The 64650-nt window shown below is 40.2% G+C and overlaps 1 pseudogene across 1 annotated transcript; it reads right to left on the bottom strand.

Annotated features, from left to right (window-relative positions):
• Positions 1 to 43829: 43829 nt before the first annotated feature.
• Positions 43830 to 44776, bottom strand: LOC308514269 (heterogeneous nuclear ribonucleoprotein A/B-like; annotated as a pseudogene). Its single transcript has one exon. The product of its transcript is annotated as a heterogeneous nuclear ribonucleoprotein A/B-like (transcript).
• Positions 44777 to 64650: the final 19874 nt, after the last annotated feature.

Here is a 64650-nt window from a genome sequence, read left to right as displayed (position 1 = left end):
ACACTCCTAGCATTTGGCTTATATAATTGAGGATGACCATAAAATAAGCCACTGTATTAGTTTGCTGGTGCTGCCAAAAGCAATATCACAAACAACAGATATTTATTTTCTCATAATTATGGAGGCTATAAATCCAAAATTAAGGTGTCAGCAGGGTTACTTCTTGGCTTGTAGATGACTATATTCACATTAACATAGTCTTCCTTTCGTGTATGTTTGTATATTAATCTCTTTGTATAAAGACACCAATCATATAGAATTAGAGATCACCGTAATGATCTCATTTATCCTTAATTACTTCTTTAAAGACGGTATCGCCAGTCACATTCTTAAGTATTCTTCTCTCTAGTGGTTCAAACTGCATGACATTGGCCATAGTCTACCTCACTGATAGGTAAGCCTTCTGAGAAAAAGCCTCTGTGAATGGTGAGTCATTCTCCCCTCTTGTTAGTTATTGATCCCTGAAGAAGTTAAGCAACACCTTACCTGGCTGAGGAAAGAAGATAATAATAGTACTTGCCTTATAATGTTATTGTGGGGCGTTAAAGAGATAATGAACGATCTTAGAACAGTGCCTTACACTTAGTAAGGGATCAAAAATGTTAGCTACTGTCATTTATTCATCAAATACATACTGAATTCTGGCTTTGAACTAAGTAAGCACTGTGCAAGGTGACATGGCAGAGCCAAAGGTAGATAAGTCATGGATACAGAATCAAAGAAATGTTAATATATCAATCGTATTAATAGCTACCATTTATTGAACACCTCCTTTGAGTCAGCTTCTATGCTAGGACCCTTATATTTATCATTTTGTTTATTCTTCAAAAAGATCTTATTAAATAGGTCTTACTTGTCCCATTTTTATAGATGAGGAAACTGAGACTCCTTAAGTGAAATACCATAAATCCGCTAGTTAGTCATGCATATGAGATTTATGCTAGACTCACCTGATGTCTACATTTCTCCTTTCTCTGTGAGTTTATGACCATGGAAGAGATAATGTACAGGTAGTAAAAAGCATACTACCAAGGGAACAATGCTGTGTGGCTTAGGAGAGATATTGATAAATTGTTATAGGGATTAGAGTAGGAAGAGATTTTTCCCTTTGGTGTTTTAGGGAAAACCCATAGGACAGATATAATTTGGACTGAATTTGCATGTGTGGAATTGGCAGGGCTGGGAGTGGGGTGGTGGGTGGGAATGTTCCTGGCTATAAGAACAACAACAAAAAAAAACAAAAAAAGAAGAGAAGAGAAAAAAACCATACAACAGGAAACTGTGGTTTTTAATTGAGGAACAAGGGGGAGTTTGGTTTGACTAGAATTATGAGGGAAACCCTCATCAGCTCTAGCTTGAGCCATTGCCTCTTTGTTCTCCCTCTAACTTGCTCTCTATCCCTTCCTTCAGTAGACTTGACCCCAATTGTACTGCCTACATTACTGGGAGGTAGATGATCTTTCTAAATCTGATCATGTTGCTCCCCTGGACAAAATTCTTCAATGTTTCTCCATCACCAACATGATAAACATCTAAACTTTAGAGCCTTCCTGATATGGCTCCTGCTGAAAACCACTTTGATTTAGTAGCCAGGAGTTAAATCAGGCACTCAAAACCTGCTTACTGGCAGGCTGTGGGTCCCTGGAGGAGGAGGAGTTTGGGCTTTTTCAGAGAATTCCTCCCTAGATCCCTGGTTCCTGCATCTGGCTGGGTGTCACCATCAGAGGAACTAGTTAAACATCCATTCCTGATGCCATTTCAACCTCACTCACCCCGAATTTGGGGTGGATGGGAGCGAACCAGGAGAGCGTGAGGCCCAGGAATTTGAATTCTATTAAGTGTCTAAGACTTAGACTCTAAGTGATTCTGACATTCAGACAGGTAGCTGAAACATTCGATATAAATCTCTTCCAGGGTAAGCAAAGGGTGAAGGGAGATGTTTACACTGGTAGAGATTGAGGGGAGGGAGAAGGAACCCCCAGTTTGAGTCTGACCTTCATGGTTATCTAATGCATTTTTACTTTTACATTTGTTTATTGCTGTTGTTGTTTTGTTTTGTTTTTTTTTAATACAGAATTTTATTTAGAACCTGTTTAAAGTAGAAAAAAAAAATCCTGTCAAGAAAGACCAAATGGGAAAACGGGTTTCTAATAAAATGAAAAAAGTTTAGAAGGCCACAAAAGAGAAACAGCACCACTGTTATTTGAATGATGGCTAGTTACATGCATTTTTGGCATTGCTAATCACTGAATCTGGGTTTTCCTCAAATTCCTCATGCAACGTGCACTAATGAACAATTCATCATAAAATACTTGCTTTCTACACACATTTTAGGACAAATTACCACCAGAAACAAATCAATACAAATACATCAGGGATGCAACAATCTCAGTAGTTGGTGACACACATTTTGCAGAATTCTGCCAAACATAAGAACTGAGTAGGCTGTAGGCAAAGCATACTTTCATATTTATATTCTACATTAAAAAAACGCTTTTCATGGTTAATACACAGAGGGAATCTGGAGGTCCTAGGACGTGCTACTACATTTGTATTAAACGCTGGCATTTCCATGGAAACTAACAGACCTGAATTCTTTTATCTTACAATCCTAGAATTGTTAGGAATCTTAAAGGTCATTTAGTGGGACATGCAAATTTTGAAGAGTAGCTTAGATAGCTAAAGGATGATGAGATCAAGATTCACAAGGCACGTGATTGCGGTGAGCAGCTGAGGCCTCCAGCTTTGCCCGAGGCCTCCTGCCCCCAGCACTGATGGCTGGGAGATCAGGGATGCAAAGAGTAAACATTGAAGTGAGATCTGGAGGTTGCATACTGGAAAATGAAGGGAGATAGCATTGTCCTTGGAGAGCAGAGGGCCTGGAACAGGACCATGCCTGGGAGCAACCTTTCAGTGTGATCAAACACAAAGGAATTCATTTACTCTCTAACCAAACATTCATTAGTTGACACTAGCCACAGTTCCTGCCCTCAGAAAGCTCTCAATCTCATAGAGAGAGAAATATACATTACAATAGAGGGTGATAAGTTTAACAATAGAGGCAGATACTAGTAAGAATATGCTAAAACACTACTGCCCCAAATTCTCTTTCCCAATCTTTTTAAATGCCAAAGATGTTTCTTTTGTGTTCTTTTAGAGACAAAAGTATTTTTCTCTATGGGAGGACGTGACAAATGACTACACTTTGCCTTCATTATTTTTTTTCCCCTCCACATCCCCTATAATTGCAAAACTATTATTGGGCAGTGAGGACCAAAGGTGTTTTATTGCTGTGATATAAAATGGTAACTATGTAAAAGCAGGTTTTAAGATGTTTTGGGGATGGGCTGGATAAGAAGAAAAAAAATTAAGAAACAGATTGAAGGTGTTCCAGGCTGGTATCAGGACCGGGAGAGGCAGGGAACCAGACAGAATTAATTGGAGAACAGGGGGCGGAAATTTCAACCATGGAAATGGCTGCAATTAGGAAATATCAGGCAGTATAATTTAGGTCGGTTCAATGGAAGATAAGCAATCAAAATGCATTTTTTTTTTTTTTTTTACCTCCTGGCTGGCATGGCTCAGTGGTTTCGCATTGACCTATAAACCAGGAGGTCACGGTTTGATTCCTAGTTGGGGCACGTGCCCTGGTTGTGGGCTCAGTCCCCAGTGTGGGGCATACAGGAGGCAGCCGATCAATGATTTTATCTCATCAATGATGTTTTTATCACTCTCTCCATCTCCCTTCCTCTCTGAAATCAACAAGAACAAAAAAAATGCATATTTTTTAAAAGTGCACTTTTAATTGTTAGATTAGTTAGAAATTAATAATCAAATTGGTATAGTCAGTAGATAAGTTAGTCTGAATGATATCTAATGTTTAAAATTACTAATAACTATAATTTAGTGAGTTGATGCCAATTTCCAATAAAACTTAAATAATAAATAAATAGCTTCAAATAAAATTTAAACTACTGTTTCTTTTTCCACCAAAGATAAATAAGATCACTATTGCAATGGAATCCTAAATCATTTTTTATATAATTTTTCATTTCTTTTTTAATTTTTTTAAAAAAATATATATTTTATTGATTTTTTACAGAGAGGAAGGGAGAGGGACAGAGAGTTAGAAACATCGATGAGAGAGAACCACCGATCAGCTGCCTCCTGCACACCCCCTACTGGGGATGTGCCCCCAACCAAGGTACAGGCCCCTGACTGGAATCGAACCCGGGACCCTCCAGTCTTCAGGCCAAACCAGTTAGGGCTAACTTTTCATTTCTAACAATGAGGTTGAGTCTGTGCTACATGGATTTAGTTATGAATACATGTCTTGATGTTGTAGGCAGTTAGACATATGAGCAGAGCAAGGACGATGGGCCAGGTGCAGAAGGTCATCCGTGCGGAAAGCCCCTAGGTGCCTAGCAACAGACAATCACTTGTAGGGTGGGACCTTGCCCCCAGGGTGACTTTCCTTCTCTAGCCAGTGGCTGGTCACAAGGTTTGGACACCCCTGACCTTTCCTCCCTAGAAATAACATCTAGGCTTCAATTGTATTTCAGCTCCAGGCCCAGATGAGCAACAAAACCAGACACAGCTCAGCTGCGTGGAATAATGACGCCTTGCCTCGGAGCCCGCCAATCAATCGGTGGAGACTGAAAGGATACAGCCGGAAAACTGCTGAATATTCTGTTAAGATCTTGCCCTGGGCTCAGCCAGCATGGCTCAATGGTTGAGCATCGACCTATGAAGCAGGCGGTCACAGGTTTGATTCCAGATCAGGGACATGCCCAGGTTGCCAGCTGGATCCCAGTGTGGGGTGTGCAGGAGGAAGCCAATCAATGATTTTCTCTCATTATTGATGTTTCTATCTCTCCCCCTCCCTTCCTCTCTAAAATCAATAAAAAAGAAATCTTTCACTAGGACCTCCCCTAAAACCCTTAGGATGGAGGACCCAGTGCGTTCTCCCTCTCCAGAGCAAACCCGTTCCTCCCCGCCGCCCCCCCCCCCCCCCTCTCCCTGCACCCCAGGCATGTTATCATTAGCTTCCTCACTCCCAAGCTCCAAGGGCCCTTTCTTTATCTTTATAACTTGTTTCCTATGCCCATTTCTTCTAGGAATTCCTTCTTCTACCTCTGTGATTTACCAAATAAATGTTCTCTTACAGTCTGGGTCTTGGCTGTGAATTCTTTCCTAGCCAGAACTCAAGTACCAAGGTTGCCGAACCCAAGTTTGGTCTGACCCCACCAGTCTCACTCCTGGTGCAGTTCCCGCCGCCTATAACATTATAATTCAGTCCTTTCCACTGAACTGACTGTTTCCTTTTCATTTCTTTCTGCTCCTGATGCAAGACAGGCACACACATTCAAAAAATATTTGTTGAATGATCAAAACCTTGACTAGATATGCACAAACTCAGAATTCATAATTTTGATCTGTTATAGAAAGGAATAAAAAATGGATTCCATAAGCCATAATCATTTAGACTCATTACATTTTTTTCTAAGCATCAAAAAATTTTTGCACTTCTGGACATCTTTTTTTCAATAAAATTGAGATCTAAATTCAGTGTGCTTATTCAGAGTTCAGGCCTAACCTTTAGATTATAGGAGGGTATTGTTTATAATTCAGAATTCATGTCCAGTGACCTTGCAGCCTGACAAGCTGAATAATGGCCTCAGTTCTTCCACTCCTTTCTCTGCTGCAGGAACCAGTCACCTGGATGCCTGGTCCCCGTGGGCAGACTTGTAAGCTTGGACTCTTTTGTATGCAAAGGACGGCACCTACGACTGCACATATTGAAAATTCAATTGCAGGTGTATTTGCAAATTGGATTTTGAGGGGGAAGTTTAAGCAAATTCTTTTGAAAGTGAATCCCTTCAAACTGTGGATAATGAAGAAACAAGAAGAGAAATGACAATCAAAAACCTATTAAAATCTATTTTCCAGAGAAGAACCTGACTGTCTAATGACATTTATGCTTTCCCAGCTCGGCATTTAATAGTCACTGTGTCAGTGGCTTTCTTTATAAATGCCACATGACAAACTTTTTCAGTTCTCTGCATTTCTGAGACTTGAATCTCCGCCCCTCTTAGATGCTTAAAATGAACTGATGGCCCTAAGAGATGAGGAGGCTGTCGGTCCCTCTGAATTTCTCCACAGGAACGAGCCTACAGCAATGCCTCAAGCTCTTAATATATGAAATCAATCTCTCATTCAATCCATTCATTCCATTCATTCTTTCTTTTACTCAGTTCTCAAAATCAAGGGTAAATTATTATGGCCAAAATAAAGGCTAACATACCAGCTATTTAAAGTCTTTGGAATTTGGGATAGCAATGAAGGTATGTTTCTAAACCAAAGGCAGAAATTATTCTCACCCAATTCATCACTGATACTTTTAGTGTGCATTTCTGTTTGTCTCCCTACAAAGTTTTAGCCTAATAGTACTATTTTGTCCCTGGGACTTTATTAGCTACTACTGTCATCCTTCTCAGGGACACACAAATGGTTGAGAAGGTAGGAGTAGAGATGAGGAATCAGAAGCAATAGAAGCCTGGATCTTACATTTTGGCCAGCTTATAAATGTGGGATAGAACAATGAATGATCAGCTTTTCATTGTTACCCTTTCACCCTCCAGCTGACATTGGTGATTTGGTGTTGTGGTAGGCTGCATGAATATCTGGCTCAGGAGTCAAACCTCTCTCTTTCTCTCCATAAAAAAATTCTTTGATTAGAATTATATTGAAGTCTTAATACATCAAGCAGTTTATAAGATAATCTTGAGCGGTTTATCATGAATGTATTGAAAAAGTGGGATTGCTAATTTATTTGATCTCTGTTAGATTCTATGAATTGTGGTGTTTAAACCTGTGAAAAATGAATACCATATAGAAAAATGTTTTCTGAAAGCAAAACTTGATGTTTGCAAACTTATAGGCTCATGGATTTCTCACTGGGAGAGTGCACACAGGCCTTTCCAATGTAAATACATACATTCCAAATTTACCTGAGCGCTTTAAGCAGCTCTTAACATCATATGACAAGGAGAACATTTGTTAATCAGAAAAATTACAACCTATTCAGACTTATTGTTTGATTATTTCTTTGCTGACCCCTGAGGTTCCATTGTTGATTGAATTAGTTATAGTAACTCATATTTATTTTAGCAACTAGCTATTATGAATGCAAACTGTTCTTATCGCCAGATGATTGATAGGCACATTAAGAAGTTGTTCAACAGGTTGCTGGGTTTGAAGAAATGCTTAAATCCTGAAAGGTTACTTTTTTATCAGCAAAGAGTAGGAATTAGCACAGATAAGCCCTTGGTAACAACAATTTTATTTTCAAAGGGAAATTTTTCATTTCTTTAAATTTGAGTCTTTTAAGCAGTAGGTTCAGTCAGTTCCCTTTTATAGATTTAAATGTATAAAATTTTTGTAGGTTGAAAATGTTTTGAAATGAGATGCTTTTCTAGTGCTGTGAGGAACATGGTCAAGCAGCTGAAGGTGATGAAGTACTGTGGGTACTAATCATCTAGATTTTTTTTTTCTTTTTAAAAACTTGTTATTCTCTTGTCTGTGGGCCTCTCATAGTGGACCCATGCCAGAGGAAGTTGCAGCCTCAAACCATTGCCCAGCCTCCTTACCCTTGGGCTGTGAGCACTGAAGGGGGCTGTACAGTATAGAAATAGAGTGCTCCCCCGCTGAGCGCACTGAATGGAGCATATCTGCTCCAGGAGGAGAAACTTCATAAACATGAAGCCTGTTTCAGAAATCCAATGATCAGTGCTCAGGCCATTGTGACACACACAGAAAACAGGGCATGTGATAATATAACAACTTTATGTAGGAAAGTACAGATGTGTGGAATAAACCAGTAGCACTTGTGAATTTTCTGTGAGGTCTAAGAGATTTTGGACTTTTCATCCATAAAAGAGAACACAAACCAGTCATCTTTTCATTCCTTACATCCTCTTCTCCCAAGGTTTACAGGAATCAATTTTTAATATTGGCTTAAGGCACATGATCACCCCCAGACCAGTCTTAAATAAATCTTGAGTGTATGGACTATGTTTCTAGAATAATATTGTAATCCACATTTTGTTTACTTTGATTTCTTTGACAAAAAAGAAAAAAAAAAAAAGAAAAAAAAGAAAAAGAAAAGTAAAAAGTTGTTATTCTTTGTGTTTTGTTTCATGATGGCACAGGACCTCCATTTTATAAAAACTTTAACGTAAGTTAGGCCTACAAATGCCTAACTTTTTTTTCTCTCTCCACTGGTAAAAGTATTGTTTTGATTTTTTAAAAAATGGAAATGTAAGTGCGATAGGGTAAGGGAAATTGCCCATGGCTATCTGATAGGTAAGTGATAGGATTAAAGTCCATAGCTTGTCATTCTTAATCGAGACTTCGGTGTACAGGACCAACAGAGCTTCTCAATCAGATTGGCTGTCATTCCGTCATATCTCTTCTTGAGGACACAGGTACAGTGTGATAAGCACCACAGAAAAGCCAAACTGTGGACATAATTGATAAGCCAGAACAAATTACTGGAAAATTTTTCTTGAATGGAAGCTGAATGCTGTTGCTAGAAAATTCTGTTGTGTAATGCCTCAACTTCAAAAAGCTGTCTAATGGCTTATCGGGGCTTTTCATATGACCTCAATTTCTGATGGTGACTCTTTATATAGAATTGTTTGGATTACTGTACCATTGTATACCAATGTTGTGAAGGCAGATATTGAGAAATGCAATATTATATACAACGAGAGGGCTGATGCATGGATTCGTGCACTGGTGGGGTCGCCCCGGCCTGGCCTGCGCCCTCTTGCAATCTGTGACCCCTTGGGAGATGTTGGAGAGCCAGTTTCAGCCTGATCCCCACAGGCTAGGCCAAGGGACCCCACCAGTGCATGAATCCATGCACCGGGCCTCTAGTGTGCATGTAAGATCTTTAGTTAATATCTTCCCACCCTTCCCTCTCCCTCCTTCCCTCTGAGAGTCATCAGTCTGTTCCAGGTTTCCATGCCTATGCGTTGAGAATCTGCCCCCTGGTGGTCATTGCATATCATAGCTACTGGCCGGTTGGCTGGTCAGCTGGTCGGCCAGTTGGCCGGTTGCTTAGGCTTTTATATATATAGATTATATGTAGGCAATTTTGAAATTAAAAAAACAAAGGAATATGTAGATTGATGACATGAAGTTCCTGAAATTGAAACAGGCCTGGTGTCATCTGGTCAGGATTCACCGGCTCTTTGGTGGCTCTGCCGTGGACAATGTGACACTTTATCTATTGGCATATTCATGGATGGTGTGGTGACAAAAAGGCAAAGTGTCTAATTATTAAACAAATCACAGGTTAATATCTTCCACCCCCTCCTTCACTGGTTTCCTTGGATACCCAGTTCCTTGTCAAATTTCTGAATTACATTAATATTAAACTATGATTTTGAATCAGAAAGAATGTGAAGTATCTAAAGAGTAATATTTATACCTTACAAGAGACATTTGTATCACACGGATAAACGTTTAACACGTTCTTGAGAACCCTGTAAAATGAGGAAATAGAGTTCAAAAACAAAGTATAGAACTTGTTAGACTAGTTTCTGTTTAAAACTTGGTGGATTACACCCCTTTGTTTTAAACTATCAGGACAACAGTGATTAAATATCAGATTCCTTGAAGAGTCACTAGTTCCTTATGGAACGTTTTGACTGAAGGATTGTATTTATTAAACTGTCCTACCCACACATCTCTCCTCAAGGTGTTGTTCCCACGTCTGCTGTTTTATTACATGATAGCTATTGAAAGGTTAGATACTGTTTACTTTCCCAAGGTTTATTTTTATATCATAAATCATACATATATATATTATATTTTACATTTCACAAGAAGCAGTGTGGTCTATTCAAACTGGATGTTAGGAGACCTGACACGTGACTTTGGGTAAGTCAATGAATTCGTATGTGTCTCAGTTTCCCTAGCCACATAATGGCGATAATAATATCTCCCTTTTACCTACTTCACAGGGTTGGCTTTCTTTTTTTGTAAGATTAATTAGTTAATGTTTGCAAACCACTCTGAGCTGCTTTGATAAAATACAAAGCACCATTATTTATGACAATAATAATAGTGTGTTGGACCTGTGGGCTTCCTTTCATCCAAGGATCCCGAAGTACTTTACCACTGGGATTGTAACTTCACAGAGGGCTGCTGTGTGGTGGCTGGCTCTCCTTGAAGAAACAGATGGTAACAAGCCGTCTGGGTTTTCACTAGAGAGTCATTAAGTCTCCCACCAACTCCCTGCATCATTTGCATAAACTTCCCAAGACAGAAGAGCAACTCTCAAAAGAGAGCTGAGTTGGACTCCTTATCCCTCATCACTATTTAGAAACAAGTCACAGGGGATTTGGGATGCGCAATATGAATGTGCTCAACCTCCAGCTCTGTAGGGCGAGAATTTGGTAAAGCACGGGAATATTCAGACAGCAGGTACATGAGGTAAATCAGGTGCACAACTGTGTTACCTCAAACTCTTTCAGGCTGTGTCCACCAATTATGTACGAGTCCTATGATCTCTCCTTGACAGTCTGGTTAGACTAACTTTCAGTTAATTGACAAAGATGAATTAAGTGCTTAACTCATGTGCCTATCTGGGGTTATTAAGGAGAAAAGTGTACGATGCGGTCCCGGCCCTCAAGTTGTTTACAACTTATTTGAGAAGATGAAACTAAGATACAGGAAATAATTAGTGGACCATGGAAGACAGCAATATAATTAAAGGCTAAATTGTGTGGAACAGACCACAGGAAGTAGAGAGTAGGGAGCCATCAGTATGGACCAGCGTAGTTCAGTAAAGCTTTACCAAAGAGCTGAATTTAAAGGAGCATGTTTTCTACAGGACCAATGTCAAATGAATAACATTTGTAGTGTGTGTGTGGACGGTGTTGCCTGGGAAACAGGTGACCTGAGGTAACCAAGGTCTTGGAGGCAAACAGTGGGAAGGAAGCTCCCAGGGTATGGGGAACTTTCATAGGCAGGTTAAGGAGTTTGGACTTAATTTAATTCACTTAAAAAAAAAAAGACATCAGAACACAGAAGACCTGATAAATGCAGCACTTTGGAATGATTCTTTGGCAACAATATGCAGAAATCGCTGGAACAGGATAAAGACCTAAAGTTGGGAGGCTGGCTGAAGTCAGATACCGTGATAGAGGAGGTGAACATTATCTAGAAGGGTTGTGGTGGAAATGGAGAGAATTAATTAAAAATAGAGCTTTTAATGAGAGCTTATCCTGTGTCAAGAATGCATCTTATTCTCACAACAACCCCAAAGTGACACTAATATTAACTCATGTTAGCACCGATTTCCTGACATGGAAACAGTGGCTGAGAGGGGTTAAGTAACTTGCCCAAAGTCACAGAGATGGAATGTGTTAGAACTAAGGTTTGAGCCCAGTGTGAATCCTAAACTATTTCGTTTTAAGAGATTAACACAGGAGAGGTAGACATTTTGATGACTGGATAGCCGTTCAGTCTAGATAGGGAAATGGGTTAAACAAAGTTTAAACAGGACATTTACCTCTTATTCTTGTAAGGTGACTTGGGTGCAGGGGTGGGACACCTTTTTTCTGCCAATGTCACCTCCCAAGGGCCATTTGGATATTTATAACATCATTCACAGGCCACACAATATCAACTTAAAAATAATTAGCCTGCTATATTTGGTCAAACATTTAATTAACTCAGCCCTGTGCAGGAACTTCCCTTGCTTCACCTGGTTAGACGGATTCTGCCAGTTTTACTTGTCTCCATTTGGCAGTTTCTGAAAATGATGCTCTTTTTAATTTTTTTTTCCACTTTTTAACTGAATTCATTTGGGGGACATTGGTTAATAAAATTCTATAGGTTTCAGGTGTACAACTATAATACATCATCTGTATATTGTGTGTTCGCCATGCCCAGTCAAGTCTGCTTCCATCACCATTTATCCCTTATTCCCTTTTGTACCACCCCCCACCCCGTTTTCTCTCTGGCAATCACCACACTGTTTGTCAGTGCCTGTGCCAGCTGATGCTCTTGATGCAGGGATGAAGAGAGGCAAGTTGGTTTTTCTGGTGGGAAAAGATGTTAGAGAGTTAGGTTGCAGGATTTGGTTGATATCCTGCATCAAAGAGATTAAAAAAAAAAAAAAAAAAGCCCAGGCTCTAGCTGTTTTGGTTCAGTGGATAGAGCATCGGCCTGTGGACTGAAGGGTTCCAGGTTCGATTCCGGTCAGAAGCACATGCCTGGGTTGTGGGCTTGATCCCCAGTAGCGGGCATGCAGGAGGCAGCCAATCAATGGTTCTTTCTCATCATTAGTGTTTCTATCTCTCTCTCCCTCTCCCTTCCGCTCTGAAATCAATAAAAATATTTTTTAAAAAAGCCCAGGATTATAAAATTTGACTTTGACTCCAGATAAACTGGGAATATGATTCTAATAAGAAGAGAAGGTTCTTGTTGTTCCTTTCTGAGGTGTTGAAGGGGAAAAAGTTTAAAACAAAACTACAGCTGAGCCTAAACCTCCAAGAAACCTTGAACATTGGCTGGTTTTAAAATTCTACTATAAAGGATCAGAGCCATTTATTTCTAAAGCTTGCAATTGGACTTATGAATCTACTCACTGATTACATTTTGGATACATTTGGCAGACAAAGAGGAGCAGGAAGTCATTATTGGATAAAAAGGGCCACACAGGAGGAAGTTTTATTGGCAAATACTAACATATATAGTCACAGAATCCTATCATCTTAGTACCAGAAGGAGTCTATTCACCTGCCTCATGAGGGTTTTGCTAAAATGTGTCCAAAGAGATAAAAAGATCTCTTCTCTTTTTATGCCTCCCAGCCCCCCCAGCACACACACTGGTGTCCAACTATCTGAGATGTAATGTATTCCCACCTCCTAACTGCTATCATTGACCACAATCATGTAACAGTTTAAATCCCTCCCCCACTTTTTTTTGGTTATCTCCTCTGGGAACATGGGAAACAATTATCATCTTTTCTTGTAAAATCCTTCATATTACTAGAAAGCTATAATTACGTTTCCCTCAAGTTTCTCAGCTTTACATGGAATAATATACACGTGTAAGTCTGACATTTGTTTACTCCTTGATATGTGCAGGGCACTGAGCATGCCACATAAATTACCTCACTTACTTGGGACAAAATCCTGTGAATCAGGCATTTTTATCCCCAGTGGAAAGATAAAGACATCGACACAAAGTTCAGAGGTTAATCAGACCTTTCCAATAGTTGGTAAATAGAAGACCCACGATTGAAAAACTGCCATGCTAAGTGAAATAAGCTAGTCAGAGAAAGACGAGAGTCATATGACTTCACATACATGTGCAATCTAGTGGACAAATTAACTAACAAACAAAATAGAAACACACTCATAGACACAGAGAACAGACTGACAGCTGTCAGAGGGGAGGGGGGCTTTGAGAGGCTGGGTGAAATAGGTGAAGGGATTAAGCAAAAATCCCCCTAAAACTCATAGACACAGACAATACTATGGTCATTCCCAGAGGGGAAGAAGGGTGTGGAGAGGTAGAAGAGGGTAGAGGGGGAATAAGTTGTGGTGAAAAGAGAGTTGACTTGGGGTGGTGAACACGCAATCTGATATACAGATTTTGTATTATAGTTGTACACCTGAAACCCATATAATTTTATTAACCGATGTCACCCCAATAAATTTAATAAAAATTTTAAAAAGAGGGCATCTTCCCTACAATTTTAGGCTTGTGCACCATTTAGGATCACAGTGCCTAATAAGCAATGAAATGATTCTTTTTTTTTTTTAAATGTGTTTTTATTGATTTGAGAGAGAGAGAGAGGAAGGGTGAGGGAGAGAGAGATAGAAACAGCAATGAGAGAAACATCGATCGATTGCCTCCTGCATGCCCCCCACTGGCGATCAAGCCTGAAACCCTAGGCATGTGCCTTGACTAGGAATCGAACTGGTGACCTCTCAGTGCATGGGATGATGCTCAACCAACTGTGCCACACCAGCCAGGGCAAGCAGTGAAATTATTTTTTTTTACTTTTTATTTTTATTGATTTCAGAGAGGAAGGGAGAGGGAGAGAGATAGAAACATCAATGATGAGAGAGAATCATTGATCGGCTGCCTCCTGCACATCCCCTGCTGGGGATCGAGCGTGCAACCTGGACATGTGCCCTTGACCGAAATCAAACCCGGGACCCTCAGTACACAAGCCAATGCTCTATCCACTGAGCCAAATCAGCCAGGGCTGATATAATTCTTTAAAATTCATAATTATATGATGAATAGTGCAATTATATATATTTTTTGTGTATATTAAAATTCTTCATTTGTTAAATGAAAACATTTAATATATATTAAAAATGAAAAACTGCCATTCTGAATGGGAACTCATGGATTGACTTTTTCAAACTTTTGAGTCAACTCTCTTACAACTTTCCTTTCTTTCTTTGATTCCTTCACCTTGCAGTGGTTCTCAACCTTCCTAACGCCGCGACCCTTTAATACAGTTCCTCATGTTGTGGTGACCCCCAACCATAAAATTATTTTCGTTGCTACTTCATAACTGTAATTTTGCTACTGTTATGAATTGTAATGTAAATAGCTGATATGCAGGATGTATTTTCATTGTTCGCGACCCACAGGTTGAGAACCGCTGCTTAAAGCCTAGCTGTCCTCAACCCTCTTTCCTTTCCTTCAGGTTTTTTTTTTTTTTAATATACTTTATTGATTTTTTACAGAGAGGAAGGGAGAGGCATAGAGAGTCAGAAACATGGATGAGAGAGAAACATCAATGAGTCCCTCCTGCACACCTCTTACTGGGGATGTGCCTGCAACCAAGGTTCATGCCCAGACTAGAATCGAACCTGGGACCCTTGAGTCCGCAGGCCGACGCTCTATCCTCTGAGCCAAACCGGTTAGGGCTATAGCTATCATTTTAAATATATTATACTATACATTATTTACATATTTTATAATATTTATATATTATTTTTTCCCCTACCATTCTGTCTATCTAAATAGAAGCTCCTTGCTCAGCCGGCAAGTTTGAGTGTTGACCTATGAACCTGGGGGTGATGGCACATGCTGGGGTTGTGGGCTCAATCCCCACTGGGGCTCTCCCCCTTTCTCTTACTCTCTGAAATAAATAAAAATATATATTAAAAAAATAAAATAGAAGCTCCTTCCAAGTTGGAACCATGCCTTGTAACTCATTGACATTTTAGCCCAAACATTGTACTTTGAGTGGTAATTGTCTTATTATGGAATAGGGAAGAAAAAAGAGATTAAATTTAGAGGAAGATAAAGACTTTTATGAGGCCAGATCTTTCCTCCTTCCTCTGTGTTCCAAAAGCATTTTGCATAAAATCAACCAAATGTAGCAAAAAAAAAAAGGAGGGTGCTGAATTGGAATCCTAACCCTAAAATCTACTATATCTTTGATCTTGGGAAAGTTATTATAATGTTCTAAGGACCCATCCATTTTCTCCTTGGTACAATGGGGATGATAACACTAATCTTATAAGGTTCTTGTGAGGATTAGAGAATGCAACTAGGTAGGCATTTTGTATAGAGCTGGGCACAGGTTAGCTGTTACAACTACAGCCTTTATAATTAGCCTATATTCTATGATTGTATGCCTCTCACAGAAATCACTCTCTTACTAGACAGTAATTTCCTCAAGGGCAAAGACCATCCTTCACCTTTACTACCCCCTTTCCACCCTCCCCTCTAGCTCAGTGCCTGTCAAATGGTAGCATTCAACAATTAAAAAATAAAAAAATAATATTTTTATTGATTTCAGAGAGGAAGGGAAGGGGAGAGAGAGAGAGAAACATCAATGATGAGAGAGAATCATTGATCAGCTGTCTCTGTGTGCACACCCCCCAACTAGGGATCAAGCCCGAAACCGGGGCATGTGCCCTGATCAGAAATCGAACTGTGACCTTCTGGTTCATAGGTTGATGCTCAACCACTGAGCTACACCAGCTGGGCTCAACAATTTTTTAAATGACTATATGAAAAGGAACTCTACTGAAAGGTTCAAGTTGGCAGAATCCGTAAAAGATTCTTTAAAGGTCAACACAGACAAGTTCTATAAACCATACTTTGTACAAGACCCTAGGGTGGGGTTCTACTCACAAAAACAGTGCTCAAGTAAGTATTCTTCAATTACTTGAACTTCTCAGTGATTATATTTCCTTGTCTAGTATTTAATTTTCAAATATAGATATGCTTTTAAAAAATAATTTCTTGTCCTTGGCATTTTTTTTTTTTTTTAGCTCTACACATTTTAAACAAACTTGTTTTAAAGTCTCTTTCAAATTGTTCTATTATTCTTAGTTCCTGGACTGTAAATTCTGTCTTTATTTGGATTTGGTATATCCCTTTCATGGTGGTTGGTTTCCCCTTGTGTTGAAATATTTGAGACAGAACTCATCTTCATTGAGAGTTGTTGTCTGAAAGGGTCCAACCATGCCCTGGACTGTGACAGTATCCAGTGGGTTTCCATTTGTCTCTGTTATGATCCTAAAGGGGTAAACAAACTCAGCATGGTTTCTATTACCAGCAATAAGGCCTAGAATGCTGGCCCAAGGGAGATACTTACAGAAGACTTCTTCCATGCCTTCCTAGTCTACCTTGACACTTAGCATGTGGTTACAATCATGTACCCATACTTTCTAAGATATTGATAGGGCCTTGTAAAAGTCCTCCTCCTCCTCCTCCTCCTCCTCCTCCTCCTCCTCCTCCTCCTCCTCCTCCTCCTCCTCCTCCTCCTCCTCTTCTTCTTCTCCTTCTTTTTCTTCTTCTCCTCCTCCTCCTCCTCCTCCTCCTCCTCCTCCTCCTCCTCCTCTTCTTCTTCTTCTTCTTCTTTTTCTTCTTCTCCTCCTCCTCCTCCTCCTCCTCCTCCTCCTCCTCCTCCTCCTTCTCCGTCTTCTTCTCCTTCTTCCAGTACTGTGACTCTGATGTGGAAACTAGATGATCCAGACAGAATTAGACATTAGGAACCATTCTGGTTATTATTTAGTACTGAGTTTTCTTAAAGTGTTCACCGAATTGATTGGGTGGTGATTTCTTTCCCTTGAGCACAGAGGAGAAGTGCAAAAATGGATATATTTCTAGAGTCATTGAAAAAAATTTTGTGATTACAGATAGTTTCTCTTCTTTATGCTTTTTAATATTTTCCAAATTTTCTACAATAAATATTTTAATAAAAATAATTTTAAGCATTTCTCTTCAAATTCCAGTTTTCCTAGATTTCTCAAATCATCAAGTCTACTTTTTAACTGCTTCAAGATTTCCCAAGCACAGCTATTAGACTTTCTTTTTCATGCGTCATAATATCTACCTCTCTAACTTCCTACGAAGATTTCATAGACTTGAAATCTTACCTGGTTCTGCCAACATCTAAGAATTAAAGAAACACTCTAAAGAAAGCCAACTGAGGTGCTACTAGACTCCCGCAGCTGATTTTAGGATTTAGCTTTCTTAGACTCTTGTCCTTCTACTTCTCAATCTTTACTTTTAAAGTTAAAAAAATTCTTTTTGTATTTTGTCTCCTCCCATTCTTTTATCATTTTTTTTACTTTTTATTGATTTTAGAGGAAAGGAAGAGGGAGAGAGAGAAACATCAGTGATGAGAGATAATCATTCATTGGCTTCCTCCTGCATGCCCCCACTGGGGATCAAGCCTGAAACCTGGGCATATGCCCCCAGTGGGAATTGAACCATGACCTCTTGTTTTATAGGTTAACACTCAACCACTGAGCAACACTGGCTGGGCGTTTCTCCCATTCTTGTTACCCTTGGAGTGTTGTTCTTAGCAAAAATCTCTTCCCTGTAGTTTTAGGGAGTTTCAGGAGAGAGAGATGAGATAAATGTATGTGTTCAGTTTACCATCTTTAATTACAACCCCCCTCCCAATTCATATTTTACTTTTTGCTTCTGACTGTGGTCCTCAGAGTCCTTGAAAATACAGTTCACAATGCACAATTTATGGGACTCTTTTTTTCCCAATTGAGGTTGACTTGCTTGCCTTTCTATAATTGAGTAATCTGGCTCATAAATTTGAAGTGTAGTCTTAAAGTCTCTGTATGCAAATGAGATAAACATCACTGTTTTATTGACCAATTTTCAATATTTCCCCTGGTCTTCGATCATATTTTTTTTTCCTCTATGCCTGGGAACAACTATTAAGAGCATAATTCAATTAATATGAGGCTCCTACTTGCTTTAGAACAGATTTATTTATAGCTGGTGAGCTGGTTTTATATCACTACATGGGACTCTGACTTAGTTATACTTGTTCTCCTCTCCCTCCCCCATAAATATACACATAAAGGGAATGTCACTCAGAGATGCTCTGAGATCATCTCAACTTCTTTTTTCTTTTTCTTCCCTATTAAACTCCCATACAGGGAGCGGAACCTAGATATTTAATGGAAGTAGTATTTGGGATGTTGAAGGAATTCAAATAGAGGGTAGGCATGCACACTCTGAGACCCCATGATTCTATGAGAACCTGCATATCTGAAGGAACATCCCTGAGCAAGTGTGGTTTTCTTTCCCCGAACCTGGTGGTATGAGGAAGTAGAGAATAGTGGTTAAGAACATACCCGTAGCCTTTGGAATCACAGAGACCGGAGTTCAGTTGACTTACTAATGAAATTGACTTGCACAAAATAGTTAATCTTTATAAGCTCCTGTTTCCTTACCTGTAGAGCAGGAAAATTAATGCCTGCCCTACATGTTACAGTAAAGATTAAATGTGATAATGTATGAAAATTAATGCCTGTCCTACAGGTTACTGTAAAGATTAAGTATGATAATGCAGGGCAGTGACTGGCCTTTAGGATGTACTTACTGTCTGTGGTTGTTTTGGGTTATTACTGATGACTTTCTTCCCCTCTTTCAAAATCTCTATTTTGAAAAATCCACCATGGTCTGTAATTCTAAGGGTTCAAATATTTTCCATTTATTTGTATTAGATAACAGAAGACCAGTGAGGCACACCTGTAGTGATATATTTAACAGACCTAGAGAAGTAAATTTATGATACAAACTTAAGAAAATCTGCCCCAAAATTTCATTTTTCCCCAGAATCTCCTGATCCTGTACAAAAATATCATATAGTTAAAAAATTTTTTGTAGATACTTTGGCTCTATGAAAGCCATTAAGATAAAGACGTAGAGTTAGGGGTTTTTTGAATAAAAAAATCTTAGTGCAGAGTGCCAGACAAATTCTCAAGGGTATAGGGTTATTTTGTAGCTCCCAGGTCATCTTTAACATTTAAATTATTGTCTGATGTATTTATTTTTATGGAATATTTCATTATGAAACATTGAACAGGTTCTGGAATGGGTATAAAACAAGCTGGCCTTTCCCCTTCTTCTTCAAGATAGAAAAGTGGTCGGTATAATTCCATTATTTTATTTCTCCTTCCAATCTCTCCTTTTCTTCTCATTTCTTTTTCTTTTTCTCCAAGGGACAAGACGGAAGGCTGAAATTGCTTACGTAGGCAAGACAGAAATACTCTGCTGGCCTCGTCTGCTGTGACTTCCTTCTGTGACTACACTGTGCAGTTAGGACCTAGACATACCTGTCTTGTTACTAACCTGTCCTTTAAGACAGCCTCCAATGCTTGAGTGTGATTTAGCCACTCATTCTCTCTTGCTCTCTCAATAGCTTACTATGCAGCCACTAGCATGGCGTCTTATCAATTTGGCCCACCAACGGATGCTTTTGAACTCTTAGTGTTTTTGGAAACTATTGGCCTTGCATCCAGCTACCTGTGGGTTAAACCTACAGCCTGCATTCTTTTTACACATTTCCTTCAGGCTACACTCTGACTCCAACTGCAAGTGATGTGCCCACCATACGTGTTTGGTTGTACGACTCTTTAGCTTCAGCAGATCCAGTCATTTGCAAAGGAAAAGATGAAGACAAGGCAATCCTTACAACAGCCCAGGGCTCTTGGAGAGCCTGATTTGAGGGTCAACTTCCCCTCTGGCCTACCAGGCTCTCTTCTGGCACCAAGAGGGATTGTAGGAAGGAAAGATGGATGAGTTAGGGCCTGTCTTTGACCTCATGCCTGCTCTGTCAAATTTGCCCCATGACATTAATTTTTGGGTCAACCTGGAACAAATTGTATGCCTTCCTAAAAGCTTAAAAATTAAAAGAAAAAGGCAAAGAATATGTTTCTACTTTTTACCGTTGATCGATAGAGGAGAAAGCATTAACATTTAGTTTTTTTTTTTTTTTTTGTTTTTTTTTTTGTTTTTTTTTAGCATTTAGTATTATGCACTATTCATGGCTAAAAGTCAAACTGCTTTTGAAGCACACAAATTTTTATTTTGACAAAACCACTGTGCACTTTTTCAAAAATTGGATCATCACAGTGTTCTTTCTTCCTAATTTTATTGTTCTCCTGGAGTGTTGTTTATGCAGAAAGTAGTTTCTGACATTTAAAAAAAAAAATCACACGAGTCAACATTTTAAGATTTTTTGGTTTGATCGCCTTTAAACCTTCTTTCTGATTATCAATGAAAGTCCTTAGGGGCCTGGGGACCTGGCCTTTTCTCTTTCAAGTGTGCTCGGAATCAGCAGGCGATTACATTTCAAAATATAATTTTAGGGCTGTAAGAACAATTCAGCATCCCAGTTTTGGAATTTGATACCAATTTCTAGTCACTATCCATCTTTTCTCCTTTTTTTCCCTAACTCCTACATCCCCGCTCACTGAACTCTCCCAGGACATCAAAAGGAGCCCTGCGTTCAGGGGGCAAAAATCACACGCACAGGACATTCTGTTTCAGTGCTTAAAATTTAAATTGTGATTCTATTTTATACAGACCATGTTTCTTTTTCTGTTTTTCTTAGAACCCAACCCATTACTGAATTATAACAAATGGAAAAAATGCTGAGAAGAAATTAGTGAAATATTGTGTTGAAAATTGCTCAGAAAAGGTTGAAACATTATTGAGTTTCTGCTTTATCTAAATAATTTTAATGTTTCAATAGTATTATTTAATTTTACTTTTAAAAAAAACATAGAACATAATGAGATACAATCATTCAACCCTAAATCACTGAGCTACATTTAGTAATTAATGTTACTTTTTAACTTCTACATCAAAAAGCAGTTCTTTAGATTCATAATAAAAAGAAAGTCAAACAGAGATTGAGCTAAATACACTCTGGCTAACATCACAGACAGATATTAAAAGGAGAATAAATGAAAAATAGTCACTTCAGATTGAAGCAGTGGGAAAGGCATACAGTGTGGACAATACAGGAGAAGAATCACAGAAGATTGGATGGTGTGTGTGTGTGTGTGTGTGTGTGTGTTGATTTAGCTCTTCTCTATTTTTTACACTTTCCCTACATTTTGGTGTGGCGGGTGCTTGACTATGGAGAATTGAACTCTTGTTCCATTCTTCATGTGCCCATCAAGTTAAAGTTATGCATCTCTGGTTAGGAGACTACTTGGCCCCTCAGATTTTCCATCGCTTAGATAAGGGGTGAATTCTTGTCCATCTGTCTCTCCTTGGGTCACCTCTTCATGCTAATGTTTGGAAGTATTACAAAGAAAGTATCTTAGCATTAATTTCAGCCCATGTTTTTTTGTTCCTGTTCTTGGATCATTGGTTGGTTTCTTTGGAGACAGTTTCTGACTGTTATGCCAATTGTTACAGAGTTGTGCATATCAAATTACAACCTATAGTTAAAATTCAGCACTAATAGAATATTTTAAAGAGAAATTCACCAAGTGCAGATCTTGTGTGGAGAGAATATATGACATTAACTTTCTCCCTGCAGTCCTTCAATAAAAATCTGGTTTTTATGGAGCTAAAATTTAAAGTGTTTATAATCAATGACAGTAGTAACTGCTGTGAGAAGAAAGTAAATTTTCTAGTATTAAAAATTGAGATTTTAAATTTGAATGATGATATGTGAAAAAGTATAAGAAATATACTTCCAAAGTAAAATAAAGACATTAATATAAATGTCATCCACTTGGTCTGTAACAGCAGCACTGCAAAAATCACAGAACCACTTTATAAAGAACTTTTATAGAGAGATTGAGATTATTGTGTAAATTTTGTATTTAAAAAATCGATTCAGTTCTGTCTGATCTTGTGAAGCCAAGTGTATTCTATATTTTTCATTAAGTTTACTATAGAACTATCAGAGAGCTGTATGCTTGTAATTTATTAAACTCTGTGTGTATAAAAAAATTTATTTGGGTAAATGTTTAAAGTTAAAATATACTCTTCTAGTGTTTAATAAAAATAAAATAAAATTTTGATTTGTTTATTCCTTTGTAGATGTAACCCTAAAAATGGAAAATAAAAGCCATCTGGTATTAAGGCAGGAGACTTGATTTTCTTTTTTTAAATATGGTTTTATTGTTTTATTTATTTATTTTTTTTAGAGAGAGAGAGAGGGAGAGAGAGAAACATTGATGTAAGAGAGAAGCATTGATTGGCTATCTTCTGCATGCCCCCTACTGGGGATGGAACCTGAAACCTGGGCATGTGCCCTGATTGGGAATTGAATCAGGGAACTTCTGGTGCATGGGACAACACCCAACCAACTGAGCCACACCAGCCAGGGCGAGACTTGATTTTCTTTTTTTTTTTTTAGATATATTTTATTGATTTTTTACAGAGAGGAAGGGAGAGAGATAGAGAGTTAGAAACATCGATGAGAGAGAAACATCGATCAGCTGCCTCCTGCACATCTCCTACTGGGGATATGCCCGCAACCCAGGTATATGCCCTTGACTGGAATCGAACCTGGGACCTTTCAGTCCGCAGGCCGATGCTCTATCCACTGAGCCAAACCGGTTTCGGCGAGACTTGATTTTCTTTGAAAATATTTGTCAATTTTCAAAATTTGGAAGCTCCTGAAGGACAGAGGTCTCACCTGTTTTGTTTATAGTTGTATGACCAGTCATATATGTGGTGTTTGCTCATTACATGTTTGATTGTTGACTGGGTATATATTTTTCTACTAAATGTCTTTCTTTATATACTTTTGTACAATGATTATACCCAAATTACTATATATCCAAATTATTTAATTCACATTTTCTTAATTTTTATGTCTTATTTTGACTAAGTATTCATGGGTCTGATTTGGCCATAGATAAACTAATTTTATCTAGTTTTTCACTCTCTTGGCCATTTTTTCCCCTCTGGTTTTAGTGATTAAAAAACATTTGCATTGTGGTGATTGTTTTACAATATTAAATTATTATGTTGTACACCTGAAACTAATGTACTATTATAACTCAATAAAAAAGACAATTTTCCCCTCCAAATTTATTTGCTACTCTGTTCCAGACTCAGAATGATTGAGACAGATATTCACACGTGGGCACTTCTTGAATTGTCTGCCTTAGGTATTAGAGACGTTTTCTCTCTGTGAGACTGAGTGGGTGATGTCTGACACCTTGTTGAATTAACTATGTGGAGAGAATATAACATTTGACCTTTGTAATTAGGAACTGATAACTAATCACTGTGCATGGGTTAATTATTTGGTAAACCATTGATAGCCTATGACTAAAGGTCATTATTGGCCTAATTTAATTAAAAGGTTTTAAAAATTGTGTTAGATTTGCAATAATAACTATAGTTATATAGAAATCGACTGCTGACAATCTATAATAATAAAAGCATAATATGCTAATTTGACTGGACAGCTGAACGACCTTTTGGACATCCTTCTGGATGACCTTCTGGACGAAGCTGGGGCTGCCGGGGCCAACCCCCTTGAACCAATTTCGTGTGTCAGGCCTCTAGTATATTTATAAAATGGTTGCATATTTGTGTAGAATTTGAATTCTGTCTCTGATCATTGGATTCCCTGTCTCATTACTCTAGGTGTTCGATGGTGTTCTGTTTATTGAAACCCTCTATTCAGACGACTTTGATTAAGAAATCACAGTAGCCGAAACCGGTTTGGCTCAGTGGATGGAGCGTTGGCCTGCGGACTGAAAGGTCCCAGGTTCGATTCCGGTCAAGGGCATGTACCTGGGTTGCGGGCACATCCCCGGTGGGGGATGTGCAGGAGGCGGCTGGTCGATGTTTCTCTCTCATGGATGTTTCTGACTATCTCTCTCCCTTCCTCTCTGTAAAAAATCAATAAAATATATTTAAAAAAAAAGAAAGAAATCACAGTGGGTAGTACTCCCATTTGTGTGGCTTACTCTTCTCTTACTTTCTAGGTGAGTGACCAAGTTATCGGAGAATTCAGCTGAATTGCTTGGCTCACTGATGAGATTTGTTTTAGGATCAAGTTGAGTCTTTTGGGCTCCCTTGTCAGCCTCACAGTGTATATTTCACACATGCAAATGTGCTCATATGGGAATCTTCATGAAGCAGCAGCCAATTTCATTTGAGCAGCCTTACAATTTGAAAATAAATAATGCCAGATTTAACCAGCTGGTGAATGAGGAGTTAGAGATAAACTTGACGGCAATGGTTTTACATATGTTCAACAACTAATTAGTTAAAATGCTCCCAAAGAATAGCACACAAACTCATATCCATTTGGCTTCAATAATGTGAGAGAAGGGCAATAAAAATAATCAGTCTAACCCTGCTGTGATGGCTCAGTGGTTGAGTGTTGACCCATGAACCACGAGGTCATGGTTAGATTCCCAGTCAGGACACATGCCTGGTTTGCAGGCTCGATCCCCAGTGTAGGGCATGCAGGAGATAGCTGATCAATGATTCTTTCTCATCATTGATGTTTCTATCTCTCTCTCTCCCTCTCCGTTCCTCTCTGAAATCCATAAAAATATATTTAAAAAAAAGATCAGTCTTGTGGTCTTTTCTTTTCCCTATTTAAGGGAAAATGTGATATGCTGATTGGTATAAATTTAGTTCCTGCTTTTCAACTGCCTCACTTAAATTTTTTTAAAATCTTTATTCTTGAAAGTATTATAGATGTCCCCCACCCCTCCCAGGCCTTCACCACACTATTGTCTGTGTCCATGGGCTATGTATATATGCATATAAGTTCCCTGGTTAATCTCTCCTCCTCGTATCCCCACTCCCTATGTACATAGCAGCACAATTTATAATAGCTAGGATCTGGAAACAGCCCAAGTACCCCAACAGTATTTGTGTGGATAAAAAAGCTGTGATACATTTACACGATGGAATACTATGCAGCTGTAAAAAAGAAGGATCACTTACCCTTTGAGACAGCGTGGAAGAATCTGGAGGGTATTATGCCAAGTGAAATAAGCCAGTCAGAGAAAGATAAGTATCACAAGAAACTATCTCACTTTTTCCCAAGCACTTATTATTTTCTAAATTTATAATGCAACAAAATAAAAAAAAATATTATTCTTGTAAAATTCAATTTACATAGAAGTATAAGATACACATGAAATTGCCCTTTCCTAAGAAGCTTCCCCTTGCCCTGAACCCCATATCCCATTTCCATCTAAGAAGTAACCACTTTGTCATATATTCTTGACCTTTCTTCTCTGCATAAGTTTAAACAATTCTGTTTTGAATTGCATGTGTGGGATCATATCACACATATTGTTCTATAAGTTAATGTTTTCAATTGGATTTTTTTATTGTCAGTGCATAGAGTTCCAACTCATTCTTTTTAAATGCTGCAAAGTAAGTAGTCAGTAGAATATTACTTAATGCATTTTTTTTTTAGTTTTACCATTCTCTATTAATGTCATTTATATTTCCCCCAATATTTCAGTTATAAAAAATGTAGCATGAACTTTCTTGTACATGTTTTCTCAAGAGCTTCCATTTTTTCTGATTAATTGCTTTAGTAGGCTCATTCTGCATGTTTTTGGCCTTGTATATCTAATATAAGGATTAGAATGTAAAAAAAGAAGGTTAGACTGTAATACTGAGGTATTGCTTTTGACTTCTCTGAAGTTTTTATAGCTAAATCCAGGATAAGAAGCTATTATAGTTAATTGAACCCTTAACTCTCTTCATTGAAATTCTCCATGAATTTAGGGGCGGTGAGAACACAGTAATGGTAAGACCCACCTGTAGACTCATCCACTAATTAGCTCTCATCTTCAAAATAAACAAACAAAAATCTTCCTCAACACTACATTCCTTTATAGTAATGGTTTCTCATTGCAGTGTTCTCTTCAAATTGTGGTCAAACTTCACTGAAGAGGGATCTCTGCTAGCTCAGTTACCAATATTTCTCCACTCACTGGGATCTCCCCATCACAGCTACCACCACTGAAACTGGTCTCTTCAAGACCTGCTTACCAAATTCTTTGGATGCATTTCAGGTCCATCACCTGGTCTCTAGGTATCACTCTTGATCACTTCCTGCAGAAGTTCTCACTTCTTACAGTTTCTGGGACACAACATTAATAGTTCTGCTTCAGAAGAGAGTAACAGAAAACTCAACCCAAATTGGTTTAATAATAATAATAATAATTATTATTATTACTATTATTATTTTCCAAATTGGTTTAAGCAATAAGAAACTTCATAGGTTACATAATAAGTCTAGAGGTAGAGCAGGTATCAGGGTTGGCTCCAGCTCTGTATCTTTGGTGTTCTCCTGACTTGGTTTTCTTCCTTTAGTGGGCTTCTTTCTCAGACTGGCAGGGAAAGAAGTCTGCAGCAGGTCTGAGCCTCAAAGTTACTTAGGATGACATCTGGAGGAAGGGAAATCATTGCTTCTAGAAGTTCCTCTAAGAGAATAATGAAGAATTTATCTGCAGTCCCATCAAACTTTTCTTTCTTTTTTATGTATTTTTTTTCTGGTTTTATCCTATATAATAAAAGGCTAATTTGCTGGGCATGATGAGAACTTTTAAGAGAGATTCTTAGAAACTTTCAAATATACAAAACAATTTTGTTAACTATGGTTACCATTTTGTATATTACATCCCAGCACTTATAATTAGAAGTATGTAACTTTTGACACCTTCATCCATTTCATCAAACTTTTCTTGAATATCATTGGGTTATTTGCCCTTTACAACTCCCACTCAAGGGGGTGGGATTATCTTTAGATTAGTTAGGTCAACCCTTGGAGCTATAGACATTTAGCTTTTCTAGAGGCTCCTGGACTTCATGAAGGGAGAGAGTGTATGAAGGCGAGCAGGAAATTGATACTTGTTAAGAAACCAACAAAGTTCGCCACAACTACTATCTCATGGCTTTTTTTAAATTGAATTTTTTTGGTTTGGTTTGATTAATCCTCACCTGAGGATATATTCTTTCCATTGAATATTTAGAGAGAGTGGAATGGATGGAAGGAAGGGGGCGGGGGAGAGAGAGAGAGAGAGAAACATCGATATGACAGGCACAACGATTGGTTGCCTCCTGCACCTGCCCTGACTGGGGTTGGGTATCAAACCTGCTACCCAGGTACGTGCCCTTGACTGGGAATGGAACCCGAGATCTTTCCGGGGCAGGTCAATGCTCTAACCACTTAGATATACTGGCCAGGGCTAAATTGACTTTTTAGAGAGAGAGGAAAGGAGAGGGAGAGAGAGAGAGAGAAAAAAAAACATCAATGTGAGAGCAAAACATCATTCGGCTGGCAGCCCACAACCCAGATGACATCCAACCAAATAAGCCACAGCTGCCAGGGCTGCTGGCTTTTTATAAAACATTTTTTAATTGCATGTTGCTCTTCTTGGTTCCCTAATAGTTTCCTCTTCCTTTGCTTAATTCTTCAATGTGGATGAACCCTAGAGTACCAATTTTGCTTTCTTCTCTTCTCACTTATCTCTGGGACAATTCATTTACCCTTGAGGCTGTATATGGTGATGATTACCAAATCTATAACTTCTGCCATGGAGTTTTTCTAAACTGTAAACTATTTTATCCAGTTGCATACTGGTATATCCGAATTTATTTCATATGCATTTTAAACTCAATGTGTCCCAAACAGAATTAATCAACATAACTCAGAGACCAGCACTTCCTTCTGCATTTTCAGTATCAAACACTAATCCCTAAGTCATTGTAGGCCTCTTTTACTTCCTGACATTGAAGCAGTCACAAAGTCAATTTGATTTAACCACCCTAATTTAACAGAGGCTATAAGAAATCTTTCCTCTATTAGGAAAGGGCAGGTGCAGGAGGCAACCAATCGTTGTGCCTGTCATATCAATGTTTCTCTCTCTCTCTCTCTCCCCCGCCCCCTTCCTTCCATCCATTCCACCCTCTCTAAATATCAATGGAAAGAATATATCCTCAGGTGAGGATTAATCAAACCAAACCAAAATAGAGGTTTCCTCAATTCTGTCTACTTTGGAATGTGGTCTTGTCTTATGTAATCCTCTGGAACTTTGTATAACCCTCTGTAAGAACACTTCCGTTCTTCACTATCTTCTTGATTAGAGGGACCACATCTTACTAGTTTTTAATACCCCTGTTCTCAGGAGAGTACCTGGAGCAGTGTAGGTATTCAAGAAATGTTAGATGATTATTAAACGACTTTAATCTTTAAAGACTAATTGGGTCATTATTATTTCCAGACACTCTCCCAAGCTCTGAGTGTCTCATGCTCTTCCCTGACAGACTTAGTCCTGTTGGTGGGGTGGGTGGAGTCAGTGGGAAAATGTCAGAAGCTGTGTCCTAAGGCAGTTTAGTGCCAGGTCAGGGCCAGTGTAAACAATTTGAAACCAGGTCAGAAATCCAATAGGACTGGATGAATCTAGGAAGCTAAGTCATGAAGCCAACTGGGTAGTGTTTGAATTTTTGAATAGGCTGGTGGGAAGAAAACGTTTGAATTAATCCCAAGTCCACGAAGGACATCTATGGCAACTTTTCATCCAGTGTAAGGTGCTCAGAGTGTCCTAATTATTGGGATACAAAGATGAATAAGAAACGATGCCTAACCTAGTAGGAACCCATGGAAAATAGATATATAATAGAAACTTACACTTCAGTCTAAGAAGTGATGTATTAAAACATATGTATACAGTACTAAGGGATCCAGAGGAAGGAACTACCGCATGTGCTTAGAGGAGAAATTGTGATGATATTGAGGTGATCCTTGTTAAGGGAGTTTGTTGTTGTTTTGTAAGATAAAAATTGGGCATTTTAGCTCCATAGATAGCCTCAGGACAAACCACTTCCTTTAATATACAGGCAAATGTTGGTTTGTTCCACAGCATCCATCTGTCACAACTTTTTTCCAGGGGTTGTAGGGACTGCTACCCGACAGAAATCTTTTAGGGAGCTTGGTACTCAAGCTATAAATATGAGAGGTTTTTCCTAGGGTAGTTTTTATGCAGAAAAAAAGATTTTTTTTGAATTTACTTTAAATATATAAAAATTAATAGTCAATATATTGAAATTAAATTTATCAACTACACATTTAAATTATGAATCACAAATGCTTGATTTTTCCACAAGCTTTTTAAGTTTAGCTTATAAATCTTATTCTACTTAAAAATGTAAACAACGTGCCCATAGTATAAGGTCATCCTAATAAAAGCTGGCTACTCCTCTACGCTTTGCCTTAATAGACTCACAATTTTGAAGGTCATTCTGATGACTTACACCAGCCAAGTTCTTTTCATGTGTTTGCTAGTCATCTCTTTAAACCTGGCTGGCTCACTCTTCCGCTTGAATGTCCCACCCTCAGAGTTCCTCCCTGACTGCCCTTTCTAAGAGAGGGTTCCATTATTACTTCATATCACAGCACTTATTAAATAGTGTTCTTCATGCTACATACAAGAGTCTGTGATGAGTTATTAGTCTCCTTGTTAGGTGTCTGTCTCTCCCACCACAGTGCAACCTCCAAAACAAAAGCTTTTCTTTTTTTAAAATTAGACATTTTATTTTGAAATAATTTTATGATTACCAGAAGTTGAAAAGGTAGTAAAAAAGTTCTGTGTACTCTTCATCCAGCTTCTCTAAAGAAGAACATCCATACATAACTGTAATAAATTATTAAAAGTAGGAAACTGGCCGAAACCGGTTTGGCTCGGTGGATAGAGTGTCGGCTTGCGGACTGAAGGGTCCCAGGTTCGATTCCGGTCAAGGGCATGTGCCTGGGTTGCGGGCACATCCCCGGTGGGAGATGTACAGGAGGCAGCTGATCGATGTTCCTCTCTCATCGATGTTTCTAACTCTCTATCTCTCTCCCTTCCTCTCTGTAAAAAATCAATAAAATATATTAAAAAAAAAAAAAAGTAGGAAACTGACATTACTCCAGTACTATTGTCTAGACTAACTGACCTTATGGGGGTGTCACTTGTGTGTACATGTATGTGTATGTGCACATGTGTGTAGTTCTATGAAGTTTTATCCCAAACATAGATTATTGTGACCACCACCGTCAGGATGCAGAAGTATGTCATTACCATGAAGACACTCCTTTTTGCTATCCCTTTATGAGGGATTGTTCCCTTTGTCTCTACAGTGCCCTGCGTAGTGTCAGGTATATGACAGGCACCCAATAAATATTTGTTGACTGTACCAGTACGAAGCTAAATGTCACCGCAGGAATTTGTCTAATTTGTTTGGATAAAGAAGTATTAATCTGTTTACTGGACTTCAGTTACTAAGAGGCTATCTGAGGAGAAAAATGTCATCAAACTCCATCTTATAATGACCGATTTGCAGAGAATACAAGAACACCTTGGCTACCAAAGCTCATGAAAATGTTGCATCACTAATTAATCCAAATCTTATAATCAAGCCTTTGCCAACCTGAAGAGGTTATTCGCCTCAATAGACACTAACCATATACCTATAAGTCTATAGACATGCCTATATAGATATGTAAATATATATTGCAGATAAATTAGGTACAATGTCATTTACTAGTAACATGCTCTGGAATTGAGACTGGAGGGTGCAGGCAGCCTGGCCAGGAGAGCGAGTGGCTGTGCTGCGGGGCCCTGCTTCCTCCTGGTTCTGATTACTAATACTGTCCCAGAGTAAATAGAAACATGACCCTCCATTAACTTGTTTTAGACTCACTACAATAAAATTTCCCCTAATGGTACGAGGGGGAAATCAACTACCCCTGAAAGATATTTGCACATTGTTGGAGTTTCTTGACCTTAAGATATCTTTTGAAAGCATTTAAAGAACTAAAGAAAGAAATTGCCCTTTAAGTAGACCTTGTGACAGAAGTAGGTGGGAAAATAATTACACTGCATACCAGACCTTACCTTTGCGCAGAGTAGCTACATGACAAATGCTAAAGCAAACATGCTATAAGAACACCATAATATTCATTCAGCCTCTTTTCTGATAAGAAAGGTTTATGAATTTTTATATCTTGAACGCCTTTGTTTTGCAGGGTTTGCTTTAGCAGGTTGCCTCTTACAGTGTGTGGAGACTGAATCACTTTGGAATCCATTTTTTATTTAGTTACTTGAGGTGCAGCATTTAGTGTATGTTGTATTAGAAACCACAGGTAGGACCTGTTTCTGTAAATGATTTATTTCCATGGATCTGTTCCTTTAATTGATTTGATATTTACTTAAGAAAGTTCTTTCTTTGCTTGCCCCCTCAGCTCCCTCTGAGAGCTTTTGTAAAGTATGTTGCCGTCATAAATGGACTGATTCCTTCCCGGACCAGCCGTTTCTCTGAAGTTTATATATCTTTAAATGGAATCTGGGCACCATCTCATAAGGAATTTTTTTGAAGTTCTCTTTCGGGATAGGATCTGTGGCTCTGAAAGGTTTTAACCTAGACCTCCATCAGCTCTACAAACACAACATAGTAATCATAACAATAACACAATCATAGTGGTTATTAATATGAGCTATTGATGACTCCTTGATCTTACACAGATTTTCCATAAAAGCATTTTTAGAAACCATTGATAATTTTATTTTATTTTTTTCAATCCTCACCCAAGGATATGTTTTTTGTTGATTTTAGAGAGAGAGGAAGGGAGAGAGAGAAACATCGATTGGTTGCTTCCCCTATGCACCCTGACCAGTAATCGAACTAGCAACCTACGTGGGTGACCTGACAGGAATCGAACCCACAACCCTCCAAGCAACTGAGCCACCTGGCCAGGGGGATAGTTTTATTTATTTAAAAATTCATTCTGAATAAAAACAAGGTGACGGCTATGAAAACTCAGTGTAAATACAAACCCTGTGCTTGCCTTCCCAATCACATTGCCAGCCGGAAGTCATTCTGAAGTGGCCACTGGACATATGACCCATGATGCAAAGTCCTTTTGCTGAGAGACCAGTAAGCCTAGAGTGCCCCAGTGTCCCCACCCCCGGGAGAACAGGGATTTCAAGATCTTAAAGTAATTTGTGTGAATGTTTAGTCTGTGCTGGTTCCCACAGCACAGACTGTGCTGGTAGTAAGGCAGGTACAGAGCATGCGCTTTGAGTTGTTTTTCAGCTCCATGCACCTGGCTATGGAGGAGTCCAGGCCTTGGGACTAGAAGCTGTTCAGTCCCTTTTCACCACCATTTCTCTTCCTGCAAATAAAATAAATGCTGCCCTTCTGCAAAGTCATATTTCATACAGCACCTATGCTGTTTGTCTCGAGCTCACTTAAAAGGACGAGTGGTTTTTATATGAAGAGGGAAACTAAAGCCCAAAGTCACCAGACCAAAGGAGGGCTAAGAAAGAGAACTACCTTCAGAGCTTCTAGCTGTTCCCAGCCACTGGACTCCATGGGTGTGCAGAGCTTATGGTGCAGTGAGTCCCTCTCAGCCCCGCTGCTGTGTTTGAGTTGACCCCAGACCTGAAGGGGGCCACTGAATTTCAACTTTGCTCGGGGAGGGCCATGGTGCAGGGGAAACACTGTCCAGCCTTCCAGGGAACTTCCAGAGCTGCGAACTGGGGGTTGCGTGCTTTGGTCAATTAGGTGTACTTCCCAGATGGTTGTGCTCCCTTTTGCCCTTATTCACACGACTATTTGCCTAAATGTGTCATTCTGCTTTACTCTTTATTCCAAGGAGGAAAGTGTTGGTAATGGAGAGGGCAGACCAAGGGCAGAGAACTGCTCATTTGTCTGCATCACGGAAAATATAGGATGTGCAGGCAACATCCTTTTAACTGGCTTAATCCTTTCAGCGAGACTCATTTCAATGAGCTCTATTGTGTTCAGTTCTTATTGGAACATGATAAAAATAGAACACTTAGAGGACTATGTCTATAGAACCAGAGTGAAATGGAGAGTTGAGGTAATTGTCCAGATAATCCAAGCAAAACAAAACGGAACAAAATAAAACCAACCATTGTTGGGGAAAAAGGCAGCGCTGGGAGCCTGAACCATCCAGTTTGGTTCTCTACATTGTTCAAATTCACTAGCTCTGCATCTGTATTTACTTTTTTCTACGTAGACTGAGCCTAAGTTATGTTGAAGAGTTTTTACCCCGATATTATCTCAAGTACTAACTACCTCAAAAAATGCCTTTGCTTTAAAGTATCCTTCTCAGTGCCATTTCCCGGTGAGGGGGAGGGTAACAATAGATTTACACATGTTGTTATATAAGACAACAGTATGAAGAGTAGATGGCTCTGGAGTTTGGCAGGTTTCTTTCTCATTTGTTTTTGTGAATTCCCCTTAGCTGGTTGCTAAGGCAGGAGATGGTTTATCTACACACTAACATGTTTTAAACCTGTTGCTTTATGCTTGGCTAAGTGCCTGTCATGTGTGTTGGCTGCCAGCACAACAGCTTGGCTCATTTGGAAAATCAAGGAACCCAATTTCCTCTGAGATAGTAGCTGGTAATATTCCACTGGATGAGAGTAAGACAGTACCCGGCTTGCTGATGTCGTCTTGGCCAGAATTCTCCTTAAACTGGCTTCCCATGTTGGGACCGTGACTTGCCTCTCACATTACACTCCCTGACCCTGTTGTTTTAAAGGCACTGCTTCTCACACCATTCTTCTCAGACAGACTCAAACCTTTTCATTCTTTCATTTGATTTTTTTCCCTTTTGCCTCTTTCCCAATGTAACGAATCACCAAGTCCTGTGGATACTTCTTCCCCCAAAGCTTCTCTGATTCTAAGCTTTTATTTATTACCATTGCCTGAATTTGGGTTCTTATTTTCTTACTCCCCCCAAATCCCCTGGCTTTTTTTTCAGTTTCATCCATTTCTAATTTGTCCTAAGTGCCTGAGCAACCTTCCTTGAAGCTCTGCTGAATTGAATTGTATTTCCTTGTACAAACTTCTTCCATAGCTCCTTGCCTGCAAAAAGATTTTTTTTTTTTGACAGACAACTGTTTAGTTTTTATTTAATAATCCTAAACTTAACTCTGCAATCCAGCTGGACTGGGAAGGGTAAGGAAATTATGGAACCCAATGAACAGTGTGAGAGCACAAAGATTATAGAACATTCCAAGCAGATGGGGTGAAGGGGTGCTCTCCTGAGCTACAGAAGGAATGGTCTGGTGGTTACGATAAAACACAAGCCAAATTTGTTAGAGTTGTCCACAGTCGGCAATGGTGATCTTCTTGCTGGTCTTGCCATCCCTGGACCCAAAGCGCTCCATGGCTGTCACAATATCCATGCCTTCCTTCACCTGGCGAAGACCACATGCTTGCCATCCAACCACTCAGGCTTGGCAGTGCAGATGAAAAACTGGGAGCCGTTTGTGTTCGGTCCAGCAGTTGCCATGGACAAGATGCCAGGACCTATATGTTTCAGGATGAAGTTCTCATCCTCAAATTTCTCCTCATAGATGGCCTTGCTGCCTGTGCAAGGCACATAATGGCGTGTGAAGGCACATAAATCCCAGAATAATTCTGTGAAAGCAGAAACCTTTATAACCAAATCCTCTCTTCCCAATGCTCAGAGCACGGAAGTTTTCTGCTGTTTTTGAAACTTTGTCTGCAAACAGCTCAAAGCTGTAGAAGGCGCTGTCGAAGAACACGGTGGGGTTCACCACGGCTGGTCACAGGCAGCTCCGGGCCATGGTGTCTGCAAAGGGCTGCAAAAACAGACTTTGTTTAAATATCTCACCAAGGCATTGAAAGATTGTCATTTTGGTTCTAATGACTTCCCAGCCTTGTGTGAACTCATCTCCAGCAAGTCCTTCTACATGAAATGCCCTTCCTTGCTCTTGCTTACCCATTAAAATCCCAACCATCTCCCAAGGCTATATTGGGCATCCCAATTCTTCCAGGAAGACTTTTCTGACCACCTTGGAAAGAAGTAACCGTCTTTGAAATGGAGTCACGGAACCTTAGAGTTTGAAAACATCTTGTAGGATTTTTATCCAATTTTCTATCCTCAAAACCCTTTGATATTTGTTTGAACATATCCAAGCTTGGGAACACACATGGCAGCTCACTGCATTTTTGGACAGCTATTATTGATAAGAATGTATTCCTTTCTTTTGAAAAAACACTCTCTCTCTCTCTCTCTCTCTCTCTCTCTCTCTCTCTCTCCCTCTCTCTCCTCTCTAGCTTTCTTCCTCCCTGTACCTTACTTGTCTTTGATCTGTCCTCAGAAGCAATACAGAAGAAAGATCTTCCTTCTATATCAAAGACACTTAAATATTTGATGAATGCTATCATAGCTATCTTGACTAATCCAAACACAACCCCATTTCTGTAGTTATTTCTTATATTAAAACTAGGGGCCTGGTGCATGAAGATTCGTGCACAGGGGTGGGGGTGGGGGGATGGGGGTGCCCCTTAGCCCGACCTGCACCCTCTCCAATCTGAGAGCCCTCAGGGGATCCCTCTTCAATCCGGGAGTTTCTGTCTGTCTTTCCAATCATATAAGCGAATTGTCTGAGACCCCCAACCCAGTTTGGTTTGTTGCTCACAGAATAATAGAGGCATTTTTTTTTCCTTTGCTTCATTGGTGGAGATCTCCTGGAAGTTTTAGGAAATCTTCCCTTTAATTTTTCCTAGACACTCTGATTTTACTTACATCTCTCACCTTTGCTTTCCCTCCATTCTCCACCACAACAGTAACTTGCTCCAGGCTCACTTTGCTCTAGTGTTTAGGAGATCCATCTGCCACCAGAACTATGATTCCCAGCATTCCTGGTACTCCCCATGCTCTGGGCTTCCACTTCTGGTCCTGGGGCTGCCATCAGAACTACTATTCCCAGAATTCCTGGTGCTCCCTGTGCTGGGAGCGACCGAGGGAGCCACGGCCGCCCACGCCTCCAGCTCTCCTGCTCTGTTCTCTGCCTTGTGACCAAGGGAGCCACGTCCCCCCAAGCCGCCAGCTCTCCCGCTTCTGCTCTCCACCTGGCGCCTGTGTATGCAAATTAACCTGCCATCTTTGTTGGGTTAATTTGCATATTCACTCCTGATTGGCTAGTTAGCGTAACAAAGGGACAGTCAATTTATATGTTTCTCTTTTATTATATAGGATGGTTTCTAAATAATTCTCCATCTTGATTGTTTTATCTCTAGGTGTTAATAATTTTAAAATGTACATTCCAGGAAAAACACAACTTTCTCGATCCATAGTATTCATTCTAGAGAACTTGATCTATCTGTATCATTCATTTGGCTCACTATGCACTGTAGTATTTACAGGTTATTTTATTTCATTTTGGCCATGGTGGAGGAAGAGGCTATTTCCTGTGCCTTTGCATTTTTGCTTGTAAACTAGATGATCAGCCCTGGAGAGCAGCAGCTTGGCCCTGGAAATGTCTACATCCTTCAAAAAAGGCCCTGCATGTAGTAGGCATCCAATAACTTGATTTTGGAAAACTAACTCCAGGTGATGAACATTGCTAAATCCAGTTTCACATCTTGTATTATTTGATCTCTTGGCAGCATTGCCACTGTTGATAAACTTCCACTGGAAAGTCTTTTTTTTTTTTTTTTTTAAATTGATTTTTATTGTTGACACTATTACAGATGTCCCCTATTTCCCTCCCCCCCCCTCCCCCCCCCTCTTTCTTGCTCACTTCCACACAGCCCCTGCTCCCTCTCGCTCACCTGGCTTTCACCGCGCTGTTATCTGTCCATTGGCTGTGCATATATATCCTTTAGCTAATCTCGTCACCTTCTTTCATCTAGTACTCCCCACCCCACTTCCTTCTGACATTTGTCAGTTTGTTCCATGTATCCATGCCTCTGGTTCTATTTTGTTCATCAGCTTATTTAGATCCCAAATATAATTGAGATCATATGGTATTTGTTTCTCTGACTAGCGTATTTCACTTAGCATAAAAACCTCTCGGTCCATCCATACTGTCACAAAGGATAAGAGATCCTTCTTTCTTAGAGTTGCATTGTATTCCATTGTGTAAATGTACCACAGCCTTTTTATCCACTCATCTATTGATAAGGAATGGGTAAAAGAGTTTTTCCTGGAAACTCTTCCTTTGGTTTCCATGGCAATCCACTCTGCAGGCTTTTTACCTAATCCTCTTAACTTTTCAGTATTCTTCTATAATTCATCTGACTCTTTTGTGGGTAATTTCTACCTTTTTATCATTAGAAATAATGTTGTGATCTACAGTGTTGCAGGAGCATGTTACTCCCCCTGCCTGTCCAGCATTCTTCTTCTAGTTACTAGAATCTAGTAGTTGTCTGATGCTCTCTGGCACCACATTCTTGCACTCTTAGCCCAGGCACTCAGAAGAAGGCTCAGGAGCTGGGCACATGGCCTAGGTCTAACCACAGGATTCCGCTGCCTGCAGTGATTGGCTCAGCGACAGGCTTGTGATTCAAAAGAGCCAACTAGGTGCAATGATTCCCTGGCTGAGACTTCTGAGAGACTCACACCCTTCCCTCAGAGGAGTTACAAATGAGACGTCAGGAAAGTGATACTGCTTAGACCATCTTGCCACCATAGGGCGTCTCAGAATTGCACTCAAGAGGAAAGCAAAGTGGAGCAAAAAAATAGAAACAACAGAAAACAACAAAAGCAAACAAAACTTGACTTTTAACAAAGTTCTTTGAACTCTGACATTATCCTGTTATGCGTCTTGATGCTTCATTTATTGAACCAATAAATCCCTTAAGTCTGTTTGCATTGAGGGCTTGTTCTCTCAATGAGAAAGCCCTGTTGTAACCTCTTTGTTCACGTATTATTGACTTCCCGCGAATTATGTCCTTTGGGTAATAAGAGCTAAGATGTATGGAGTACTCACCTTGTGTTAGGTTTCATGTCAAAGATTTTACATTCATTATAGCATTTGGTCCTTCCAATAATCATTGTCCATAGCTATCATTATAATCCTCATTTTACACAAAAGGAAATTGAGGCCCAGAGAAATGACAAGTACAGCGTCACGGGCCAGCAAGTGGCAGAGCCAGAGCTGCGTCGCAACCTGCCTTTTTGTTACTCCTAATTTCCTTTATTTATTCCTGAAGGACAAAATGACTTTGTGAAATCAGACGACCTGAGCACATAAAGTTTCTTTAAAGAACAGTATAGTTAAAAGTTTTGGTCTTGGAGCAGGATGCAAGAAAATAAAAGGCTGGAGTTTAGATGGAGCGAAAAAAGAAAAACATGCTGAGAAAAGCCCCAAGGATTGGACTGAGGCATGTGCGTGCGTGCTTGCGCAATGGGTGAACTTTAGGATTCCTTCCAATCGCAGAATCTAGGATCCTAAAAAGGTCAAGTCTATCCAGAGCCGAAAGCTCAAGTGAAAACGTGAGTGATGAGATTGGATCAGATTTTGAATGCTACTTTAAAAAGTCTCCTTGTGATTTTAATTGGAAGTGGAGAGCCCTTAATTCCTTCAGAAGGTGTGGTAGACTGCTGCTTGGCCCCAATGAACTATACCTCCACTCTGATTTAAACTTCGCTATTTAACCAGCTTTGGCCAATTTAACATTAGCACACATAATGCAACTGGAAGCTCGAAAAGCATTTGCACATTTGGGTTTATTCTCTTGGAAGCCTCTTTTTTTTCTTTCTTTTAAAAATTCTTTATTGTTGAAAGTAATTACATATATCCCTTTCATCCCCCATTAACCCCTTCCAGCCCGCTTCCCCCTCGCACTGCCCCCCTGCCCCGCCCCACCCCCAGTCCCAGGCTTTCACCATCTAATTGTCCATGGGTTATTGCTTATATACATACAAGGTCTTTGGTTGATTACATCCCTCCCACCCACCCTCCCCGCATCTTTCCTCCAAGATTCCCCATGGAAGCCTCTTTCTTGAACCCAGCTGCCAACAGTGAAGTCCAAGCAGCCACAGAGAAGGTCCATGGAGGAGAAATGAGGTCACCTGGCTGATAGCCCCAGCTGTGCTCCCTGATGGCATCCACTATTCCTTGACAGACACATGCAATGAGACCATATGGGATGCTCCAGCCATTCTAGTGTCCTGGTCATCACATCTGAAGCAGAAAAGTCACCTAGTCCACTCTTAGATCGTGAGAAAGAATAAATGGTTATTTTAAGCCACTAAATTTGGGGTGGTTTGTGATGCAATAATAGATCACTGAAATGGTGAAAAGTGGTCTTCCTGCTCCTCCCCCTCCCTTCCCTCCTTCTGGCTCTGTGGTCCATAGATGATGCAAAGACAGAAGGAAGCCTCATGTACCTATCCTGAAGGACCATGTTGATTTTTGCGCCTGTGGCTCTACCCTGCAAAAGCTTCAGATTTTTGTTTCTAGCTGGTTATCAATATTTCCAAAGCAGAATGCCTTTACTTTTACTTCAAAACCCCTTTCTTCCCCTATCCCCCATTTTGGTTATTGATATTGCCATGCACCCAATTGGCCAAGTTAGAAATATCAGATTCATTTAGACTCTCCCTTCATTCTTACTCCCCATGTGCATTTACCATAATGTTGCTACCAGCCTGGCAATGGCTGCATTGGAAAGGGGATGGTCTAAAGGTCAGGAGATCTACTACAACAGCTCTATTAGAGACTGCTAGGCAGCTGCAACATGGACCTGTTTTAGAAAAGAGACAGTAAATAGCTAGGCCTCTAGCCAAGTTGGAAAAAAATCTCTCTTCTGGTAGTTTTACCTCCATAGCAAATGGGTATAGGTTTCTGTCCCCTGTTCCCACCTCCAGTCTTAACTGGATGAAGATCCATTACAGTCAGGCAGGGTAAGAAAGGAGGCTGCATCCTTTTACATACGAGAAGACTTATTCAGGCATCCTTCTTTGTGCAAAACCTGAAACAATTGCACACATTTTCCAAAAAGTGTTTTAAAAAGTTCAAAACATATTTAATAAACATGGAGTTGAATCAAGTGTGCTACATTTAGAATATGTTGTATTATAATCACAAGGAAGTATCCTGGCACTTTTTAAGCTAGGCAATCTGGTTGCATTACCTTCTTCTTGGTGTACAACAAGCATGTCAAACTCAAAGGCTTACAGGGGCCAAGTAAACAAGGTTTAAGTTTACGTGGGCTGCAAAAAAAACCCCAAAGCTTCAAATTTCATAGAAACGTAGGTTTATTTCGATAGAGACATGCTGACTACAAAGGACTGAAATAAATGAGTAATCATTAACATAAAATAATAGAACATTTTAATAAAAATTAATGTTTTTTTCTTGAACATTAACTTCTCAGACACTGAACAACTGCACAAATTAGTAAGCATAACACAAACAAGCCTATTTTTTGTTCTTCAAAAGTGAAATATTTCCTGGAGAACCAAGATGGCGGTATAGGTTAACGCCGGAGTTTGCTGCCTTGAACAACTACTTCAAAAGTGAAACTAAAAAACGAACGGACATTACCCAGAACCACAGGAATGCTGGCTGAGTGGAAGTCCTACAACTAGGAGGAAAGAGAAACGCATACGGACACTCAGAGGAGGCACAGTGCTGAAGTCAAATTCTGAGGTGCGGAGTGCACGGAGCGGGCTGGCGGCGGAGGGCGCAGTTGGCGTTTTCAATCGGGAGGGAGTCGCAGACTCTGAGCTCCAGATACAGGCGAGTCTTTAGGGACCCAGAGTCAAACGGGAGAAGTGGGACTGTCTGGCTTCGGTCAGAGCGAGTGCAGCTTTCTCTCCGAGCTTTGCAGCCCTTGCTGGGACTCAGAGAGGCAGAGCCCCTGGGGACAGGACTGAGAGTCGCCATAACTGCTCTCTCCGGCCCACCCTGTTGATCCTGTGACCCGTCCCTCCCAAGCCCTGCACAGAGGCATTTGCCGGATAGCCTCAGGCAAACGCCAGATTAGCACCTCCCTAGAGGACAGAAGTTCTCTCACTGCAGACACAGCTGATTCTCATAGCCACTTGGCCTGGAGGTCAAACCCTCCCTGGTATTAGCTACAACAATCAAGGTTTAACTATAAGACTGCGCACAAAGACCACTAGGGGGTGCACCAAGGAAGCATAACAAAATGCGGAGACAAAGAAACAGGACAAAATTGTCAGTGGAAGATATAGAGTTCAGAACCACACTTTTAAGGTCTCTCAAGAACTGTTTAGAAGGCGCCGATAAACTTAATGAGATCTACAAGAAAACGAATGAGACCCTCGATCTTATATTGGGGAACCAACTAGAAATTAAGCATACACGGACTGAAATAACGAATATTATACAGACTCCCGACAGCAGACCAGAGGAGCGCAAGAATCAAGTCAATGATTTGAAATGCGAGGAAGCAAAAAACACCCAACCGGAAAAGCAAAATGAAAAAAGAATCCAAAAATGCGAGGATAGTGTAAGGAGCCTCTGGGACAGCTTCAAGCGTACCAACATCAGAATTATAGGGGTGCCAGAAGATGAGAGAGAGCAAGATATTGAAAACCTATTTGAAGAAATAATGACAGAAAACTTCCCTCACCTGGTGAAAGAAATGGACTTACAGGTCCAAGAAGCACAGAGAACCCCAAACAAAAGGAATCCAAAGAGGATCACACCAAGACACATCATAATTAAAATGCCAAGAGCAAAAGATAAAGAGAGAATCTTAAAAGCAGCAAGAGAAAGAAACTCAGTTACCTACAAGGGAATACCCATACGGCTGTCAGCTGATTTCTCAACAGAAACTTTGCAGGCCAGAAGGGAGTGCCAAGAAATATTCAAAGTGATGAATAGCAAGAACTTACAACCAAGATTACTTTATCCAGCAAAGCTATCATTCAGAATTGAAGGTCAGATAAAGAGCTTCACAGATAAGGAAAAGCTAAAGGAGTTCATCACCACCAAACCAGGATTATATGAAATGCTGAAAGGTATCCTTTAAGAAGAGGAAGAGGAAGAAAAAGGTAAAGATACAAATTATGAACAACAAATATGCATCTATCAACAAGTGACTCTAAGAATCAAGTGAATAAATAATCTGATGAACAGAATGAAGTGTTGATTATAATAGAATCAGGGACATAGAAAGGGAATGGACTGACTATTCTTGGGGGGGAAAGGGGTGTGGGAGATGCGGGAAGAGACTGGACAAAAATCGTGCACCTATGGATGAGGACAGTGGGTGGGGAGTGAGGGCGGAGGGTGGGGCGGGACCTGGGAGGAGGGGAGTTATGGAGGGGAAAAAAGAGGAACAAATGTAATAATCTGAACAATAAAGATTTAATTAAAAAATGAAATATTTCCTGTTGTGCACACTAAACACGTCAGTACAACACTAATGACGTGGCAATTGGCTGCTAAAATATTTGCTGCTAGTATTAGTGGAGAGAAATGGTGCGCCTGCGCATAAGGCACGTAAGGGAAATGAATGCAACACGATTATAGTAATCAGTCATTAGCGAACATTGTAGTTTGTTATTAATAATTATGGATAACAGGATATTGTGAGAATTAGTTATGAAATTTTTATTAAAATGTTTCTTACATACCATTATATTGGCTGGGCCGCAAAAATATTCGTTGTGGATTGCATGCAGCCCATGGGCCGTAAGTTTGACATGCTTGGTGTACAATAATGAAACCACTTATCATTTTTGTTTTTCTTTTTTTATTTTTCCAAAGACAACCTTGCTTTCCTATTTAGCATGAGAAAAGGAGTCAAGAGACTTGGATTCAGAGCTGCTGTTGGTGTATGTGGTGTCTCAGTGCATGTTATAAGGTGACCTCTTTGGGCAGCAGCAGCCCTGGGGGCAGATGACACCCTTCTTTGGGGGTGGGTGCACTCTCATCTCAAAACATACAGACTGGTTGAGAGAGTGCAGATTGGATTTTAGTCACTGCTTGCCTCCTTAGCCAGGGGCCTTTGCACTATGGAGAAAGAGTATACGTGTCGCTGTATCTCTCCTTGTTGGGGTCCAACCCAGCAGGTCCAGGGGTTCCCAAAGGTGTGGACGGAGTCGACGAAGAAGGAATGACACGGAGACAGCGTTCAGTTGATTAGCAGCCTAGCCAGGTTCTGCGTTTTATTTATTTATTTATTTATTTATTTATTTATTTATTTTTAGGGGTTTTTACATTTTTATTTCAAAAGCTTGGATAGCTTCAATATCCAGGTCGTGGCAAAATCAGGACATGTGTAAAATACCTTACAATACATTGGATTCCCAAAAGGTACCAAAAAGTACAGTAAAATTAACACTTCCATTATAGGAACTGTATGACACAAATAATATAAAATTAAAAGGTGAAAAAAGGTGATACTGGTTTCCTAAGATAGACTTTTTTACAACCAGGGTCCACAGGTCCAGGATGTAGAGAGGCAGCAGGAAACTAACCCTCCCACCTGGTTCTGGGTAACCCGGTAATAAAATCAGCCCACAAAGCCGCTCTGGCCTCTGAGACACCACACGCTGCCTAAAACAACTAGAGCTCTGGAAATACTAAACAAGAGAGTGATTTCCAGGGGGGAAATTTTAAATAAGATGCACATGGGACAGGCCATAGACAGTATGCCAAGTTAAATTTGGTACATAATTGTTTGTGTTCACTCAATATCCAAACAAAGTGTGTGCGGTCAGACGGGCACTCTTGCCGAAGCCTCAGTATGGCTTGTAGTTATTCTGATGGCCACCACGTCGCTGGCTCTTCCCGTAATTTGTACTACTCTGAGCGTAGTCGTATTCGGGCCGTAGCCGTAATAGCCATAGGGCGAGTAGTCGTAGCCCTGATTCCAACTCTGACGCTGATCTCCTCCACTTCCACCGCCACCACCACTGCCTCAGTTCCCTCTGTTGCGGTTTCCACGGCCCCCAGAGCCATTCTTCTGCTGTTGATAGACTTTTCTGGGCAGAGCCACCTTGATTTCACACTTAACTTCCACTGATGGGGAGGAACTTTTTCTCTAGGACCTTCTTCACAGGTTCTTCCTCTTCTTTAAAGGTGATGAAAACAAAACCTCGTCTTTGTTTCACTTTGGATCCATTGGAAGATCAATGGCCTCGATCTCCCCAAACTCGCCAAAGTACTCTCTGATTTTCTCCTCAGTGGCTTCGGGATTCAGACCCCACACAAAAATTTTCTTTATAGGCTCCTTCTTCATGGCCATAGCCTTTTTCGGGTCAATGACATGGCCATCCAGCCTGTGCTCCTTCTGGTTGAGGACCTTCTCCACACTAGCCACATCTTTGAAGAGAATAAACCCAAATCCTCTTGACCGGCCAATGTTGGGATCCATTTTTATTGTACAGTCAATGACCTCTCCAAACTTGCTAAAATAATCCTTTAGGTCCTTTTTGCTGGTATCCCAGCTCAGGTGACCAACAAACATTTTTCTTGTATCTTTCTCTTCCTTGCTGGCGTTGATCTTGTCGCCCTCAGTGCCGTTCTGGTTGCCTGCCGGAGGTGCCGTGCTCCCACCTCCAGAGCTCGCTGTGGCCCCGCTGCCGGGCCCAGCCGGCGACTTGCCTTTGGCGGTGGCCTCATGCCCGTTCTCTGTGGCGCCCGTCGTCGTCGTCTCCATGAGCTGCTCCTCACTGGTTTTCGACATTAGACCGGAGCGCGGTAGCTCTGCCCAAAAGACTTGCTTAGGCCCGCACAGTACCTCTGCCTCCAAGTTCTGTGTTTTATTGTCTTGTTACATCTGTATTTATACCAGTTGATTTTAATCCTATCAATTTCTATTCCAAAGGTTAGGGTGTTTCTTATCTCCATTCCAGGGAGTAAAGATTATGTAGCTTAAGCGTGGTTATTAGTAGTTAAAGTGATTAACTACCCACCTGGCACTTAGTTAAGGGGTTTTATCCCCTCCCTAACTTCAGGGAAAAATCCCTACCTGGGGGAACAACCTTTCTCGGAGAGGTGATCTTAGTTAAAACACATAGCTCCAAGAAAGGGAGCAAACATATTAAGAACAGTGTGCCATATACGCCAGGTCCCTTGTAACATATGCTGTGCAGATGTTTCTTCCCTGCAGCGACTGTGTCAAGCAGCAAGGATGGACCAGCTCTCAGCATCTCCTGGGACTCCGGAACAGGCTACCATCAGCAAGGTGTGTGACTTCATGCCTCTGCATTTGGGTTGCCACTATGAAGATAGAACACTGCATCTGGGGCCAGGACACTTGGGTTAGAGCATTACCTCCTCCATCATGACCTTGAGCAAGTCCTTGATCTCAGTAGGCCCTAATATTTTGGTTTGGAAAATGGAGGTGGGTAAATTAGAGAATCTCCTGATTTAAAAAAGTTTGGGCACTAATATGCTGCAGAAAGTCAGGCATGCATTCAGAATCTTCAAGTTTCACCACAGTACTTGCTTTTAATAGTCTGTTGCAGTCTTCCCTTATCGCAACCCAGTCAATTAGTCAATTTCTTTGTGTTTTAGTCTTGCTCTATTTGTCAAATGGAGATAATAAGGGATGCCTCAGAGGGATTCAGAGAGGATAAACTAATTAATGGCCATAAAGTCCTAGTGGCCGTGAGCCTGCTAAGTGGTTATGATTCTAAACAGATCTTTATAGTTCCTTGGCTGTTCACTGCCTGAGAGTCAACACCATTTATAACATGATGTTCTTTTTGATCAAAATAGACTCTGAAGCATTGGGAGGAAGCATGTCAGGAGCAAAGGATAGCATACTGGCTAGGTGGGGCTTGGAGGAGGGTCAGAGGTGGGAGTTGAGGGAGAAAGGAATCGGTGAATGGAAGAAATTGCTCTTGCAGTCTAAATTTTGGGAACCCTAGTTCCTGGGAAGTTTCTCTCACTGGTAGGGTTAGGTAGTGGCAGAAAGGATGCTATCAAGATTGGTAGATGCACATTCTGGCTCTGTATGTGCTATTGGTATTCCTCACTTTGGGTTCCACATTCTCCTTATTTTCTTAGGAAGGCAAGAAAACAGCTGTAAGGAGGGCAGGGAAAAACCCATTTCCTTAGGAGTTAGTCTTTTAAAAAAATATACTTTTATTAATTTCAGAGAGGAAGGGAGAGGGAGAGAGATAGAAACATCAATGATGAGGGAGAATCATTGATCGGCTGCCTCCTGTACGCACCCCACTGGGGATTGAGCCTGCAACCCAGGCATGTGCCCTGACTGGGAATGGAACTGTGACCTCTTGATTCTTAGGTTGATGCTCAACCACTGAGCCATGCTGGCCAGGCAAGTATTGTGTTTTTTTTATCTAAGTTATGTTTTGGACAGTTTGGCATTTCAGAAACTAGAAAACAAAACAAAAATAAATAAAACTATGAACTATATTTCAGAATAGAACATAAACATGAGCTATTGTCTACATCTAGATTTAAATTTGTCATTGAAGCCTTTTCATGGCTTTTCAGTTGAAATTAATTTCTTCTTTCATTTTCATATCGCTTCATAGACTGCCATGTATTAGAGGTTTTTATGTACCTACCATGATAAATTGTGAGTTTCTTGAGAGCAGACAACATTTTATTTACCTACAAGCTCCTCATAGTGTCTAGCATACCTCTTTCAACATAGAAAGTTTTCAACAACTACTTATTAAGCTGAATTGTGTTATGCTATATGAAGAAAGAATATGAAAAAATTCAGTAACTATATTTCAGAATTTTTTATCTTTTTGGATTTTTCACCCAGATAAAGAGTTTTTTTCTTGATATAATATTCTGTGAGGCTAGAATTCCCTTTTGATGTAATAACACAGGCACTAGCTTATTTGGTAATCTAATCATATCACCTGGGAAATTACAGGGCAGTGATATAAGAGAAAAAATGAAATAAAATGAATTTTGGGAGTAGAAGGGGTAGGTAGGTAGATCTAGGATAGGAGTGGATGGGTAACCTGGCAGAAGTAGCAAAGGAAAATTTCACTCACTTTATGAGCTGGTCTTTGGGCAGATTTGATTTTAGTTATATAATGTCTCATGCAGACAGCTCCTCTCTGTGAGTCCCTAGATATGGAGTGACTTAAGTCCTTGGTTGCCCTATGTCACCAAGAACATTAAATGAGGTAAACACTGATCCTGCCTTATGATTTGATTGAACTTTGTATAGTGATATATATTGTCAGCAGATCCTTCTGCTATAATTCTGACCACACAATTTGCTAAGAAATATTTACCTTTGCACTCAATGTATCTACAAAGCAGAGCTATAAGGTTATATTTCCATGTTCTCTGTGAGCAAAAGGAAAGTTTACTGACTGTTAAGTCATATGTTCTCACCTTACATGGGAAAATATATGGATTCAAAGAATTAAAGTGTTTTGGATCTGCCTTTGCTTCAAGAAGTTATCTGATTCCTTTCACAAATGGGGATACTGAAGCCTAGAGAGCTTTAATGATAATACTTATGGCAACTAGATGGGGATCAGAATCCAGGATTCCGGCTGAATCCTGGATACTATTATAGTTTTCCCTTCCTGTGATGATATTGTCAGGCTTGAATTCATAGAAGTGATCAATTTTGTTTGGACTTATATTTTGCTTCATTCAGTGTATCACATACAATTCAGTAGATTGCCTTCTGTGTGGGCTCATTACCAGGATTTGCCAGCCCATGGCACTGGAGTCTTTACAGTAAGGATGTTAGGTTCCTCCTGCTCAGAAGCCATATGACCATTTCTAGAGGGCTTAACTTGGTATATTTAGAAGCTAACAAAGGATTTCTTAGAATAATTGAGTCCATATATGTAATGCAAACCATTTATTGTTAGTCTTGTGCCAGAAAGGAATGCTTTATGCTGCAAGTATGCTGACTAACTGGCTTAAGCAATAAAGACGTTTAATGATCTCACATATAAGTGGGTGAACAGAGGTTCAACAATATCTTCAAAGTCCAAGACTCGGACTTTTTGCTTTACCACCATTAGTGTATTGGGATGCAGACTCATTGTCTCAAGATTGCTGCATTGTTTCCTGGCATCACATTTGTATTCTAGACAGGAACATGGGTCAGTATGGTGACTTTATTTCCTTTTTGGGGGAGCTGAATAAGTGCTTTTTAGAAGCTTGTTCACCTCTGACCTATAGACTTTCTACTTCTTATTGGTCAGAACTCTGTCATATATTCACTCTTGTCTGGAAAGGAACTTGGAAAGAGTTATACAGTTTGTTTTCTTTCTTTCTTTCTTTCTTTCTTTCTTTCTTTCTTTCTTTCTTTCTTTCTTTCTTTCTTTCTTCCTTCCTTCCTTCCTTCCTTCCTTCCTTCCTTCCTTCCTTCCTTTCTCTCTCTCTCTCTTTCTTCCTTTCTCTCTCTCTCTCTTTCTTTCTTCCTTCCTTCCTTCCTTCCTTCCTTCCTTCCTTCCTTTCTTTCTTTCTTTCTTTCTTTCTTTCTTTCTTTCTTTCTTTTTTTCTTTCTTCTTTCCCTCTATAGTAGATGCAGGCAAAGAGGTGTTGAGTTAGCCAAGCTTCAGTATAATGTAGGCCAGGAGTAAATACATGTGATAACTATAAGTAGTATTCTATAGCAACTTCTAACTCTGCTTCATTGTCTGGTTCATCTTCCCTGATGAAGAAGTCATGAGGTGGGCTTCTTTGTCTGGTTAGATTCAAGAGAATTTACTGGGCATGCCAAATGTGCCTCCTGAGGAAATGGAACATTAAAGTGTCAGTATGCAGGCTGGGATCAAGACATGAATAAAAATGGGTCATCCAAAGGAGAGAAAGTAGATCAAAGTGGTTAATGTTATGAACTCTGGAGCCTAATTGTTTTGGGTTTAAGTTATGGCTCTGTTGCTTCCTAACTACTTCTCCAAGTTACTTTACCTCTCTAAGCCTCAGTTTCCTCATGAGCTTAATGAGGATAATAATAATATTAATTGGTTTGTTGTGAGGAGTTACATTTTTCAGTCCCTGAGCACAGTCTCAGGCTCATACTGGGTGTTCAATATCATCATCATTGTCATCATCATCAGCACATCAAAACAGAAAGGGTTTGAAGTATAGGCATTACGAATTGTTCTATAGAATGAAGAACTCTCAGAGCCTGAGTTATGAGAGGAGGTTAAGTGGAAAAGCAAGAGAATGAAATCAGGCAATATATTATATGTTCCTTTTTGAGAATGGGCTGTCTCCATTAATAGGATTCCCTATTGCAAGATAGCTTGAATGATTCATACATGGGGTGCACCTCTTATCTTGTAGCTTAAATATATCTTTTGGAAGGTGGTGTACTCTACAGGATTCAAGAGTATAGAAATGGGATGGTGGAGGGGAGAAATGATGGCAATAACACACCAAGGAAAGAGAGGGGGGTGAGAGTCTTCTGGTCATTGACCTTCTGCCAAGAGTGCCTTAGGCTGATTGGATCCATTCACCATAGAAGACATAGAGCATTAACTTTTCCCTTTGATTTTCCCTGCCCTGCTTTGATTGAGTGTGTGTGTGTGTGTGTGTGTGTGTGTGTGTGTGTGTGTGTTATTAGTTATTGGAGATGCCCATGAGCAGTGCTCACTTATATAGCAGTAACCCTAGGTAAGGAGGACTTTTGGGCTTTTGAAACGCAGCTTGGTTCACAGACTTGTGTGATGTGTCTAAATCTATCACTGGCTAAGGTGTAAGGTGGGGGTGCAAATACAAGACAAAGTTTAGGTGGTTTCCAGCCACCTTTCAGGCTGAACAATATCTGACTACCATATAGATGACTGTTTCTCTGTATCAACAGCTATGACTAGTCAGTTACATGGCTTCCTCACCTTCCAGAAAAAAGCTGATGTAGATGATAGCATTAAACACATGTACCAGACACTGTTATCCATGTTAACTAACGTAATACACAAAACAACCCTATGAAGTAGGTATAACGATTACCCTGCTTTTCACAGATGACAAAACCGAGGGCAAGTAACTTACAGAGATCGCAAAGGTGTCTGTTGTTTGGAAAGAGGTGGCCGGGTGTAAACCTGCATGCCTAGACTTATGCTATGACCCATTCCTTTAGAAAGGCTATAAAATTAGTCTGTGGTTGTTCCCATAGATTGTTTTATTCTAACTTTTGCATGAAAAAGTGGGATTTAATGAAGCATTGATCCAAACCCTTTGTACTGTGATAGAGATAATAAAAAAAGAGCCTGTGTCTAGGCTTTTCTTGACATATGTTAGCAGATGACCAGTGCAACGCTCTTCTTTGCCCTCAAAGTACACACACAACAAGATGACTGGCAAGTGGGTAGATTTTTCCCTATAGTTTTTAAGGTGGCAGATTGTAGGAGTTCAGCTTTAATGGAGAAGTTTGAAATGAGGGGAGGTTGTTGAGGAAATGTTTAGGAAGATTGAGTGGGATTTTGTGAAGGATGAATAGAAGATGATTGGGCAGGGGAAAGATATGGAAGCAGAAAAGAAATACAGGGCTTAATTATGAATAATTCAGTTTGACTGGAATATAAGGCATTTGAAGGGGAATATTTGGAAGTAAGATGGAAGATAAATCATGGATAATTTAAAACACCAAACCAAGGAATATAAATTCTACTCAGTAGGCAATGGGGAGCCTATTACATAAAATCTAAGTAAAAATTGGGGCACTGGAGGAAGAACATCTTTTATTTCACTTACGCCTCCATAAACTCAACCTGGGCTATTACTCCAGATTGAAGACTGTGGCAGAGTAATTTCAACCCTCATTATTGTCTTCCTGACCACTACCAGGCATCTCAAAGTAGGACTGAAGCACAGTACTGTTAGACAGAAGGTAAATGAGTAGGGCTTGAATTTATATTTTCTCTCAGAGCAGTTAGTTCATTTAGCAAATGTTTTGAGTATTTTTGAATATTTTTTAGGTATGGTAGATATAACCATTAATGAACATGGTTAAGGGAAAATGATCATCTCCAAACTTAATCTATTCCTTATCTTAGTGGCTCAATCTTTATATTCTTGCACCTGACCTCTTTTTGTGCTCCTCTGGAGCACCAGGTCTGAGCTACTATTATTTCTTGCCCAATGCCTTTCATAGCCTCTTCACTGGGTTCATGGCTTTTATTCTTGATACTCTATACACACATGGCAGCCAGAGTGATGTCATGAAAACCAAAGTTAGGTCTCACCACTCACCTTCATTAAACCCTTCAGTGGTTCCCATGATAATTAAATTAAAATCAAAACACCTGTTCACACCCCACAAAACCCCATATGATCTTGTTCCTGCCAAGACCTTTGATCTATCTCCCACCTCCCTTGGTCTTGCTCACTATTTGCTCCATCCTCACTGGCCTCTTGCTGTTTCTTGAACAGTTGTAGTGTATTCCTGCCTCAGTACCTTTGCTCTTACTGTTCCCTCCGCTTGGAATGTTCTTCTTTCAGGTTCTATCATGGCTGCACAATGCCACTTCCCCAGTGGCATTCAAATCTCTATTCAAATGTCAACTCCTCAGAGAGCCATTCTTTGACTAGTTATCTAGCTATCCTCATGGCACTCAGCACTACCTGAAATTATACTTTGAATTGTTTGTCTATTTGTTTATTGTGTGTATTACTCATTAGAATGTAAGCTCTGAGAAGAGAGGACTTTGTTTACTTGTTCACTGTGGTATCCTTAGACCTAGAACAGGTCTGGCCCATGAGCACACATTAAGTATTATTGAATGAATGATTATTATTGGGACATCTGTCACAGCCTTTATCCTTCAAAAAAGGGAACATCTATATATGTTTTCCTTACTTAATACAGCTTTAAATTTGCCCCTCTTGACATTTGCATCTTCTGAATAAGCAACATAATTTAATCATCTGAATGGCAGTCTGCAAATAGTAGAGCGTATTTCTGATTTTAATTCTTTTGGCTTCTGTGAATAGTTTGTCTCTGGTTGTTAGTAATTAAAACAAACAAGCAGAAAGACTCATATTATTCTATCTCAATGCCAAATTGGATATTGCTCAATTCAAAATTAAATGTGCACACACCCATAAAACTAGCCAAACTGGCTATTACAATTACATAAAGTTCCTTGTGTTCATTAGCAGTGTTGCTTTTCAAGGGTTTATCCTGTTTGGCATATACATCAAAGTAACAGTCATAAAGACGTCTACAAAAATGTGGAGCATGTAGATATGAAAAAAAATTTAAAGATTTTTGTTTGTTTGTTCCCAGCTAAATTGCAACAAAAGCGTAACCCTGTAATTTTTGTACTATAAAGCTTAAGGCACAGAATAGAGAAATTCAGTATTTTGTCAAAACTTGGTACTTCAAGCTCAACTGTCAGAGTCACCTAAAAATGACAGATATGATTCAGCTTTGTATTCTGCATCTTGGGAATTAGTGTCAGAATACCAGCCCTGATCTCTTTCGTGAATGATTCATTTGGTAACATGCTTAGCAATTCTGAGAGGCAGCGATGCTGGCCACTAATATTAGATATTTAGAAGCTGCCTAGGTTTAATGGGATTGGGAATGTGTTCATTTGTACTTGGGGGAGAAAGGATCTTGAATCTGCTGTTCTGATTTTTAATGTTTTTATTCAAACAGGAGAATGAGCTTCTTTCCACAGCTTTTCATTTTCTTATGGCAATACCTATGCATGAGAAAAACAAAACTATAATAGTACAGGGGACTTAAGAACACAAAAGAGCGACAAAACGTTTTATATAGGAAACCTTGTAGATTAAGTTCATGGAGGTTTGATGAGTATGTTGAGTAAAAAAATATTTAGCTTCAATTCATTGTTTGATTCAAAGTCATGGGTCCATACTTTTTGAATATAAGAAATTCAGAAAAATTGGGGCAGATGGTTAGATTGAAATTATTGCCACCTGGTTATTTGGTTTTCATGTCTGTGTCTAGGGAGGACTGTGAGCTCCTTGGAGTTAGAACCATATTCAGCTTTATTTCCTATTGTCTGGCATGGCAAGTTGTATAGCTTGACAGCGATGATTGGCTAACATTAGTGAGCTCACCACATTGAGACAGTATATTAACCGCTTTGTGTACATTGCCTTGAATTCCCACAACAATATATTCTGTCCATATTTTGTGAAGGAACTGAGGTTTAGAGATGTTCATAATTTGCTCCCAGTCACACGGCTAGTGAAATGTTGGACCTGGGATTTGAAACCATTTCTGTTGTTGCTCTGAACTCCATGTTGTTAATTACAATGCTATGTGTTTGTTGCTTGAGTGAGTGAGAGAGTAGCTAACCAAGGACCACGCCTCTTCAACCTGGCCCCCATGACTCAGTCAGGAGTTAAAATGTGATAAACAGAATTGGACAATGGTAATGTTTTAGACCTAACCATGGTTTCACCAACCAGTGTGAGAAGAGAGACCTTCAGTATGAATAAGAAGAGATGGAGGGGGTTACCTGTGTCATCGATTAGCTCCAAATACGGAAAAGACAGCAGACTTAGAAAATAGGGAGAGAAAAGAAATGCCATAAAAGAGAAACCTAAGCAAAAAGAATAGTGGGAATTTTTAAAGAGAAGGTAGCTTTTCATTCCTGGGAGTTTCTAAACTGATGCTTTTAACCCTCATCTTATTTAGATTCCCACTGGTATGCATGGAGCAGGCAAACAAAAAAGCAAAAGGAAAGGTTTGAGCATGTCTCTGCACACTGAGACCCCCCCACCCCCCTTCCCCTGAATAATATGTGCTTTGGAAGCAAATGGGTGGAAAGTTTTGCCCACTTTGGCTTCCTTTGCTTTTGTGCGTGGGTGTAGGTTTTTTGTGCCCAACTCTACCATGGGGAGTTCAGGTTGCTTTAGCTTCTATGGAGTCCCAACAGGGTGAGACATGTGCCTGTGGTTGCAGGCCTGTCTCAGGAAAACTTGCCATACTGGATATGGAAATCGTTAAGGCAAAGTGGGAGGCCAGGCTGTCTTATTTTCATGCCGAAACTGGGGTTACTTTCCTCCTGTTCAGCCAGACCAGGCATGGATGGAGTGAGTGGAACCAAGAGGGAACCATTTGCATGTAATCCTCACCCAGCTGTTCTGGAGATGTTAGCCAAGAGAGCCATCTTCATAGACAACAGGCATTAAAAAGGAATCCAAAAAAACAACGGACAAGAAACCTCAGGTCTTTCCAGCTCTTGTTACTTCTCCTCCCTCTGGACTACAATCCCGATGGCTCTCAAGTGTTTTAAACAGATTCTTTTCAGATTTCCTTCTTTGGTCCTTGATTCTCTGTCAGGACTGTCCTCTGGCTTCTATTTGGCCAGTGGATTTCGAAGAAGCAATTTAAGCCCCACACAGTGTGCTGCAGAGCTGCTGTAGGAAGAGGTAACTCACTGTTATAAAGCCAGCATCAGCAGCCATTGATGGATGATGTCCGCCTGAGTGTGACTGCATAAGAATTAATGATGGTAAACATCAGTGTTAAGAGATTTAATTTGGATAAACATTATAAAGCTTGTCTGCCTCATCAGAATTTATCTGATCCTTTTCGTTTTTGCTTTCTTTCCTTTGTTCTGCACATTTTTCAAAACCAGGTACCAGTGTGAAAGTCTTCCTACTTCCTTGTCTGGGACAGGCAAGAACTTTGTGAGACCTGACATTTTCTGTGGTACTTTGATAACTTCTACTTCAGGGGAAACAGATGCATACAAAGGCAAAACCAAACGAGACACCCAAAGATTCTGGTGAGAAGCAGCAGCACTTTAGAGGAGTTCAGGTCTTTTCTGGATCTTGCTTTACTCTTTCCTAGCAGGTAGCAGTGGATCTGTGAGAGGGTTTTGCTTTTGACGGCTCCTACCCAGAGGACAGACAGCCTTATCTACCATCTGTCCCCTCTTTCCAATCCTCAGGTCTTTCTGAATCCCTTTCTGATTTCCTGAAATTGCTCGGGACAAAAATGATTCACATCGAATACATAGCTAATATGCACCTTTCTCAAGGAGGATGAAATGGTCATTGTTCCAATCTTCCAATGTGACTTTCCTTTTCTGCGACAGAACCTACTTTCTCATGTCTGTTCATGTTTATTGGTTGGCAGTCTGCTGTCCTATACTCTGCTGGGTGTTGTGTGCTCCTGCTTGTGTGAAAAGACTCATCAGGCCGAACCATAAGCAGGCAGAGCAAATGGGACTTCTGGAAAAAAAGGAAATTGTTTGGTAGGAGCTTTTATTCTTTGTTTGATAACTGGACTGAATACTTTTTTTTTTTTAAAAAAATATGTTTTTATTGATTTCAGAGAGGAAGGGAGAGGGAGAGAGAGAGATAGAAACATCATTGATGAGAGAGAATCATTGAATGGCTGCCTCCTGCAGCCCCCCACTGGGGACCAAGCCTGAAACCCACGTACGTGCCCTTGACTGGAATAGAACCTGGGACCCTTCAGTCCTTGGGCACATGCTCTATCCACTGAGCCAAACCAGCTAGGGCTGGAGTGAATACTTTTTAAAGACTATTTTCCCCATTGGGACAATCAGAAGAATGTTTCCTTTCCATTCATTTTATAGTTTCTTGTTAGGTACTTAATTTATTAAAAAAGGAAGAAAGAAAATTCCAGGAATCCATCTGTGGTTACATTTCACGGGAATGAAATTCACTAAAAAATATGGCTAAACACTCTTTGTTCACATTTTCTCCACCTTTGGACTGATACCAGTCATAAAACTCCATCTTGTATAGACAATCTGTTTAAATAAGTTACTAAGAAACCCAAACAGGTGTAAAGGTCATTCTTACTGTGAGTGGGCTTTCTTTTTGCTGTGGTTATAGCCAAACCAAAACTCACTTCGAGATGTGTTTTATAGTCAATATTTTAAACTGTAAACCACATTATGTGATTGTGGAACCGCACCCAAGAGAGTCAATTTCCCTGTTTCAGAATTCTTGTGCGATTCAGTGCATAATTCATGTTCACTCATCATGTTCTCACTTTGTTCTGCCCTCGGAGTTTCTGAACAGGTTGCTCCACTGCATTTTAAACATGTCATCTCTCCCAAGGTGTATTTTAAGAAATATATGGGCAATGAAAAGGAAGCCAAATGTGTCCTTAGGATGAGAGACAGAGGATATTGTTAACAAACTGAAAGGGTTCTATTTCTGGAGAGCCAGAGGGAAAATGGATCAAATGATGGTAAGGGCATATAAGTTTGAGGGCAAAAGCAAGTGCATTTAAAGTGAAGAGACTATTTGCTGAGCACCTGTTAGATACCAGGCATTTTGTTAAGCACTTGACATACATTATCTCATTCAATCCTTGATAAGCTTCTGTGGAATATCAAGAACATGGGTTAAAGAAGGTGAACGACTTGCTCAAGTTCTCATAGCAAGGAAGTAGTTGATACACAATTCCAGCCTAGTGTGGTTTACCTCCAACACAGCCTGTGTCCCAAGGCTACCTCTGTGATGGAGCCCTCTCTGTGGTGGTCTCCCAGATCCCTGCTCCCCTGAGCTTTAATGTTTCAAGGGCAAAAGAATAGAAGTGTCTTTTGGGATTTGGCCTGTTTTTTCAATGATAAGATAATGAATGGCTGTTAATAATGCTGAAAATTTGGGTGTTCTTGGTTGGCTTAGTCAAACTGAAGAGCTTCTTTGCTCATCTGGATAGAAAGGAAATAATGTGTGACATACAGACTTATCTTGCTTTTCTCTCAGTGTGAGCAATGGTGAGTCATTACTTTTGATAAAGTCAGAGCAGAATTTTTTCTGTGCAAACAAAAGAAAAATGTATTGTGTTTTTTTCCCCCCAACAACCCACTCCTCCTACCTTAAATGAATCTGTTAAATCGCCTTTGTTAAAATTGTATTTTAAATTAAACTTTAAAAACTCCTTTTCCTTCCAGCCTAGAAGCAGGGATGTTTCCTTTCTCCTCCAGTCTTGCCTCAGGAAAAAGGATACTTTCAGAACTTGATAGGTGAAGCTACCTTAGCTGACTTTGGAGATTTCTAGACCAATGCTTTTTTTTCCCCCCTCCAAAGATAACACATTTATAGCAGTAATTATTCTGAAATGTAGTATCACTTTTCCCCATTCATTTGTGCTATGTGATTGAACTTTCAGTCAAATAAGATTAAGAAAAAATACTCATATTCTTCTAATTAGGAATTGGACCTCAAGGACCTTATAATTTAGCTGGAGAGTCCCAAAAAACTGTAACACTTTAGTTCTAAGAGATGGGGATACTTATTAAGGGAGGGCTAGAGTAGATGCAGGAGTGTGTTACGGTGGGGGTTAGACTGGAGGGGCAGTTTATCACTGCTGCCTGGAGTAGCTGAAATTAATGAATAAGTCAGTATTTGAATAAATCTTGAGGAAGCAGGAGTATCTGGTTAGGTGAAAACTACCAGGAAGAAGAAATTGCCATGCAGCAAGTAAACAAGAGGAAAAAATTCAAAGATCAGAATGAATATTGAATATGAAGAAAATGGTGAAAAATATTAGGAAAAACAAAATATATGTTTGTCATGTAACTACTAGACCAGATTCTTTGCTTCCTTCTGCAGGAGTTTTGTAGAATGAGTCCCAGCAAGACTTGCAGCTGACTATAGCAAGATATGGGAGGAAGATAAACTTCCTTCATTTTTCTCCTACTTCACATATCTTAGTAAAAGACAGGCACAAAGCTTTGTTAGTGCTCTTGTTGCTAAGACAACAAAACGGATGACTAACTGGCATATATTATAAGGACAACAAACTAAAATGAAGACCATCTATAATAGGGTTCTTAATCTCAGCACTGTTGGCATTTTGGTATGGATAATTTTTTGTTTGAGGGGGATGGAGACCATCCTGTCTATTGTAGAATGTTTAGCAGTATCTCTGACTCTCCCCACTAGATGCCAGTAGCACCCCCAACCCACTGGCCCATTTGGGAACCCCCAAAATGCCTCCAGACATTGCCCAGTGCCTCATGGGGGACAAAATCAGCAGCTGAACTCTCCTGCTTTACAGTAGATAGAAAGACCTAGTAACATGCATAGTTTCTTTACGCCTGGAAACTTGCTGAGCCAGGGTGAAGATTTACGACCTGAGAAAAGGCAACCACAGCAGGTGTGGAGCTTGAGAAAGGGTAGTGTCTCTGCCCTGAAAGGACCCGAGAATTAAGACTATGAATGGTTCATCTTTGAATCCCCTTCCTAGGGCCTAGCACAGTTCCCACAACCTAGCAAATGAATGATAAATATTTGTTGAATAAGTAGGATGTGTGCTTAAAATTTTGGAGAAGAAATCATAGGGACAAACAGCTATTTACTTGAAGCTGTATCCACTTATTGGCTTATTGTGCTCTATTTGAGGGTCTCTTGAAAATTGCAAAAGTAACCAAGGATACCAGTGTGATTACATGCAGCAAACATAGGGGAAAAGAATAGAAGGACAAATGTCACAAAGCCTGTTTGTCAGGTTTCTTATAAGTGTAGGGTTTGCAAGAGAAGGTGTATAAAGGAGTAGGGTGAGAATACTGAAATCCTCCAGCCTCCCCTGTGTTGGAGATTACTTACAGTTCTCATGGCTTCACGTTATTAGTTTAACATCTCTTGCCTTTGAACTTGGAATCTTGTCCTAATCAGAGGTTTATGTATCTTCCTCTCAAGGGAGCAGGTCGGGATTCCTGAGTCCTGAGCTGTGGATCCTCTGCTTCATTTACTCAAGTGAAAGGCTTGGCTAGTGAGGGGTGAAGGGAGATGTGGTGGAGAGTCTAGGATGGGAGATGAACTCGGTGTGTCAGAGATGTATGCGTCTGTCCTTCGTTCAACAAAGTGAAGAATGAGAACAGCCACCTCTCTTTTTCTTCTCTTGAGACTCTTATTTCCTGCCTTTACTCCCATCTCTCATTTTTGAGCAACATGTGATTTTGTAATTAACATACTCCTATTATGAACAACTAGTCTCAAAATTCCAGGGTTAGGATTTGAGGGGACTTCTCTTTGGAAGATCTTTATGTGAAAATTTCAGGTTGGGAATTCTCCGGTGAGGCAGCTTTCAACGACCTCTCCTCTTCTGAATTTCAGACTCATTTATTCAAGTGTCTAGCTGATATACTACTTAGATATCTTGCAGACTATCAAACATAACATGTCCCCAAATGAATGATTTCCCTCCTACCCCCCTGCCCCGCCCCCCCTTGCAATGTGCTTCTGTGCCCTTATCCAGCTCATTGGAAGGTGATTTCATCCTTCCAGTGGCTTAGGTCAAAATCTGTGAGGTCATCCTCAACTCCCCTCTTTTTTTTTTTTTTTAAATATATTTTATTGATTTTTTACAGAGAGGAAGGGAGAGAGATAGAGAGTTAGAAACATCGATGGGAGAGAAACATCGACCAGCTGCCTCCTACACATCTCCCACTGGGGATGTGCCCGCAACCCAGGTACATGCCCTTGACCGGAATCGAACCTGGGACCTTTCAGTCCACAGGCCGACGCTCTATCCACTGAGCCAAACCGGTTTCGGCCTCAACTCCCCTCTTTATCTCACACCCGATCATCACAATCTAATTTTATTGGCTTTACATTCAAAGTAAATCTAAGATCTGAACATTTCTCACCACCTGCATTGTTACTATTCTGGTCTGAACTATCAAAAACGCAGCACAGTGGCTAAGATAATATTTTAACATTACAAGTTAGATCTTGCCACTCCTTTGCTCAAAACATTTCAATCAATGTTTTCCTATCTTAGAGTGAAACGACTTCTTTACATGGTTTTACAACTCTCCCCGCCCTTTTATCTCTCACACCTACTGGTATGTCCTGCTAGTCTCTTGTCACTCACTCACTAGCTCACCTTCTATTTGCACTTTCTTAAACATATGGGACATGTCCCACCAGTTCCCTCAGCCTGGAGCTCCCAGGTATCCATGAGGTTACATTTGGCCCTTCAATCTTTGCTTCAATATCACCTTATAATGAAACCTACTGTGATTATGCTATTTAAAGCTACGATCTGCTTTTCACTCTCCCTTCAACACCTGAACTTCTTATCCTTCAGCCCCCCCCCTTTTTTTTTAAAAAAAGCACCTATTAACTTCTAATAGAATATACAATTATTTATTCAGTACATTTATTTTTCATCTCCATGTTAGAATGGAAGCCTCAAAAGATCAAGAGTCTTTGTTTAGCCTGTCGAACCTCAGAGGGAAGGTGGGGGGGTGGGGGTGGGGGTGGGGAATGGGAAGAGATCAACCGAGAACTTGTATGCATATGTGCATAACCCATGGTCACAGACAATAGGGTGGTGAAGGCCTGGGGAGGGGGTGGGGGCGGGCTAGATTTGTATGTCCACTATCCCCTTGTGATGAGCTCTGTGGCTGGAACAGAGTAGGGGGCAAAAGAAACATCTTTGCTAACAAATCAATTGAAAGATTATATGTATATTTATTGAATCTATTGAGGTTACATTGCTTAATAAACTTTTATAGGTTTAAGGTGTACAGTTCTATACTACATCACCTGTATATTGTATTGAGTATTCCCTGCCCAAAGTCAAGTCTCTTACCATCACCATTTACCCGCCTTTACCTCTTCTATCTCTCCCAACCCCTCTTTCCCTCTAGTAATCACCATACTGTTGTCTGTCTGGTATTTTTTCTTAATCCCTTCACCTTTTTCACCCAGTCTCCTAACACAACTCCGCTCTGACAGTAGTCTGTTCTCTGTATCTATGTGTCTGATTCTATTTTGCCAGTTTATTTTGTTCATTAGATCCTACATATAAGTGAAATCATTTGGAATATGTCTTACTCTGACTGGCTTATTTCACTTAGCATAATAATCTCCAGGTCCATCCTTGCTGTCACAAAAGGTAGGATTGCCTTCTTTTTTCCATTGTGTAAATGTACCACAGTTTTTTTTATCCACTCATCTACACTTGGGCTGCTTCCATATCTAGGCTATTATAAATAACTAGAGGCCTGGTGCATGACATTCATGCACTGGGAGGTGTGGGGGTCCCTCAGCCCGACCTGCACCCTCTCCAATCTGGGAGCCCTCAGGGGAGCCCTCTCCAATCTGGGAGTTTCTGTCTGTCTTTGCAATCATATGAGTGAATTGTCTGAGACCCCAACTCAGTTTGGTTTGTTGCTAACAGAATAATAGAGGCATTTTTTTCCTTTGCTTCATTGGTGGAGATCTCCTGGAAGTTTTAGGATATCTTCCTTTTAATTTTTCCTAGACACTCTGATTTTACTTGTGTCTCTCAACTTTGCTTTCCCACCATCCCCCACCACAACAGTAACTTGCTCCAGGCTCACTTTGCTCTGGTGTCTAGGAGATCCATCTGCCACCAGAACTATGATTCCCAGCATTCCAGGTGCTCCCCGTGCTCTTGGTTTTCCCTTCCTGCTCTGTCTCCGTCCCATGGCCTCCCACTCTGCCAAGTTCTCCAAGCCGCCAGCTCTCCCTCTCTGCTCTCCAACCTGCAGCTTGGGGGGGCGTGTCTCCCTCCATCACTGGAATTGACGGAGGGAGCCACGTCCCCCCAAGCCGCTGGCTCTCCCATTCTGCTCTCCACCCCGCACCTGTGTATGCAAATTAACCTGCCATCTTTGTTGGGTTAATTTGCATGCTCACTCTTGATTGGCTGGTGAGCGTAGCGGAGGACAGTCAATTCACATGTTTCTCTTTTATTATATAGGATGCTGCAATGAACATACGGGTGCATATATTCTTTTGAATTAGTGTTTTGGATTTCTTAGGATAAATTCCCAGAAATGGAATCCTTGGTTCATAAGGCAGTTCCAATTTTAATTTTTTCAGGTAACTCCATACTGCTTTCCACAGTGACTGCACTAATCTGCATTCCCACCAATAGTGCAAGAGGGGTCCCTTTTATCCACATCCTTGACAATACTTGTTGTTTGTTGACTTATTGATGACAGGCATCCTGTCCTTTGACCATTTTTTAACTAGATTTTTTTTTTTCTGTTGAGTTGTATATGTTCTTTATGGAATCATTGACTGGGTGCCTCTTGCATGTCCCACACTGGGGATCTAGCCTGCAACTCAGGCATGTGCCCTTGACTGGAATCGAACCTGGGACCCTTCAGTCTGCAGGCTGACGCACTATTCACTGAGCTAAACCAGCCAGGTATAAGTTCTTTATAAATTTTGGATATTAGCCCCTTATCTGATCTGCTGTATTGGTGAATATGTCCTCTTATTCAGTGGGTTGTCTTTTCATTTTGTTGATGGTTTCGTTTAATTTGATGTAGTCCCATTTGTTTATTTTTTCTTTTGTTTCCCTTGCCCTAGGACAGCGGTTCTCAACCTTCCTAATGCTGAGACCCTTTAATACAATTCCTCATGTTGTGGTGACCCCCAACCACAAAATTATTTTCATTGCTACTTCATAACTGTAATTTTGCTACTGTAAACAACATGTAATTATATATGTGTTTTCCGATGGTCTTAGGTGACCCCTGTGAAAGGGTTGTTCTACCAAAGGGGTCGCGACCCACAGTTTTTCTAAGGTTCTTAATGCAAATTAACCCGACAAAGATGGCAGGTTAATTTGCATACACAGGTGCAAGGTGGAGAGCAGAGTGGGAGAGCCGGTGGCTTGGGGGGACATAGCTCCCTCGGTCAATTCCAGCGACCCCCAAAGGGGTCGCGACCCACAGGTTGAGAACCGCTGCTCTAGGAGATATATTAGAAAAAACATTGCTTTGAGAAATGTCTGAGATTTTAATGCCTGTTTTTTTCTAGGATTTTTATGGTTTTGAGTCTAACACTTAGGTCTTTAACCCATTTTGAGTTTATGCTTGTGTATAGTGAAAGAAGGTTGTCTAGTTTCATTATTTTGCACATATCTGTACAATTTTCCCAACACATCTATTGAATAGACTATTTTTACCCCATTGTATTTTTTTTTAAATTTATTTTATTGATTTTTTACAGAGAGGAAGGGAGAGAGATAGAGAATAGAAACATCGATGAGAGAGAAACATCGATCAGCTGCCTCCTGCACATCTCCTACTGGGGATATGCCCGCAACCCAGGTACATGCCCTTGACCGGAATCGAACCTGGGACCTTTCAGTCCGCAGGCCGACGCTCTATCCACTGAGCCAAACCGGTTTCGGCCCCATTGTATGTTTTTAACTCCTTTGTCAAATACTAGTTGACCATAGAGGCGTGGGTTCATTTCTGGGTTCTCTATTCTGTTCCTGAATAATTATATTTTGATATGATAGTTCAACCATCTTTTTAGGTTTCTTATTTCTAAGTGCCACCTTCCTTCCTGTTTTTTTTCCAAAGACTATTTTTTTAATATATTTTTTATTGATTAAGATATTACATATGTGTCCTTATCCTCACGTTACCCTCTAACCCCCCCCCCCCTCATGCCCTCACCCCCCCGTTGTCCGTGTCCATTGGTTAGGCCTATATGCTTGCATATAAGTCCTTTGGTTGATCTTTCCCCTTTACCCCTACCCTCCCCTACCTTCCCTCCAAGGCCCGACAGTCCAATCAAAGCCTCTCCGTCTCTGGATCAGTCCTTGTTCATCAGTTTATGTTGTTCATTATATTCCACAAATGAGTGAGATCATGTGGTATTTATTCGCTCTCCAGTTCCATCCATGCTGTGGCAAATGGTAAGAGACCCTTTTTCTTCTACCTCTTCTTAAAGAATACCTTTCAGCATTTCATATGCTGGTTTGGTGGTGATGAACTCCTTTAGCTTTTTCTTATCTGTGAAGCTCTTTATCTGACCTTTTATTCTGAATGATAGCTTTGCTGGATAAAGTAATCTTGGTTGTAGGTTCTTGGCATTCATCACTTTGAATATTTCTTGCCACTCTCTTCTGGCATGCATGGTTTCTGTTGAGAAATCAGCTGACAGTCGTATGGGTACTCCCTTGTAGGTAACTGGCTGTCATTCTCTTGCTGCTTTTAAGATTCTCTCTTTGTCTTTTGCTCTTGGCATTTTAATTATGATGTGTCTTGGTGTGGTCCTCTTTGAATTCCTTTTGTTTGGGGTTCTCTGCGCTTCCTGGACTTGTAAGTATATTTCTTTGACCAGGTAGGGGAAGTTTTCTGTCATTATTTCTTCAAATAGGTTTTCAATATCTTGGTTTCTCTCATCTTCTGGCACCCCTATAATTCTGATGTTGGTACGCTTGAGATTGTCCCAGAGGCTCCTTACACTATCTTCATATTTTTGGAATCTTTTTTCTTTTTTCTTTTTTGGTTGGGTATTTTTTTTTTCTTTGTATTTCAAAACTTTGACTTGATTCTTGGGATCCTCTTGTCTGCTGTTGGATCTCTGTATATTATTCTTTATTTCAGTCAGTGTATGCTTAATTTCTAGTTGGTCTTTTTTCATACCCTCCAGGGTCTCACTAAATTTATTGGTGGTTTCCATAAAATTCTTGAAAAACCTTATAAACGTGGCCTTGAACTCTATATCCAGTCGTTTTCTTTCCTCCATTTCTGTCATTTGTGCCCTGTTTCTTTGTCTCCACATTTTCTATGCTTCCCTGTGTTGGGAGAGTGGTTTTGTGTGCGAGGTGTCCTGTAGGGCCCAGTGGCTCAGCCTCCCTAGTTACCTGAGGTGGACACTCTTGGTGTACCCCCT

Source organism: Myotis nattereri (genome assembly GCF_964212035.1).
Source record: "Myotis nattereri genome assembly, chromosome: 2".
In the NCBI taxonomy this organism is placed as follows: Eukaryota; Metazoa; Chordata; class Mammalia; order Chiroptera; family Vespertilionidae; genus Myotis; species Myotis nattereri.
Note: the sequence above shows the minus strand (reverse complement) of the source record. Positions and strands in the feature narration are given on the sequence as shown.